At 66.2% G+C, this 67,158-nt stretch overlaps 4 protein-coding genes across 4 annotated transcripts in view; 1 reads left to right on the top strand and 3 right to left on the bottom strand.

The window, feature by feature from the left end:
• Positions 1 to 14,913: 14,913 nt before the first annotated feature.
• CUNH16orf95 (chromosome unknown C16orf95 homolog) lies at positions 14,914 to 25,941 on the bottom strand. The gene is made up of 8 exons (XM_054697619.1): positions 25,654 to 25,941; positions 23,148 to 23,310; positions 22,474 to 22,614; positions 19,972 to 20,118; positions 19,537 to 19,573; positions 16,050 to 16,257; positions 15,736 to 15,906; positions 14,914 to 15,394 (listed from the first exon to the last, which is right to left on the bottom strand). Exons 1-8 carry the CDS (start codon positions 25,773 to 25,775, stop codon positions 14,914 to 14,916), a joined length of 1,470 nt encoding a protein of 489 aa, XP_054553594.1. The 5' UTR covers positions 25,776 to 25,941.
• A 3,513-nt stretch (positions 25,942 to 29,454) lies between these two features.
• On the bottom strand, positions 29,455 to 51,413 carry FBXO31 (F-box protein 31). Its single transcript, XM_037515760.1, has 9 exons — positions 51,068 to 51,413; positions 42,710 to 42,781; positions 37,791 to 37,867; positions 36,544 to 36,711; positions 35,917 to 35,991; positions 32,975 to 33,084; positions 32,487 to 32,640; positions 31,787 to 32,124; positions 29,455 to 30,332 (listed from the first exon to the last, which is right to left on the bottom strand). Exons 1-9 carry the CDS (start codon positions 51,411 to 51,413, stop codon positions 30,110 to 30,112), a joined length of 1,563 nt encoding a protein of 520 aa, XP_037371657.1. The 3' UTR covers positions 29,455 to 30,109.
• A 5,082-nt stretch (positions 51,414 to 56,495) lies between these two features.
• MAP1LC3B (microtubule associated protein 1 light chain 3 beta) lies at positions 56,496 to 62,936 on the top strand. Its single transcript, XM_037515759.2, has 4 exons — positions 56,496 to 56,546; positions 60,272 to 60,327; positions 61,946 to 62,052; positions 62,471 to 62,936. Exons 1-4 carry the CDS (start codon positions 56,507 to 56,509, stop codon positions 62,643 to 62,645), a joined length of 378 nt encoding a protein of 125 aa, XP_037371656.1. The 5' UTR covers positions 56,496 to 56,506; the 3' UTR covers positions 62,646 to 62,936.
• A 2,753-nt stretch (positions 62,937 to 65,689) lies between these two features.
• Positions 65,690 to 67,158, bottom strand: part of ZCCHC14 (zinc finger CCHC-type containing 14) — a 24,182-nt gene continuing 22,713 nt past the window's right edge. Inside the window, 1 exon segment of the mRNA XM_037515758.2 lies at positions 65,690 to 67,158. This exon segment is cut by the window's right edge and continues 484 nt beyond it. The gene's annotated coding sequence lies outside the window, so the exon portion shown is untranslated.

Here is a 67,158-nt window from a genome sequence, read left to right as displayed (position 1 = left end):
CCAGGCCGGAGGCTGGAGCTGCCGCGAGATGCAGCCCGGCCCCTCCCGGAGCCGGCTCCCGCGAGCAGAGCAAGCAGACGGCCCCCTAAGCTGAGCAGCTAATGCAGCCTTTAGCTCCGCAGGTGGCGTGGGGGGGGCCTGGCCGGCGCCGCCCGCTGGCATCCTGGGCACACGCTGGCGTCCGCCGAAACGCTCCTGTCGAACCAGCGCTTTCCCTGGAATCGGGGCCACAGGACGGGCTTGGGGTCTAGAACACGAGTTTTCTGGGTGTCGTGGAGAGCGGCTGGTTGCACCATGTTGAGATCATCTTAGTGGTGAGCGCGGGTGGACCTGTGTAAGGAAGACTTTACTGGGACTGTTTCCCCCCAGGTGAGAGCCGGCAGGTGAGCGCACTCTCGGGCGGACTGAAGACTCGGCTCATCGGGAGTGGGACTGGGGTCCAGGGAAAACATCTCGCGCCTGCTGAGTCTTCCGAGGCTGCCTGTCTGCCCTGCTCCTGGGAACGGTCGGCTTCCACAGAGGAGGATTAACCGCCGCGCGCAGCGGACCCGACTGCCCCGAGCCGCGCGCCGGCCTGGCATGGGGTTAGGCTCTGGCTTTATGTGACAGCCCGAGAGGAAACGGCTCCAGCCGCTGCTCGAGAGCGGGGCAGGGCCCTCCCGCGCCAGGGCTGGGATGGAGCGCGCGGGACAGAGACACCAGCTTCCCGGGGGCGCCCCTCCATCCGCGTGCCTCTGGCTGCACCACGGGGCTGGGCCTCCCCAAGCTGACACCAGGGCAGAGGTGCCCTCGCGCTGTGGGCGGCGCCCAGGGCCCGGGGGCACCGTCCCCCCCTTTCCGGATGAGGCGGCCAGGCGCTGCGAAGGCGAGCATGCCGCCCTCCCTGCCGCGAGCTGGGCCCAGGGGTGGACGGGACGTCTGCGGGAACGGCCGGACATCCAGACAGCGGCGAGGCTGGGCTACTGCCAGGCGCTGGGCCGAAGCCAGGGGTCCCGTCTGAGGTCAGAGGCCCCACGTCAGGCCAGCACTGGTGCAGCAGCCTGAGGCCTGGCGAGCTGGGTGCGGAGGCAGCTGTGGGCTCCAGTTTGAACATAGAGCAATGAAGGCGCTGCGGAGCGAGTAGTGGACGCCTCCAGGAAGCCCACGTGGCGGGCTGGGCTGACCAGTCCTCGCAGGACTGGGTACAGACGGCACAGGAGGCCCATAAGGCGTATCTGACAGCACACGACGCTCCTGAGCTGCCCTGTGGAGTGGCTGACTCGAGCGGGCTGGGGGCCGCGCCCCATGTGACACTGCGACCCCCGTGACACTGCCACCCTGGCCCGGGGACCCTTCCTTCTCCTGCACTGGGGCTCAGGCCCGGGTGGACTCAAGGACGGCCTCTGGGCAGCGGCCCAGCCCTACAGGGCGGGAGCTTCTGCAGGAAACCCAGGACCCAGCAGACGAGCCCCAGGGAGGCTGCTTTGGGGAGCTGACCATATCCAGCAGCCCACCACGCCCTTCCCTGCCCAGCCCCCGGGGGCCCACCTGCCAGGTGAGCGTGCTCGCCCCTCCGACCTGGTGTCTTCATTCTGAAGCACTGCTTCTTCCTGATGCGTCACAAACATGCCCCGCCACCCCTTTCCCGGGGTGTCTCCCCAAACTCTGCTCTCTCGGGGGCTCCCCACGCACATGTGTGTAACCCAGAGCAAATGTGGCCAGAGGAGCCCCGGCCGCAGTCTCCACAAAGGGCCGGGGGAGTATGATAGTCCAGGGACGTGCGGCTTGGGGAGAACGGTGAAGCAGCCCCCCGCAACGGTGCTTCCAGCCGCCCACGTGCAGCCCACAAGGCCTGGGGTCCGCTCCTTGGAAGCCTGCACCGAGGCCCACCCAGGGGGACGAGATCACCACAGCGCGCCAGTGCCACCTGCAGAGACGGCGGTATTAGCTACGGCTGATCTGGGTGCTTCCGGGGCTGCACGGACGGTGTAAGCACAGACCCCGCACCCACAGCGCCGGGGCCAGCGCGGCAGCACGGGGTAAGCGGTCACACGTTCTCTGGCCTGCAGGAGATGCGCCTGCTGCCCCTCACCTCACACAGCGCCACAGGCCCTTGGTTGTGGCCACACCCCTCAGGCCCTGCCCCATCCTCAGTGCCCCCACAGTGTCCCCTCCTCTTAGATGGACACTGATCACAGCTGCCCAAGTGATCTCAGGTGAACCTGATCGTGGACCCTGCTCCCAAGCAAGGTCCTCTCCCGGGCCCAGGGCCAGGACTGAGCGGACAGCTCCAGGGGCCGGCTCACTCTCAGTCCTGTTTGCAGAAAATAAAGCAGGAGAGACCCGGCTGGGGGCGGAGGCCCAGGCAGGCCACGAGCGAGGGGCCAGCCCCTCAGGCCCCTGGAATCCCGCCGCCCCCTTCCCCTTCCACGGGGCTGCGTTGGCAGCTGAGACCGAGTCCCCACGAGCCCCGCGGCCACAGGCCCCACTTGGGCCACCTTCTGGGCTGGAGCACGCGTCCAGCTCCGGGGCGAGGGCCCTTGGCAGTCGGGCTTGGCAATTAGTGGACACGTGTCCAGTGTGGCTGCCCCTGAGCACGGCCTGTTTCCCGCCCCAGCCGGCGGCCTGCACCCGCTTCCACGCCTCTCCGAGCGCTCCGGAGACACTGCAACCCCGCCTCTGGCGCTCCGGGCTGGTCCCCCAACCCCTGGTGCCCGTGGCTGGTCTTCAAGGCTCTCTTGTCCCTCCCCTTCCGTATCTGATTGGGGCACTTGTCACCGGGGCTAGCGTGCACCCAAGACGTCTCCCAAAACCTTTAATGGCTGCATTTGCAAGCATGTTTTTTCCAAGGAGGGCACACTCACAGCACCCTGGGGTGAGGCCCCGTCTTCCTGGGGATGCCGCTACCCACTAAGGACCCTACCCCACAGCACTCTGAAGCCTCCCGCAGCCACAGTCCTTCCTCCTAAGTCCCCGGCCTCCAGGTCGGGAGAGAAGGCAGGGGCAGCTGCTGGTCCCTTCCAGCCTGAGATGGCTCCAGCCAACGGCTCCAGGGCACCTTGGTCTACTCTCCCCCACCCCAGCCCGAGTCTGCCTCTGGATGCACCCCCGGCACAGGACATCATCGGTGTGAGAAGCCTCTGGGTACACTGACAGAGGGCCGGGCCATCCTGCAGTGGCAGAGGGAGACAGGAGGTCCCCCGGCATCCTCACAGCCAGCGGGGATCCCAGCCCTCCAGGCCCCCAAGGAACAAAGGCCTCCTTGTTAAGCCAGCCAGGGCCAGGCGCCTCAACACGCGTCTGCAAACAGCTCACTGACATGCCACCCCCGCCCCACCTTCCCACCCTCCCCCACCCCGGTGCTGCAGGGCTGGCCAGACGCGGCCACACGCTTGGAGAGCTGGGGACAGCCCTGGGCCAGAGCAGCTGACAGCCGCTGTGTGACGGTCCCCACGTGGTCGGCGCCCCAGCGAACGAACACAAGCCCACCCCTTGCTCCCCTGCTGAGGGCCTGGGAGGAGGCCCCGCACTGCCCAGCGCCCTGCTCTCCAGACCCCTGGCAGCCCCAGACACCGGGAGGCTGGGGTCTGGCAGAAATGGCGCCCCTGGGACCATGCAGTGGCCCCACAGAGGCTGGCAGTCCTGGCTGAGGCTACTCTGCTCCCACCTGAGAACAGGGACCCCAGGGTGTCCTCAGGGGCATGTGAAAGTGCCACAAGTCAACGCTGCAAGGCCCCGGCGTGCAAGTTGTTACTTTCATTCTTGCTGTTACCCTTGAGCTTTGAAAATATTAATGCCCTTTGACCCAGAAATTCCACCTCAGGGCTCTGTCCCTAAGAAAGCAATTCCAAACGCAGGGCCAGGGTGGTTCCTCGTCACCATCCTCCTGTGCTGGGCGACAATGTGGAAAGCTGGGGCAGCCCCCCCGTGAGTGAGCCGCAGCCCCCGGGAGCGGAGTACTACGCAGCCAACAAAAATAAAGGCGGTGAACATCTGAGGAAATGCTGAAGGCAGGGGGAAGGCAGATACAAAACTAAACTTAGCAAACTAGGAAGAGGGGTGTATGCACTGCAGGGGTACTTCACATCTATTGGGGTGTACCTGGCAGTGCATTTCAGATGGAGGCGCCTTTCTATAATGAGCACACGTGCCACACACAGCAGGCCACACAAAGAAAGGCCCCCACCTGAGAAAATCAAATGTAAAGTTGTAACGGGGGGTCGCCAGGGAAAGAGGGGACTCCGGGCCCCAGGCCCCACCCGAGGGGGTGGAGCCGAGCAGGGAGGAGAGGCCGGAGAGGAGGCTGGAGAAGGGAGCAGGAGGACGGGGAGCCGGGAGGAGGCCGGAGGCGGCGCGTGGCGAGAGAGACACGTGAAGACGCGCGCGGGCTTCTCGGCCTCGGCCTGGGCCCGGGACGCGGGGACGCGGCGGGAGACACTTGCAGAGACGGACACTGGGGAGAGCCCGCGGGGAGCCCGGCAGTGGCAGCCTTTGTCCTGATGTCGAGTTCGCGCTTTTCCTTGCAGATGGCCTGGCCCCTCTGTCCCTTCCTGCGGGCCCCGCCGGCAGGTGCCTCGGACGCGTGGCAAGGGTGGGAGGGGCACCGCAGGCTCCTTCCCACAGGGGGCCTCCCGCCACGTTACACCTGGGCATCCCGGGTCACGCCCCCAAGCCCCTCCCACCCCGGGGCTTGCTCGGGCACGGCCCACCCGGCACCCACTCACACCTCCCTCCTTCGGGGTCCACCAGCACCTTCAGCGGAGGCCCCTTCTCCAAACGCACACACCGGCACCCCACCTCCCCGCCACTCTGGGCCGGTGGTATTCCTGAGCCCCGCTGGCCTGGGCGCTGCAGGAGCAGGGTCTGGGCGCTGCCGGCCCCGGGCCGCGCTCAGGAGTGACACAAGCACCTCCGGGCAGCTCCGTGGAGCACAGGGACGACCACTCGTCACGGGCGCCGGGAAGACCAGCGTCGCAGCCCGCCAGCCCTCTCGCTGTCCAGACGGAGCAAGTGAGGCAAAGTGAATCCACACTAAGGACTAAGCTCTCTTTTAAAGTGTTTCAGGCCTTCCCGGTGGCGCAGCGGGTTGAGCTCAGCGCTGCGAAGCTGCCCGCAGCCTGGGTTCGATCCCCGCCGGCCAGGAGAATCCCACATGGCGCGGCAGAGCTCTCCTGTCTCCCCGCTGCTCCCCTCAGCAGTGTCCTTCGGTCCTTCTGCCTGCTCTGCTCCCCGCTCTGGCTCTGGTGCATCCTCTCACCCTCCTGCGCCTCTACGTGAACCCCAGTTCTTGTATAAATAAATAAATCTTAACAAAAAAAGTTTAAAAAAAATAAAAAGGGTTTCAGTGACTGACGTATTTAATTAGCACCGAAAACAATAAAGTTATATTGTCCGTTTTACGCGCGCCACTGCAGCACACGTGTGCACATCGCCTCTCCGGGAGCCGCGGCGCTTTCACAATCTGCTTTCAATATCTCCCCATCGTTCCCACGTAATATTTTTGCTATTAAAATACGTAATAAAGTTCTAGAGAGCAAAAGTCACTTTAAGCAAGTAGAAGCCGGAGCCGAAGGGCCTGTAAAACCACTTGTTCCTCTGTCGACGAAGGGAGGGCGTGAGGTTTACTCTACCTCCTGGATGATGAAAACGTGTCAAAACCATTCTGGACCGGCCGAACCTGGACTTGTCAGCTTCTCCCTGCAAGTCCGGGGGCTCAGCCCACGCAGCCCCGCGGACGGCGGCACAGGAGGCATCTGAAAGGCCCGCCCTCCCGGGAGCCCGGCTCGAGGCCACTGCCAGCCGCCTGGGTGTAAACTCCCGCGGCGGCTGACGTCAAGCCGCCGACACAGAGTGCACAGGCTGCACGCAGGCCACACCCCAGGCAGCCCGTGGGCACCCAGCTCGTGATGGGGTACACCCAGGGCCAGCCAATTCCACCCAGACGGCGCCTCGATGTCAGAGCCAGGGCTCAGTGGCCGCCGTTTCTTTAGTGATTGCTCTGCAGGGCCGGGCCGGCACCGGGGCCTCTGCACCCTGTCTCCCAGGCTGCCCGACGTGTTCTGAGCGCAGGGGGGCCTGGACAGAGCGACTGGCACCCCCGCCTCTCCATGGGCTAGATTCTGAGTCCCGCTCATCTCCCTGAGCCTGGGGCCCACAGGAAGCAAAGGCCCCCCGCCATCCTGGAACTGATGGAAGCTTCTAGAGGCTCAAAAGTCCCCATTAGAGAGCCCAGCGAGGTGAGGCTCCACGGGCGCTTCCCCGGGCCTGGAGCCAGCAGGCACAGCTCGCCCACGCGGCAGGCCACGCAGACCCACACGGCAGATGCCCATTTCTCAGTCTGGGCACCCGAAGTCCCCACATGGCCCACACAGAGGCAGCAGCACTCGGTGCTGTCCCCGCCTTTCAAGGACGCTAATGCCATCTGCGACCCACCCTCACGAGCTCCTCCAGCCGGATCGACTCCCGAAGGCGGCACCTCCAAACCCCGCCACGTGGGGGAGACCCTTGGGGAAATGGGAGACACAAACATGCGGCCCATGATGCCCATCGGCGTTTTTAAAGTTGATCGCAGGCTGAAAGGTGAACATTTTGGCCACGTTGGGTTGAACAAAACAGAGTATTAAAGTCGGTTTCCCTTCACTCTCCAAAGTGGCTGTGGGAAGTTTGATTGTTCTGCCTCCTCTGAGCAGCGCGGTGCGCCCGCCCGCAGGGTGCGCTGCTGGCTCCACGAGCGAGGAAAGTGCGCTTCCCTGACGCGGCACCCGGCGGCGCCTCAGCGGCGAGCAGCCTCCGCACGGCCCTCCCGGGACAGGGGGAGCCGCTGGCCTCGCTCCTTCTCGCCTCTTCCCCTGGTCCTGGCAGCTGGGGGCTCCGTGTGGTGAGGAGACTGGCAGGAGACAGGCGGAAACAAGCCGGACGCCTCAGGATGGTTGTTTCAGAGAAAAACAAGAAGTTGTCCGGGACGCCCGAGTCACGGCTGAGATGCCCTGAGCACGCGCTCGCGGCCCAGGAGGGGCGGGGCGGGGGGCCACTCCGGTCCAGACCCACAGGCCTCTGACAGGAGGAAGCTAACGCGGGTCAGGCTCAGGTGACAGGGAGGAAAGAAACTCACGCGTGACTAATCCCGACAAAATCATAAGAATTCAGGAACCCTTAGGAAGAGCCTTCGGAGGCCGATGATTTGAAATTCACATTAATAAACTGCAAGGAGGGCGCAGCACAGCACGGCCCCCACCTTCAGGAGGGGACCCGCGCGACAGTCAGGGGGACGAGCGCTGACGCCCTCGCGAGTAACAGCGGAGGAAGCTGGGGGCCAGAGCGCCCCGGCGCTGCCTCTCAAGCTGGAGGAGGAAAGGCCCAAAGGACGCAGGCGGGCCTGGCCCAGGGCCCGGGGGCGGGCGGGCGTGGCCGCCCCTCACTCTTGCAGAGCCTGCTCCACGGCGGCAGGTGCCCGCGAGCCTCAGAGGACACTCGGCCACGGGCTTCAGGCGAGCGGGACCCAGCGTCCACCCGGTGTTTCTGTTCACACACACGCACGGGTGCACGCGCGCAGATACCCCTGCCAGACGGCCGCCCCAGCACCCCCGCACGGTCAGTGCCTGTGGGCTCGCCGGCCCCGCTCGTGGGGTCACTCTGGCTCCAGCGATCAGACCTCAGTGCCGAGGCCCATCACACTCAGCGCCCGCAGTCCAGCGGCCGAGGGCCGGGCCCCAGCAGCAGCACGCCCGCCTCCCCGGGCTGGGCTGGGCTGGGCTGGGCCTCTGGCGAGTGCCGGCCTCTGGGCCCTGCGGCTGGCGGCGGCTGTGCCGGGGGAGCCAGGGTGGCTCTCAGCAGCCCGAGGAGGGCACACACACGAACCCGCGTGCTCTCAGCAGTGCCTACCCCACAGCCCTGACCGGGATGGGGGTGCGAGGCTCAGAAACGCCGCCCCAGCCCAGACCCACCGGCCGCAGCTGCGGGCGCGGGAGGAGCAGCCGGTGGGAGTCACCTGGGCGGGGAGCTGTGCCCGGGGTCCACACACGGGGCCCTGGGCTGGGTCTTCCTGCTGGCCCGGGTCCCGGGTCCCGAGTCCCGCGGCGGGCGGCAGTGCACCGGCCGAGAGCACGCTGTGCGGGGGAGCCTCTGTAGCTCCCAGCCCCTTCTCGCCCCTAGGACGTCCCGCTGCCGGCAGCAGACCCCCACCTCCGCCGCCCCGACTTCCCGCAGACCCCTCTCACGGGTGGGCCGACAGGCGCGTCCTGCTGGGACCCTGCAGGCACCAGCCGCCCCACACCCAGCTCCCCCGAAGCCCAGGCGGCCCCACCCTCGCCTCGTTGTGCCGAAACAGCAGAGCACCTGCTGGACAAGGGAGGCGCCCAGCCCTCGCGCCCCTCCACAGCTGCGGGCAGGTACAGGCGCTGACTGTGCGCAGCGTGGACGCAGGAGGGCCCCGAAGTCCAGGAACCCGTGCCGCCAGCTTGGACCGGGTCTGCCATCGCCCCAGAGGTCCAGGGCAGGAACCTGGCACTCGGGTCCTTATGGAGGGCCCAGAGTGGGGGCGGCAAGGACCTCACCTGTACTGACGCGGCCGCTGCTCCTCTGCAGACCCCACGGTGGCCACAGCCCTCCCAGCAGCGCCCGGACTCCTGCGTGAAATGACGTCGCACGGCCACGGCGTCGGCGGCCACCTGCCCCACGGGGTGTAAAGCCCTCCTCGGGCATCAGACCTGCATCTGGGCTTCACACAGGAGACCGGCTCGGAGGACACAGAGCCGGCGGGCGAGCTGGTCACTAGGAACCTGGTCGGGTCCTCAGCCCCGTCAGCCTCTCCTGCAGGCTCCAGACCGCAACGAAATCCCCTTTCCAGCGTACCCCGCGTGCGCGGAGCCCAGACCTGCCGCAGGCCCCAGCGGAGGCCAGCGCGTCTCCAGACAAGGGCCCCGAGGCGAGGCAAGACCAGACTCCCTGCCTGGGGAGAAAACGGACCGGACCGCGCGGCTCTCCAGGCGCGGCGCGGGGGGACAGCGCCACCTGCTGGCCAGCGGGCGCAGGGCGGCCAGCGGGGAGGGCCGGGCGCGGCAGCCCTGGGACCTGCCGGGCAGTCAGGCTGGGCCGCCGCCCCAGGCAGCCCGAGGAGGGCGGCAGCCAGGCCCAAGTGACCCCGACCCCGCAAAGCTGGGGGGCGCAGAGCTCCCCCTCACTGCCCAGCAGGGGACTAGGCAGGGGGCGGCCCCCACCGACCCATGAGCCGCTCTGGGTGTGCCGGGCGCACGTGAGGCAGCAGCGCCCCATGGAAGTGGGGGGCGCTAAGCACAGGCAGAGGTGAGAGGACCAGGGAGTTGGTCGCCGCGGGTGGGGGGTCCCGGCCGCCTGCCCCTGTAGCCGGCACGCTGCAGGCCTTGACGGAGGCGGTCTCCCCGCAGCGGGACATCACCCCCTCTTTCTGCTTGCTCTGGGGTCTGCTCTCCACACACAGCCCGAGATTCCCTTAACAAGGAGGTGGAAGCCGGTGCGCGCGGAAGAATGAAGCCGGGCCCGGCCTCACCCCAGCAGATGCCAGGACGACCACCGCGAGGCCTGAGGGGAGCCCCGCCTGCCGACGGGGGCTGCCGCGGCTGGAGCGGGGCCGCCGAGAGCGCAGGCAACGACAGTCGGGCTTGATCAAAATGTGACGTTTCAAAGGACACACGCGAACAGCGAACAGAGAACCCTCCTGGGGAGCGGTGGGAGGGGCCGTCGGCACAGCCCCTCCGGGCACGGAGCCACCCCGGCCCCCTCCCGTGGGCCTTCCGCCCCTGCCACCTGGCGCTCGGGCGCCCGCACCCCTGCCCGCCACGCACACGTCCCCCACGCACACACCCCTGCCTGCCACGCACACGTCCCCAGGAGCGAAGAGGGCCGGCTAAGGGCAGCCCTGACTCGGCGGCCTGGGGGGCTGTGCCCTGGCCCACAGGCCACACACTGAGTCTCAGGGGTCCCAGAGACCCACTCGCTGTCGCCAACGGTGGCCTGAGAAGTCCACGCTGCTCAGTCACGCCTCGCGCTGCCCACAGTGCAGGGCAGGGGTGGGACCCGCCCCTTGGTGTGAGTCAGACTCCAGGCGTCGGGAGCTGGGGAGAGGGGCCGCGTCTGACAGGGGGAGGACAGTGCTGGCTCAGGGCGAGCAAGGGCCCCTCTCCACCCGCCCCTCCTCCGGGGCCTGAGTCGGCGGCAGCCAGGTCTGCACTGCGGGACGGGGCGCAGGGGCAAGGGCACGAGGGGAGGACGGGGGCTCAGTGCTGGCAGAGCGCCTCCCGCCCGCGCCGCCGCCTCGCCGATCGCCAGGCCCCTCCGCCACAAAGACACAAGGGTCAGGAGAAAGCGAGGGCTGGCCAAGTCCACAGAGGCCACGCTGGCCGGGGGTCCGCCCACGACCTGGTCAGGTTCTCCCGGGTCTTGAAGGCTGAGCGCTCACAGCAAGAGGGGGCGCGCGGCATTGTGTGAGATGGCCGTTTCTAGAAATCAAAATATCCCAATTAATTTGGGAAAGCTGACTGCAGAAAGCAGAGACTGGGTGAGGGAAGGCGGTGAAGATGGTGTGGGGGCAAGAATTTTCCAGAAAGAGGATCTGAAGGGATGGAATTAATGGTTTCGGATTGTTCATTTATTTTAACGAACCAGCAGGACCCGGTCACCGGAGCATTAAATAAGCACCCACAGCCTGAGCCAGGCGTGGGGTGCAGGGGAGAGAGGGATCTGCCTTTATTCCCAGCACAACCAGCCTTTCCTCCATTTCACATGTGAGGAGACCGGAGCTTGGAGAGGAGGCGACGCCGGCTCCGTAGGGCCCCCAGGTCCGCAGTCACGGGACCCACGGGCACGTGGGCGACTCCCGGGCCGCTCAGGCGCGTCAAGTGCAAGCTCCGATGACCCGTGGGCGGAGAACGTATCTGCTGCGTTGTCAGCGCTGGCCTCGAGACAGAGGCGCACACGCCACCTTCAGCCGCGGAGCCGGGACTCCGGCGAGCGCCGGCTACAAACACAAACTACAAACGTAGAGACACACACGTTTGCGGTAAGAGAAGATCGTGATGACAGACATCAGGTTTATCCCGCCGCCTTGCAACGTGAGAGAGTCACGCCCGAGGGAGGAAAAGGGCGGAGCCCCACGGGGTGAGCGCGCGGCTGCAGAGCAGCAGGTTCCACAGAGCGGGGACAAGTGTCAGTGCACTTGAAGACTGGGGAGCGCTTAAGGGGGACGAGGACAACGAGGAGGAGTTTCAAGCACACTTGGGATGTCACAAATAACGTGAGGTGCGTGTAACTGAGACCCCAGGAGGAAAAGGAGAGAGGTAACAGCACTAGGAGGAGACGGCTGGGAATTTTACAAAAGTAAAATTTCACAAGATATCAAGCCTTAAACCCAAAAAGATCAGAGAACCCCAAGCGAGTTTATTAAAAGATAAAAGAAAAAAAAGTAAGACACATCATATTTAAAACACTGACAAAGGGAACATCTTAAAGGAGCGCTTCAGGCACAAGCGTAAAGATGGCAGAAACGACACAGCTCAGAAGAGCGCGAAGTGTCTGTCATCTTGAAAGTGCTGAGTCAAAAATAACTCAACACAGAATTCCACCCCCGGGGAAAAGACGTTTCCTAGTGAGAGCAAAAATTTTTAATGTTTCAGAAAAACAGAATCTTGAAATACGACAGACCCAGGAGACCAGGGTTGACCCGGGTGGCGGACCCTCACCTGCGGAACACAGGACACCACCCCAAAAGCAGGGCCCCGGGGAGATAACAAGAATGGGGTTCATTTACACAGGGAGTGAGAAAAGGGAGCGCTGGGCGGGAGAGAGTGTTCACAGGCGGGCACACGGCCAGATGCTGGCTGTCCACACTGCTCAGCATCCGCCGCCGGGCAGAGAACGAGGTCCATGCCAAAGCCGCGGGTGCTGATATGGCGGCTTCTCCACAGACACCCCCTCACCCGCGGTTTATCTGTCAGAAGCCCAGAGCTCAACTGCCTGAAGACCAGGCCGCTCCACCTTCCATCAGCCCCTGCTCGGGGAGCGGCGTTTGGAAAGCGCCTCCGTCTACCGTCCAGGGGCTCAGGCGCCACCTGCTGGCGCGGGGCGCGCGTCCCCTCTCCCCTGACTAGCAGAGGCGCCATCACCTCCGGCCGCGCTGCAGGGAATCAGCTCTACGGGGCAAGACGGCGCGGGACGTTTTTCAGGTAGAAGGAATACGAAACCAGAAAGAAGCTGCACAGAGAAATGAATTGCTCTGGAAACTGTTAAAATGAAGTAAAGTATAGAAGACCTTTTAAACCACTAAACTACTGAGTGTCCACAGCAAAAACAGAAGCCAAGAACTGTGGACTTCCAGCATGTGCGGAAGAAAATGCACACCACCAGCACGGCCGAGGGGGCTCCCTCTGCAGGAGACTGCTCAGCTCTCACACGGCGACGGGGCAAGAAGCGAAGAAGCGTGTCTACGGGAGATGTGCCAGCCCAGACAACAGCATTAGCTGCTTCCTAAAAACAGGACGCCGACGTCCTGCAGCGCACAGAACACGCGTAGGAGGGAAACACAAGGAAACAGCGCAAAGGTCTTGGTCTCCCTGACCAGCCGCACACCTCTGCAGAACGGGGCTCCCGGCGGCGTCCTGAGGACAGCACGGCGAGGCCGCACCTGGACGGCACCGGGCCACGCCTGGCGGGCAGCAGTGCTCGGGGAGTGCTTGCTGCCGGGGTCCGGGCGCGCTGCAGCCCACATCCCGTCCTTTATGTAACAGAGTTAGGCTGTCTTCTCAAGCAGAGACCTACACACACACACACAAATCCAGCCCTGGATGCAGATGTCTGGCCCAGCGCTCACAGGAAGTGGTGAACTGCCGCAGCTCATGTCTCCACAGCCTGGTCTGTAACATAATCGTGACCCCCCTCAGCCCTCACCAGACCCAAGACATGTTTCTGTGGGCACACCACGTGCCCACACATCACCCCAAAACTCAGCCATGTGAGGCAGTAAGTGCTTTCAAAATGTGTGTGTGTGTGTGTGTGTGTATACATATATATATTTATTTATGCATACAAGAGCTGGGGTACAGGCCAGAGGTGAAGGGGGTGAAAAGACTCCCCAGAGACAGAGCGGGGAACAGAACAGGTGGATCCACTGAAATCCACTGCTGAGGGGAGCAGCAGGGAGACAGGAGGGGTCTGCTGCGCCCGGTGGGTCAGCTCCCTGGCCGGGGATGGAACTCCTGCCACGGTGGCTGCCGACAGCTTGATAGTGCTGAGACTTTAGCCCCTTGTGCCACCAGGGAGGCCCCAGTAAGTGCTTTTTTTCTCACACAGATTTTGCTGGTCAGAAATCCAGGAGCGGCTAACCCAGGTGTTTGTGGCTCACAAGGTTGCGGTCAAGTTGACCATTAGGGCCATGGGCATCCGAGGGCTAGACGGGCCCGAAGCACCCACTTCCAGACCCACTCGGGTGGCTGCGGAGGTCTGAGTCTTGACACGCAGCCGCCGCAGAGCTGTTCCTGGACGGCAGCTGGCCTCCCTGGGGTACGAGAGTGGGTGGGGGGCGGGAGGGCAGCCAGGGAGCACCACTTCTGTGGACATTACCGGTCACAGACTGGCCCTCACGCAGGAGTGAGCTCCAGGAAGCCGGGGCTTGCGAGCAAAGGGGAGGGCCTCGCTGACACCGGGCTCTCAAGGAGCTGCAGGGTCATGGCCGCCGGGACCCGCGGTGTGAACACCTCCGCCAGCCCAGGGCAGCGACTCCTGCGCATTAGCAGGCTGGGCCTCCCCCGCATCTCAGGACCTCTGCCATGAATCAGGTCGGCGGCCAGGCCTGCCAGTCACTTCAGGTGTCCTTAGGGTTCATTTCAGAAGGAAGAGCTGGGGACTGTGCAAACGGGGGCCGCCTGGGCCTGCACAGGTCTAATCAGCTTTTTTCTCACGTGGAAGGACGGAAAGAAGGAAAGTTTAGAAACGTTCAACAACCTCGGCGTGAGAAGCGGGGAAGGAAATAAGCTGTTAAACAGGAAAGGAGGCAATGGAGGGGCAGTGGTTTTGATTTTAATCTCTGAACCCTTTACAGAGACAGAACGTAACCGCCTCTGGCTTCCTCCCACGTGCGCCCACAGAACCTGGGCCCTAAGGGGAGCCCCAGGGATCCAAAGCCAAAATGTCACAGTGTCTAGAATAAGTCGCCCACAGGGAGCAGGTGGGTGGATGCGTCAGGGATGGGTGGAAGGGTGGGTGATAGCTGGGTGACGGATGGATGACGGACGGAGGATGGCTGGACGGAGGGTGGGTGGATGGACAGGAGGATGGCTGGACGGAGGGTGGATGGATGGATGAGTAATGGGTGGGTGGGTGGACGGACGGACAGGCTAGTGGGTGGGGAGATGGTGAGAGAGACAGGTGAGTGCACAGGTGCACTGGCTGACAGATGAACACATGAGCGGAGGGGGAGCAGCATCGCTGCTCTGCGTGTGACGTGCTGCCTCCTTCCTTTAGGACAACTACTGGAAATTTCCATCTCTGCTTTCTGCAGTCTTTGACCACAGCTCCACACGAGAGTAAGCTCGGGCTGTGAAACGCCTCTGCTTTTTCTGTGGAGAAACACCTTTTTCTTTCTTGCAAGTGACGCAAAACATTTCACACAGTCACAAACAGATCTGGCACCTCGGGGTCAGGAGCTGGGAACTTCACCAAACACACACATCATTGAGGTTCCCCTGAAATTACAGTTGCCGCTGCTCTGTGCCCGGGAACAAAGCAGTAAGGAAATACCGAGGCCGAGACAGCTCATTACCCGGGGCTGTTAAGTGGCGCGGGAAGACCAGGACTCTGTTTGAAACCAATTAAGAGGCCTCACTCTGGGTGTTGGAACCACACAAGGGGCTGGCACATTCCCTAGCACGTAGTAGGCACCTCGTAAAACAGAATCCCCTGCCCCAGAGATCAGCTGACCCGCCAAGGCGTCTGTCGCAGATCCCAGAGCCCGCCGTACCCGAGGCTGCCTGGGACGCGGGCGCCACGCTCCGCGCTGCGGACATGCGGACAGTCCAGGCCACGGCAGAGGCAGCGGACCTGCTGCTTCCGTTCCTGCTCTTTACTGCAAGGTGCGCACACATAACGCCGACCACCTCGGCCATTTTTCAGTGTACAAAGACCTCGCCCACGGCCCCGCTCGCGCGCACAGGCCGGCCCCTCCCTGGCACCCCCTGGAGAAAGCTTGCGCCGCGCTGCCAGCCACACCGTGATGGGCACGGTCAGCATCTGGTCCCGGGGCCGGATCCCAGGGGGCGCTGCCCAAGGCGGGGAGAAGAGGCGCACGATGCAGGGGAGGGCCCGTGAGGAAGGCCGAGCTGCCTCCCGCCCAGAATGACTAGAAAACTGGACAGACCCCTGCAGCGGCTTTTCTGGACCAGTCCCCTGAGGACTGTGGGGGAGAGAAGACACTCGGCACGGGGCAAGCTATGCAGGCTCCCGCCGTTATCCAGGCTAGGGCCGGTGTCTGCGCCCCACCGCCCCCTCACAGCCACACGGGCACACGGGTCCGGACTGTCTGGGCACCTGAGCAGGCAGCCGGGGCGGGCCGGGCGGGGGCGAGGGCGGGTGGGCGGGAAGGCCTTTTCCCAGCTGTCACCCAGACGGACGCAACAGGAAGCAGCCAGGTGAGGGGCGGCCCCAGGGGGCGGGTCTGGCACTCTGTGGGGATGGAGGAGCCAGGAGGGGCACACGTGGGAAACGTGGGACCTGGCCGAGGTCGTGCTTCCCCACGCAGAGGCGCGGCGGGGGCTCAACGCCCAGCGCTCAGCCCTGACGCGGGCCAGCGTGTGGACGCGGGAGCGGCTCTCGCTTGGGGGCAGGGCGATGTGGGGCTTGGGAACAGGCCAGGAGCCGCCCCGCCCGCCGCTGTCCATCCGCGACGTCTGCGGGGCTCCGGTGGCGCTGCGCGGAGCAAGAGTCTGGACACGGCAGCGTCGTCCCGGGGCGCCCGGCTCGCTCCCTTTATTGAACCGCAGGCAGGGCCTCCCCGGCCCGGACTCCGGCCGCCCGCCGCCCCCGGGTGAGGAGCGGGGCCAGGCGCCCACTCGCCGGATGGCCGATGACCCTCAGGATGGCCTGGACGAAGCTCCGGAGGCTGAGGCCGAGGGGGCGCCGCGGGCCGGGGGCTGGCTCCCCAGCCTGGCGCGGGCGGCTCCTGCTGGTGGAGGGCCTGCAGCTGCCGCCACTTGCTCAGGCGGAGCCCGGCCGCGCACACGCGCCAGCGGTTGTAGCGGGAGCGCTGGTCCAGGCGGTCTAGGCAGGAAGGAGGAGTCAGCAAGGCGGGCGACAGCGCCGCCCCCGTCTGCCCCCACCCAGGCCCGTGAGGAGGCGGGAGGCGGCGGGCGGCCCGGGTGAGGCTGGACAGCCCAGGACAGGACGGCGAGCTGGCCCGGGGCTGTGGTTCCGCCTCCTCCCCGAGAGCCCCCGTGGCCGCCACTTCCACGAGCGTCTCTGTGTAGCGTGGGGCGCGGAGGGCGCGCCAGAGGTCAGGCTGGCGGAGCTGATGCGACGGAGCAGGTGACGGGAGCTGGGGTGGATCCGAGCATTTGAAAGTTCCCGCCAATAAAGGCAGCAGCACCCCAACACGGCCCCGGCGTCTGCGCCCCCACCCCCAGCGGGCTCCAGGCCGCTCCGGCCGACGCGTCGCCTCCTGCGGCCCCGTCCTCCGGCCCTGTCCTCCCGCCGGGGGCTCCTCGCCATGAGCGCAAACGCCCACGCCGGGCGTCCTGAAGCGAAGATGCGCTGTTGAGGTATTTCCCTTATTAAAAAATTCTACCACATGCATATCCACCATGGAGTATCACTCAGCATTCAGAGAAGACAAGCACATGCAGTCTGCAGCGGCGCGGATGGCGCTGGCTGGGATCATGCTCCGCGAAACAAGCCAGAAAGAAAAAGAAAAATACCGGCTGGTCTCACTCAGAGCAGGACTCTAGAAAACCTACATAAGGGACCAGGAAAAAGAACAACTGTAAGAAAGAAAATATAAAAAATCAACAAACAACTATGAACCAGAGACCCACGGGGGGGGCGGGGCGGGGAAAGGAGGGCTTGGGGTCAAAATCAGGGGGTTGCAATTGCACGAGGAATATAAAAATTAAAAAAAAATTTTTTTTCACTAAAAAAAAAAGTACCTTATACTGTTTATCAAAAAAAAAAAGAAACAAAAACAGCGTCCTTAAACATACCATCCCGGTTCCAAAGATGATAAAACGGAAACCCAAAATATGCATCTTAAAATGAACGGACTACCGCATTGACGAGTGCATGACTGAGTGAGTAACCCAGGTCGAATCCTGCGCGTGTCATCCTGAGCTAATCATTGTAATCGTCATTGTCTTGAAATTAGAAAATAAAACCATAGGACTTGCAGAAAAATAAAAATTCTACCACAAAAGCATAGAGAGGACAGGACGTACACCCTGTTTATAACGAAGATAAAAGAAATACAGATTTTTCTCTCTAACATGGGTCTGCGTAGACGGAGGCCGAAGGGCCCGTCTCCTGGAGCCGGAGGACGCGCGTGAGCTCGGGAGGGCACCGCAGTCTTCCGGGACCGTGGGCCCTGCCCGAACCCCGGGCTGCACAACCTTGTGCGGGTTTGCGGTTTGAGACAGCCCGGGAGAAGCGCCTGCAGGATGAAACCACGCTGGGACAGACGGTCCCCCCACTCTCCAAAGCGCACAGGCCGGCGAGCGCTTCCGCAAGAAGCCGACGGGCTCCGGGCTCTTCCTCCCAGAGAACTCACACCCCAGGGTCGCCGGCAGGAGCACACCATCACGGGCGGCTCCGACCCGACACACGAGCTCCTGCTTCTGTTTGGTCATGAAGCACCCCACACCCCCTCTTTGTGGGGTCTTTACCACCCCTTCCTGGCCTGCAAGGTCCCTGCGTCTGTCAGCTCAGACATGTGCCGCCGACACGGGACTTGGGCCCTGTAGGCGCCCAACCGTAGTCCCGTCACAGCTCTGTGGCGCCTGCCTTCCACGCCGTGCACCCCAGGCACCTTGCCAGTCACCCCGCTGGTGCACGCACGGTGTCTAGCAGCAGTGTCCACGCAGTGACAGATGCCGTGTCCAAAATGCTCCCCACTCTGCCCACTTGCCCACTGAGAGACATGGTGCTTCCGATCTGTGGCCGTGGAGTCCCCGCTGTGGTGGGCGTGGGGTGGAGTCTCCAAGACAACACCCACGAGCGGGTCTGCTGGGCCTGAGTCGCGTGCATTAACAAGGGGACAGAACCTTCCCAGAGCCCACAAATGCCGGGACAGCAGCGTGACGAGGTGGGTGTGGCCGGTGGGGTTCATGCCACGCACCCCCAGGCCACCCACGCCCCTTGGCTCAGGGCTCAAGTCCCTCGTGCTCTCAAGCCCCATGCCCGTCATCCGTTCTGGCATCCGTCCACCCCCTCGGGTCCTGCCACAGGGACGCGCTACACAGAGCCGCGCCCAGCAGGCCCAGGGGAGGACACGAGCCCACGAGCCACACCCACATGCAATGCAGGGAGAGCAGGCGTGTGGCTGGCGGCGGCGGAGGCAGGACGTGACCCCGGAGCCAGCGCCCCTGCTCGCTGTGGAGACAAGGAAGGAAAGGCCTCTCGCGTGATGCCTGAGCACGGCGCCCGCGGGAACACAGGCGCGTCAGCACGCAAGCAGTCTGCCCACACGGACCGCGCCGTGCATGTGCGAGCGTGTGGGCACACGTGTCCTGGGCCACGAACAGGAAGGGGGGGACACACTGAGTGCTGAGCGTGTGTCAAGTGTGTGCGTCACGAGCACAGACTGCGTTGTGAATGCGTGAACGGAAGAATGTGGACGGCGTCGTGTTTCTATAAACACACGGGCTGGGAAGTGATGGCAGAGTTTTCTGGGGCGCCCCCATCTAGCAGGCAAGAGAGCAAAGCCACCTGCTGCTGACCAAGGAGCCAGGTAAAGGGGCCACAGCCGCAGACACCCCACCGGGGAGTCTCGGCTCGCGCACTCCAGAAGGGAAGCCAGGAGACCCGGCCGGCCCCGCCAGCACCAGCAGACCGCAGGCAGGACCCCCCGAGCCAGATGCCCCGTCGAGGACAACCACGTCCTCGCGCCTGTGCCTGTGGCTCCTGCCGCGTCCCAACTCGCACTTGCGGCACAGCTCTCGCGGGGCAACCTATCCGCGGCCTCCGGCCCAAGTCCTCACTTGCCTTCCCAGTAACCTCTTGCCTGACCGTCACGGAGCCCATATTTCCAGGCAGGGACACAGGCCCGCAGCGCACACGCGTGTCGCCCCACGCCCGCCATGTGCACACCGTGCCGCGAACCACAGAAGGGAGCCGCGAGCACACACGTCCCGCGGCGCGGCCAGCCCGGCAGCAGAGCCCGGGCCCCCTGGGGTCACTGGGACAGACGTGGGCGAGTGGAACTGCCTGGCGAGAGAGGGCTGGGACGTGCGCCCTCCGGGCCGTGCTCGAGGAAGAGAAGCCCCCGCCCACGCTGTGTCCGCGGGGCCCCACCTTCCTGGGGAGGCGACAGGAGGAGACACGGCGCTGAGTTACCTTGGATGTCTTTAAAACTCTGCTGCCTCTTCACTGCCTGGAAGAGAGAAGGTGGGCAGACGGGGTCAGCCCAGAGGTCGAGCAGAAGGGCCCCGGGGTCTGGCGTGGACGCCTAGGGGAGGGGCCGTGGCCCATGGCGCAAGCCGGCTGGGTCTTCCTTCACGGCAAAACCAGCACTGGACACGGAGCAGGAAGCCTCGCACGGCTGCAGGACACGCGGGAGCAAGGACGGGGCCCGAGGCCGAAGGCCTTCCCCCCCACCTCCCTGGGGCTTCGAGCGCGGGGGAGGCAGAGAGAGGAGGAAGCAGGGGCAGGGGGCGGCTGGCCCCTCAGAGCACTGCAACCCCCCCCTTCCCTACATCACTGAGGACCATAGCAGGGAAGGCACCCCGCACCCCGCCCACCCTCTGGGCCCCTCTCAGGCCTCCCTCTTACCTTCCTGGGCGACCTCAGGACCGGAGGCACCCAGTAGGGCATCGCGGCCTGCCCCCTAGGCATCGGGAGGCGGCCCCCGAAGCGGTGGCAGGGGCAGCGGCACCCCTTGGTGGTTTTGGAGACGTGACACCGCACCGTCTTCTGGACCTAACGGAGGGAAGAGGAGAAGGCCCCGAGGGGAGAGCCTGCAGCACCCCCACTCCCCCCCAGGCACACCCCAACCACTCGCTGGGCTGGGAGCAGGGGCAAGGCCTCCCCGTGGTGACATTCCCAGGGCGGTGGTGCCGGGACTGCCTGGGCCTGTTACCCCTGTATGCGCCCCAGCAGTGGGACCTTCAGGCTCTGTCCTAAGCCTGGCTGTGTCCGGGGGAGGCCCCAGGCCCCACACGCTGCCCCGAGCCTCAGCTCTGGGCTGGGAAGAGGACTCTGACCCACATGGGTCAGCTCTGAGCAAGCAGTCTGACCCGGCGACTCCCCCACTGCATCCCAGAGCCCCAGGGAACGTTGCTCGGGACACCAGCATAAGAAGGTTCCCTGCAGCACCGCAGCTGACGTCCCACAGGAGGGCGCGGGAAAGGATGGGACCTGGGCCCCGGGGGAACTGGGGCGCCTCTGCGGAAGACGAGGACGACCTGTCAGAGATGACACGGGCGAGCAGAGAGGGGTGCGAAGCGGGACCGCAGCCTGTGAGGACAGGACGCTGCAGTGGCCATGAGTGGGCAGGCCGTGGGCCCCGACCCTGATCCCTCCCAGCAGAGCTGCAGGGCCTCCCGGGCCGGCCCTCGCCCACCCGGCGCCATAGGAGGAAGCGGGGCAAAGCCTCGCTGGGCGGCCACAGCCGCTCTCGCACCTCCGTGTCGCCAAGAAGAGACCATGCCTGGTCAGCCCTCCGCCCCCAGGTCAGGGACACGTGGGGCCAAGCAGCCCGGCCTGGCCTGGCACCTCGCCCTCAGACGCCAGCGGGAACAGCGGCGGTCACCGCAGGCCAGCGTGACAGCACTGGGGCAACTAAACACGCACCGCGAATCCCACAAGGGGGGGAGCTGAATCGTGCTCCCCGCGCCCTGTGCCGCTGGACCCCAGCCATGTGCTCACACCACGCCTGAGAAGGGGTGAGAGGACCCACAAGGCAGGAGGACTGAACTGCGGCAGGGGCTTCCAGGCCCAGCGGAGGGGGCTCAGAGGTTGGGCCAAGGAAGAGGCGGCCCCTCCATCTTTGGAGCTCCCACCACCAGCAAGGCTTGCCTGCGAGTCGGTGACCGCCCCCCAGCTCACCAGCATCTGCCGGGCCCACCCCAGGGCGGCGCTTCTGGCAGTCGCCGGACCGCCCTGCCCACCCCCAGCACTGCCGAGGGCCAGAGGACAAACACCAGGAAGTGGGGGAGCAGAGGCTGCTGAGAGAAGACTCCAGGGAGGGGAGGCTTTCTGAGAAGGTCACAGCGGCTGGCCTGGGAGAGGCGGGCGAGCAGTCATGCCTGTTGCAGGCCTTGGAGGATGCGGGCAGCCACGCCCACCACAGGGGCAGGTGAGTCGAGAGAAATGAGGGGATTAGAGCAAACACAGAAGGCGCGAACCCCAAACTGCATCAGGAGCCCAATGCAACAGTGAGTTCACAGTGCAGCACCCACGTACACGTCAGCTGTAAGCAGCTCCAGAGGAAGCCTCTGGCCTCGGCCTCAGCTCAGACCTCTCGGGCTGCGCGGGGACAGGCCCACGGAGCGAGGTCAGGGGGAGGCCATGCCCAGCAGCTGCACGTCGTCAACTCTTAGAATTTCCACTCCTTGAAGGGTTTTGATCAGAGAATAAGAACATGAGCCAGAGACGTGGAGAAACATTTGCAAACTGGGTTTCTGAGGAAGAACTTCCGTCTAGAATCGGCGGAGAATGCTCAAAAGTTAATGAACAATAAAAACCCTGATTTTTCTAAGTGACCAAAATACTTGAGCAGACACACGTCAGGCAAGACACCAGGCGGTGGGAGGATGTGAGGAGACTGCGCCACTGCTGGTCACCCCGGAGACACCCGCTGCACAGGCCCGGGAAGGCTGGGCAGGCCGGGTGTGAGCGAGCGAGACACCCTGCCGCGGGCCCCCTGGAGAAGGGCTGAGCAGCCTCACAGAGTTCAGCCGGCCACTCCAGCCCCACACCCACGCGAGAGCGACGGGGCCAGGCTCACGCCAAGAACAGCACGCAGATGTCCACGGCAGCTGCATCTGCGCAGCAGAACCAGGACCGCCAAATGCCATTCCCTGCACAGACGGATCACGTGGGCTGGTCACACGCTGGGAGCACCACCTGCGAGAAAGCAGTGGGCCGCCAGGCCGCAACCACATGGGCGAGCCCCAACATGCCGCGGGGAGGGAAAGCCAGACAGCGCGTCTATCCAAAGTGCCTCCCAGAGATGTCAAAACATCCCCACATAACACATGGCTCTGAGGGGTGCCCGGTCCCTTGAAGTTCACCCTGAACCCAGGTGAAGACCCCCTGGGCCAAGTGACTTACCTGCCTGCGGGGCCTCAGCGACAGAGGGACCCAGTAAGGCAGCGTTGCCTCAGCCCTGGGCACAGGCAGTCGGCCCCGGAACCGGGCCTGGCACTCGCAGCAGACGGGCCGGCGGTGAGCAGTGCTGGTCATGGGGCACATCTGAGCAAGAGCAGAGAGACAGGGTCAGCCACTGCTGCAGCGAGTCCAGGGCCGGTCTGGGGCAAGGAGGCAATAAATCAAGGCCCCGCTGCAGCTCAGAAAGAGAAGGCACCTCCAGGGTCCACAGAGGGGACCGGGAGAGCCCCCACCAGGTGCGCTGTGACTCGCAACCACTCACAGCAAGGTGCCTTCATGGGTCAGGTCCCCTCGTCACTGCAGAAGTGTGGCCTACTCTAAGGGGAGGAGACCGCGCCGTTGCTAGTTGTGTGTGTGGATCAGGCGCTGTTCACTCACAAAAGGGTTCCCCATCCACCCTGCGGGGTCTCCCCCCAACTCTCCCCATCCACTCAGGTGGGATGGAGCAGGGAGGCGAGCTCCCTGGGCAGGGAGAGATGATGCCCAGAGCAGGCATGTTGTGGGCAGCGCTGGTTCTCCCAGGTCTCCTGAGTAGCTGGGGTGAGGGTTAGTGGGTGGATGGGTGACCCCACACAGAGACCTCTAGGCCCAGGGAAGGCCCCCTAAACCACAGACACCTGTGTCCGGCACATCCTCTCACAAGCTGCCGCCTCTAGACCCACACTCCCTGCTGCCGCCATCCCACAAGGTGGGCTGGGGTAGAGCGGCGCAGAGTCTGCTCTCCTCACCAAGCGGTCAGTGAGGAACTCTTCTTTCCCAGAGGTCTGAGGTGAGCTCTTCCTAGAAAAGAACAGAAAGTTTGGAAAGTGGGGGAAGGGCAGCGAGGCAATAAATCAAGTGGGGGCAGGAGCACAAGCCTTCAACTCCAGGGCTGTAAAGGATTGCCCCGCTGAGCCAAAGAGCGGGCAGGGTGACGTTAGAAGCAGGGGTGTGTGCTTCCGTGCCAGCCCTGGGGTTCCAGAGCTGCAGCTGTTGGGGTACACCCCAGCCAAAGCCGGGGTGTAGGGATGGGCTGACCCGACAGCTTCCAAGAGGGCACTGCCAGCCGAGGCACCGCCAGCCAGGGCAATCTCCCAGGCTGCTGGGAAGGCCCGAGGGAGGCTACAGCTCTGCAGCAGCAAACTCCCCCCACCCACTTGTGGGCCGCTGGCCAGGCCAAGGACATGGAGCTGAGCCAGTGTCCAGGAAGCACCGGGTCGGGGTGATGGTAACTGTCAGGGCGACGCTGTGCCTTTGGGCTTCCCGCGTCACAGGAAACGCTGCAGCCATGGCTTTGCCAGGGGACAGCTTTGGGCCAGCACCCCCAGCCGAGGCTTGAAGACAGAGGACGGGCTGAGGACGGGCTGAGCCCTGCGCCCAGTCCCAGGCCCTGCTGATGCCCCAGGGTTTTCTGGTTGTGGGTGGAATCTCGTTCCCAGGCAGCCCCTGCTCGGGCCTGGAAGCAAGACCCCTGATCTCAAGGGTGCAGAACGGCGCCCCCACAGTGGGCGAGGACACTCGAGTGGGGACAGGACTGAAACAGGGAAAGAGAATCCCTGTCCTGTGGGGGCTGCAGGCCTCGGGGTCTCGGCAGGCCTCACCCCGAGGGGGACCCGGTGAGGACAGCAGGGCTGGGCGCCCCCGGCCGCGCCTGAGCGGGGACTGCTCGGAACCGCTCCCCGCGGGCGGCTTCTGTCCTGCCAGTGAGGCACAAGCTGCAGGGGGCACAGGTGACTCGGGGTGGAGCGCCGGAGGCGGCGGGGGGGCGGGGCTCCCCGGGTGACTCGGGGGCGGGGCTCCCCGGGTGACTCGGGGGCGGGGTGCCGGGGGCGTGTCCGAACCCCACACTCAGGGGTGCCCTTGCCTGTCATGACGTGCTCGGGCTGTGGGTGCGTCCCACAGACCGCACGGACCCCGAAGGCCCCCGAAGGGCCCGCCGCGGCTCAAACAACGTCGCGGGGACGGTGACGCTGACGGTCGCGACAACAGCGGCCGCCGAGGGGCGCGGGGGCTACGTCACAGCCCCTCCGCCCGGGGCCCGCCCCTTCCTCGCCGGCCTCTCTGCGCACGCGCCGCGCCGCGCCGCGCGCATGATTGGTCCGGAGTCCGCCAATAGACTCCCGCCGTCTAGCCAGGTGGGCTCGAGTGGCCGCCGATTGGCCCTGCCGGGTCACGGGGCCGCGCCCGTCGAGGGCCGCGCGGGGATTCGCCGTCTCCGCGGGGTGGGCGGTGCGACGGGAGGGGGCGTCTGGGCTGGCGCTGCCGGCGGGCCCCGCTCGGGCGTCGAGCGCGCGGGCTGTGGGGCGGGGACGAGGGGGGCGCCCCGGGGCGGGGGGCACCCCCACCGGCGCGCCGGGGCGAGGCCGAACGCAGACGGGACGTGCGGCCGCCCGGGGCCGCGGGGCTACCGCAGACGCGCCCCCCCCTTGCCCGTGTCTTCGCGCTCGCGCCGCACGCCCGTGAGGCGGAGCTCGGCCCGCGCCACGGCCAGCAGCGGGGCCCCGGGGGGCGGCCCGCCTCCGAGGAGCACAGGGCCCGGCCGTCAGGACCGTGGGCAGCAACGCCGCGCCCGCTGGGCCCTGCCGTGGGGGCCGCGGACGTGCCGGACCCCCGCGCGGGTGAGAAGCGCCTCGTGGCGCAGGACAGAGATCCCGGGGCCCGTCGTGACCCGGCCGGGCCGCGGGCGACCCCCCACCCAGAGCCCTGGGGTGGACAAGGCACGGAGCGGTCATCCTGGGGGGCGCGGCCTCAGCGACACCCCGGGACCGCGCTGGGCGCCGCCGCCTCCCGCTCCCCGACATGCCTCCCCCGGCCTTACAGAGCGGGCCCGAAAGCAGGCGGCCAGCCCAGCCCCGTGCCGAGCCGGGGGGGAGCAAACGCGCCCGCGCGCCGTGGGAGTGAGTGTCGCACGGGGATCTGACACACTCGCTTTGGGATCTCACGTCCCTAGGGGCTTCCTGGGTCTCTGAGGGGTGCGGTCCCTTCCCAGCCGGGGACCCACACTCTGGGCCAGGCACTCCCACACCGTGTTCCTGGTGAACAGCCCGTGGAGTGTCCCGTGATGGGTCCCCACTGGGGGGCGCCACTCTGCAGCCCATCCCCTCCCCGCGGGGCCACGGACCTCCTCGCCATCCCGCACTCTACCTGCCTCTCAGGCCGCTGCATTCCCGAGCTCTCTGCTGAGCGCCCTGGCCTCCCTTCCCCTCTGCTCTGCGTCCTTCCACAATCTGTGGGAGACACGATGTCACCATCACCCTCCTTGTCATCAGCGCCAGGCAACCAGCCTGTCACCGCAGCGGGTCACTGCCCTCCCGCGCCCCTGTCCCACGGCTTCCCCTGCCAGCACCAGAGCAAGCCAGAGAAGACAGGGGCTCTCGTATCTGGGAGCTGCCTCCAATGGAACCGTGGAATGTTGGGACAGAGGGGAGAAGCTCCGTGGTGATGAGCCCCCCACTCCCACCCCACCCCCCCGGCTCAGGCAGCCTCTGCCCCCATCCTGGTTCCTGTAGGTCCAGAGCCTTGAGGGTGGCGGGGTCTGGTGAGGGTGTCCTGGGCCTGGTCAGGAGGCCTCAGGGTGCACCTCTCCTCTGCTTCCTGGGCTCCCCGGGGGGCACAGCTGTGGCCCTGCACGCCCTTGCCTGCTGTCCACGGTGATCATGGCTGCTGTGACGTGGACTCCAGGGTGGAGCACCTAGCAGCCAGGACCCCCAGAGCCAACCGCCTGGGGCACCCAGAGACAAGAGCAGTCAGACCTAAGCACCCCCCCCTTCTCCTGTCCTCCCACCCCCGCCCAGGACTCCCCACCAATGTCAGTCCAGAGCATGTCCAAGGCCCTGCCAGCTCTCACCCAAGCCCCTCCCAGTGCCACAGCTCCCCAGCCGCCTCCTGCTGCAGCCCCTTAACCGGCAGCCACAGCCCCTCTTGGCCTCAAAGCAATGAAGATCTTGTCCACACACAAAACCTGCAGAGCAGTTTTTTTTTTTTAAGATTTATTTATGCATACAAGAGCTGGGGTACAGGCCAGAGGTGGGGGGGGGTGAGAGGATTCACCAGAGACAGTGGGGAGCAAAGCAGGTGGATCTACTGAAATCCACTGCTGAGGGGAGCAGCGGGGAGACAGGCGAGGTCTGCTGCGCCCTGTGGGTTGCGCCCTGGCCAGCTTGGGATCGAACTCATGCTGCAGTGGCTGCAGACAGCTTCACAGGCTGCGTCTTAACCCCTTAAGCCACTAAGGAGGCCTAGCAGAGCAGTTTAAAATCTCCACCGGGAACAGCCCCAACCTCCACAGCAGGAGTGCAGGCAGTGTGCCCACCCCAGGGAGGCTGCGGGCGGGCCTCTGCACACTTGGCGTGGCAGGCGTGGCTCTGGGAGCGAAGCAGGCCCAAGTACCTATGTGCACCGGCTCGTAAGCCACCTGCTGGGATGTGGCGTTTCACGGGGGCTTCCTGGAAAGGAGGCAGCCGTGGGGGCTGGAAGGGCCTGTGGCTGCCGGCGCGCCTGGGTGACACCCTCCGCGGATGCTCAGCACAAGAGGCACGCTTGCTACAAGGTGACCGCGCGCACAGGAGGCGGTACCCGCCCAGTTTTCAGGACGGCCTTTCTCACCGAGGGACCCCGGGCAGTTGCTCAAAATCACCTGCCCCGGTACCCTCCGGTGGCAGCTCCCTTGCGGCTGGGCGCCCGGCGGGTCACGTGGGCAGTAACCCGGCATGTCCACTAGAGGGCAGGCTGCAAAGACAGCTCGGACCAGCGTCCGGGGCGCCGCGGTCCCAGACAGCCTCCGGCAGGAAGTGACCTCCAGGTGGAGGAAGGGCCCACCTGGGGGACATGGCGTCTCTGCGACCCCACTCAGCTGCGCTGGGGACAGGGACACTTACCTGGAGCTCAAAGGGGGCAGTGAGGGAGTCGATATTGGGGTCCCCAGGGGCCACCCAACACCCTGCTCCCTAGCGGGGCCAACAGAAGGCTGAGTGTCACTGGCAGTGTGAGACGTGCCCCCGCCCTGATCCCCCAGTGACCCTCCCTCCCACATCCACAGCCTGCAGCATAGGACCCGCCCCACCTGGGTCCCGTCCCAGGAGACAGAGCACCAGCACAAGAGGTTTCAGAAGCTGATCTATGGAGAACAGACGCCGCCCGGTCACGCAGCAGCTCCCGGAGGCCTATCCTTCCCTGCACCTGCCTGACAGCAGCCAGGACAGCTCTCCTGGGCGTGGGGCCCAGCACCCGCCCACCCCCAGAGCGCACTCCTGGGCCCACAAACCCTGGCTCCCTGCCGAGTCCCCAGCCCTGCAGGACCCGGCCTCAGGCTGGCAACGCTGTCACTGGATCCCCATTCACGCCAATGGGGTTGTGGTGGAGGCCCGCTGAGTGCCGCTCCTCAAGCTCACGCCCCGAGGGGGAAGTCTGGCTGACGTGGCCTCAGGGGCCTCTCTCTGGCCACACCAGCGCCCACCCACACGCGCCCTGGAGTCAGGCCAGGAGGGCAGGTGGCAGGACGGAGCCCTAGAGAGCCCATGCGGGCCGCGGCACAGGCGCCAGGACGGGGCGGCTCTGCTCCCACCTCCCTGCAGGAGACCGTCAGCAACGGCCGGGTGGCTCAAGGGGTCTCTGCCCGGTGCCGGCGGCGGGGACTGCCTGTCCTGAGAAGCCGGCCTCCGAGCCCCCTGCTGGCCTGCACCTGGACAACGGTCTGCCCGGAGGCCTTCCTGGGACAGCAGCGGGTGGGCAGCTGCAGAGCGCGTGCAGCCACCTGCACAGGGAGACGGGCGGAGGCGGGATGGGGTGCTCCTGCCTGGAGGCGGACGCCCGCGGGCACCGCCAGCCCATCACAGGGCTGAGGAAAACGAGGCCACTGGCCTCAGCCTTGCAGAAGGGCCACCCCAGCCCACACAGCTCACTCTGCCCCCTGGGTGGCCCAGGGTGGACATGCCGCGCTGCAGCACCTCCCGCCAAAGCCAAGGGGACTGGCTGTCGCAGGCAGGGGCCGGGAAGGGCTGTGCCAAGAGCAGGGAAAGGTCCCAAGCCCCCCCCACCCACTCAGGTTTCCACCTGCCAGTGCCCCGCGCAAGCACCACAGGGCAGCTGGTCCCTAAATCAGGTCATTCGCCCTCACTTACCCAGCTCCCGGTCGCCTCATGCTCCACACAAGCAGCGGATCTGGAAGCCCCACCTGCGGTGTCCACGGTGGACACTGGAGGCCGCTGGGCTGCTCCAGGGAAGAGCAGGCCCTCCGCGCCCCTGCCCACCAGGAAGCCAGCGGCCAAGGGCACATTCAGGAGTGGACGAGCCTCAGCCCTCACCGCTGCTGGCCAGCCTGCAGCCCCAGCCCCGCACCGACGTGGACACCACCCACAGCCCCGGCCAGCCCACGAGACTGGCCTGCTCGTACATGGAGCTTTCGTCAGCGGCTCACCTTCCAGGGCGCTGAAGGCAGCCTGGCACCCCGGACGTCCTGGGCAGACACACCTGCCTCCACCCCCTCCTTCCACGACGCTGCTTGCGGGGCCAGGCAGCTGGGCACGACCAAGCACTCAGGCTGGTCTGCAGGGGGCCTGCTGGAGGAGCCCCCGCCCCCCTCCGCCGGCCACCACGCAGCCCAGGCCCGGGGATGTTCCGTTTTGAAAGGCCAGTCGGGGAGAAAGGGTCGGCACACCGGGCACCCATCAGGGCCCCAGGCTGGCCTCCAGGAAGGGCCCCTGCCCCGCAGGACAAGCACCAGCGGGGGCGCAGCCTCCCGGGCACAGTGAAGCTGCAGCAGGCAGGGCCGCAAGGCAGCTCTACACGTGGGGGCGGCGCAGGACAACCCGCGCCAGGCTAGAGCCGGGCCCCACGGGCATCCCCAGTGGGCCACCTTTCTGGAGAGCTGCGCTCTCGCCAGCAGACGAGCCTCCGGGGCCCCCACACGGCCACGCGGGCACATGACACTCGCGGCACCGGCGTGTGGACGGACCACGCGGCTCTGGCCGGCCGAGGGCAGGGTAGGGGCGGGACGGCCGTGCAAGGTCTGGCTCTAATGCTGCGGCGTCCCCGCTCCAGGCCTGCACCGACCTGTGTCCCCCGCCTCGGCGGCGATCTCAGGCCGGGTGCAGCACTTGCTCCAGATTCCAAGTGGGCGGGTAGGGAGCAGGGTTCAGGCGGGGACCCAAGTCCAGCACCCCCGGCTCCTGGGAGCTCCCTCTCCACCCGCCGGTCACTGACCCTGGACCCCGGAAAGTGGACCGTGCAGCCGGCACATGCGGACACACGCACGCACATGAGCACGCAGCCACACACACAGACGTGTGTACACAGGCACACAGCCACACGCACACCGCGCGCACACCCCTTTCTCCTCAGGCCACAGCAAGACTCTAGCACAACATGAACTTCCCTAAAAGAGGGTTTTGTTTGCCGGACAAACGCCACCAGTCAAGGACAGACCCAGCATCTGCTACTCGATCACGGACACAGCCACGGCCGGTCCCGACGGGCCTGGCCTGGTCCCGTGTGAGAGACACGCTGTCCGTCTCCACCGCGCCGCGGCGGGGCCGCAGCTGCCCACAGGGGGGTCTGGTCAGTCTCCAAAGTGCATGCTGCTCTGGCCCGCAGGCCCGGGCCATCAGGAGGTGAGGGACTGAATGTTCTTGAGCATCTCCTCGAAGGCCTGCGGGGACGGCGCGGCCGCGTTCCGGAAGCTGGCCTGGACCCTGCTGTACAGGCTGAAGGACTTGAGCTCCAGCCAGATGAAGCCAAAGCGGTCCTCATCGAACAGGATGAAGACCCCGGGCGTGCGCTCAGGGCTGGTGAAGCCGTGCCCGGCGATGAGGCCTGTGCCATAGAAACTGGGCAGACAGGAAGGAGGGCGTGGGGGGTGGGGGTGAGCGAGGCCTGGGGCTGCGGTGCCCCATCCAGCCCATGTCATCTGCGGGGCTCCCCACACCCCACCTCATGCCGGCTCGGCAGACAAGGATGCCCCGAGACCTGCCTGCTCCTCCAATGTCCCACACTGATCGCCTGCGTGGGCAGGGGTCACCTAGAGCTGGCCGCAGCACCCAGCTCACCCAGCTAAGGGGCGGGGCTCCGTCCCCATCAAGAGGCCCAGGTGGCAGGTCCCAAAGGCTGGAAGAGGGACCCGCAGGGCACAGCCATGCCACCATGGCCAAGGCCCCGCCTACCCCTCCCAGAGATGGCACTTCCGGGTCAGGGGCCGGCCTGAGTCTCACAACCCCAGGAGGGCGCTCAGGCCCAGCACCGCGGCCCTGCTGAGTAGAGACCAGCACCCCACATGGAGGGCTTCTGGGCCCTGCTCAGCAGGTGGCGCGAGGCCAGGACGCAGGCCAGAGGCCAGGGCAAGGCGCTACCAGCTCTCAGCTGCTGGGGAGGCCCAGAGGCGCCATCTGTGGGCCAACAGCTGCTGAGAGGGAGCACCAGCTGGGCCATGTGAGGACCCCTTTGCACAGCCTCTCCTGAAAGCCAGAGCTGCTCCACTGCAGCTGTGCAGCGTGAGGTGAAGGGGTGAGGCCCAGCCGCTGAGCTGTGTGGGCACCTAAGGGGGTTGGGCATGCCACCCCCTTCCACGGCGCACCTGGATGCCCAGAGGCCCTGCAGGCCAGGATGCCAGGAGCCTGACACAGCTCCCTTTGCTGCCCCCAGGGTGACTGCACTGATGGAATGTTCCAGACCTGTGCTGTCCAACACAGTAGCCATGGAGCGCCTGAAATCAGTCCCAAGCCTGAGGACCTCAGTTTCTACTTTTGTTCGTTTTAGTCCTTCTCAGCTAACACAGCCCCAAGGTTGGGAGCTGGGCCAAGGTCTTGCTCACGGCCCAGACAGCAGCCCGCAGGGCGCGGCAAAGACCAAACTGGCAGGACAGAGCCAGGGAGGGGAGGGTGGCCGCGGCCGCGTCGCAGCTCAGGGACCCTGCTGGACAGGGAGTGGCGACACCGGCCCTTCCCACGCCCTCTCTGGGCGGCAGAGACTTCGGGAAGGCAGTGTGGGCTCCACAGGTGGGTGGGCCCCAGCTCCGGCAGCAGCAGGAGCAGGGGGAAAGCTTTCTCGGGGGTCCTTCCTGGCCACCGCCGTGTCCGAGGGAGCCAGGGCCTGACCTCGCCACCTTCTACCATCCTGGCTGCGATGCCAGGACCCCCTGCACCTGGCGTTCCTGATCACCAGGATCTGAGGCTCCCCGGGGTGAACACGGGGCCCCGTGAGCCTGAGCCTGGGCAGAGCGGCCGTCAGGACACAGCCACGTCCCCGCAGGCTCCCCAGCGCAGGCTCCCCGGCGCCCCGCCCTTACCAGGCCCTGTAGGTGCGGGGGTAGTCCTCATTCCTCGAGCTCACGCCCCCAGGCAGCACGAAAGGCAGCCCCTGCCCAGACTGGGCCGGCTGTTCGGCCGCAGCCGCTTCGTCCTTCTTGGCGAGCAGCTCCGCGCCGGGCTGGGCAGTGCCCCGGCCCTCGCCATCCTGGGGCCCGGCCTCCTCCTGCTGCTGCTCCTGCCGCGCCTGCTCCCGCGCCTCCAGCACGATGCGGGACAGCTCGTTGAAGCTGCGCAGGTTCTCCACGTCCGGCAGCTGGATGCGGCGGGCCAGGTCGATCTCCACGGTCTGCTGCCCGGCGGGGATGTTGGGGTCACCCTGAGGAGTGAGGGCTGGCAGTCAGTGCGGAGCGCAGCCAGCAGCCGCCTCTCGCCATACATGCTCGGCCCACGCTGCCACGGCTCCCAGCCCCTCGCGCAGAGCCCAGGGCCCAGGGAGCCCATCAGGGAGGGCTCTTTGACAGGGCAGCATCCACCAGTGCCCCGGCCCCCACGCTCACTGGTCAGCCCACAAGGCCGTGCCGCATCCATGGGCCTGGGACAGAGGCGCACAGAGGCCAGGGTGGTGGTAGGGGGGCCGGCAGCTGGTTCTGCACTGGCAGCAAGGGCCTGGGCACAGCGCGGCCTGGTCACACTGAAGGACTAAAATGAATAAAAGCCCTGGGGGCAGCCCGGATTCACCGTGATCTTGGTGCCCCGGGCCCGCCGCCCGTGGAAGCTGAGCATGACGATCTCCAGGCCGTGGCTGCCGTAGGTGCCTTTGAAGAGGCCGGGCCTGATGAGGTCGTCAGGGTGGCTGGGCGGAAGGTAGATGCGGCGGTAGGTCAGGCAGTTGCTGCAGGGCAACGGGTGGCGTCAGAGTCCAGAGAGCTGTACCGGGGCACGCACACAGGGCCACGGCAGGTGCCTTGCTCAGTGTGGGGCAGGGAAGCCAGCCCTGCCGTGACCCCAGACAGGGCCCCTGCGAGGGGGTGCCCCATAGGGTGCTCGGGGGTCCCTGGGGAGATAGGGCTCAGGGACAGAGGCCAAGGTCCCCAGGCAGGGGAGCAGCAGTCCCCGCTGGGACACAACCCCGGCCCCGAGCGTGCCGCTGGCGAGAGTGGTGCGAGACAGAGAACAGGTGCCAGGGTGGGAGGGGACAGGCCCACAGGGCCGCGCTGGGCACCTACTCGTACTGACTGGTGTAGATGAACTTCATCAGGATCAGCTCCTGCATGTGCTCGTGGAAGATGTCCTCCAGCGTGCGCCCCCACTCTTCCCGCAGCCATGTCCGGAACTCCTTCAAGAGAAGGCAGGGCCGTGGCTGCGGGGGGCAGACCAGCAGCGCGGCCCTCACGAGGCGGCGACGGGAGAAGACTCCAGGCCCGTGTCCTGCCTTCCCCCACCGAGGCCGCAGCTCTGGGCCGCCTCCCGCAGCACAGGCCCAGGCCCCGCAGAGGCGGCGGGGATGCGAGCTGCCTGGAGCCAGGACGGCAGCTGTGGGGCCTCGCACTGGGCCCGCGTGGCAGGACACCACACAGCCTCAGAGCGGCTCCGGGGCGTCCAGGAGTGGACACACAGCAGGTCGGTGGCCCCAGCTGTCCTGTGCAGCTGCCGCCAGGAACACAGTCTGCACCGGCGCGGAGACTGGGTTTCATTTTCCTGTTCAAACGTATCTTCGCGGCCATGGCGAGTGCTGAGCAAGCATCTTCGCACAAAGGAGCTTTTATGGACAACGTGTCCCTGAAGCCCAAAAGCCCATTATGGGATCAAACAGAGGAAGGACATTCGGTGCTCAATAGTTCCATTCTGCACATTTAACGTAATTCATCCAGAGCCCCGAACTCCTCACTCAGTACAGTGTTTCTAATGATTATGCAGAATTAGTTCCACGAACAGAGGCAAAAGCAATTTGCCAAAAAACCAAGAGCCGCATCCACCAATTGTTTTGATCGTCGCTGCCCAAACTAGTACCGTGACCGACTACACAACTCTCAGAGCTAACAGGTCAGGGTGCAACTCACACATGACCGCCACCGACACAAACCAGCTGAGCTTGCACACGAGCAGCACCTCCCACACGCAAAACTGGGAAATGAAAGTTTTTATATCTGACTTACAGCAGACTCCAAAACCACAGAGTTTCGAAATAAACACTGCACCACAAGGGCAAACCACAAGACACAGCGGGAAGGAAGGAAGACGTCTGCACCGCGGTCTGGGCTGTGTACGGAGCGGGAGGGTGGGTGCTCATCGGCAGCTCTCTCCAAACTGACCCCCAGGGCCTGCGCCGTGCCCAGCACACCCCCACCAGGCTTTCTGCAGGAACCGTCAAGATGGTTCCAAAATTCCCGTGGTAATTAACAGAACCCAGAAGATCGAAATTAACCTCGCAAAAAGCAGAGCCGGGCTGGAGGGCCCACTAGCTCACGTGAAGACTACGATAAACTCGCCCGGTCAAGAAGGGGTGGCCGGCCGGCTGGCAAGCGCAGCCTGGCGCAGGGAGAGACACAGGCTTGGCTTGTCAGGTCCCCTGACCGTCAGCCAGGCATCCAAGCCTCCCGGCGGGGAGGGACACCTTCATGAAAGGCGTATGAACAACTGGACATCCCCACAGAGACACAGGCCCAGTCCCTACCTCAGCCACACACGAAATAATCCACAACGGGTCACAGAGCCAAACAGCGCATGAACACACCAAACACCTGCGCGCCGTGGGAGCGGCAAAGCGCCGGAGGACACGCAAAGCTGTAAGCGTGAAAGAAAAACTTGAGAACTATTTGCCATGAGGTGAACTCATGAAGGAGAAGCCCCAGAAACTTCACACAAGTAAGAGGGCGCAACAGAGGTTAGCGCAGGGCTGTCACGCTGCCACGGCAAGCAACGAGCGAGACACAGGGCATGAAGTGGGCCTGGGAACGGTCATGGTCTTCCCGAGTGGAAAGGTCAGCGCCATCAGCAATGCCAGCCAGACCCAATCACTCAGAAGAAAGACCTTGGACATAAATCTGCTGTGACGCTACCGCACAGACCCAGGCAGGAGAAACCCCAGTGCTCCGCACAGAAGTTGGGCTGACTGACCGCTCCCGGGCTGGGCTCAGCACACCCCTCATCAACTTTCACCTGCGCAGCTGCCGGGAGATGGGCGCTGGCACCTGCCCTTTCTAGAGGTTTGGGGCTTGGCATTGGGAAACCTTTCCAAAGTCACGCAGCTAGTGGGCAGCAGAACCAGAGCTAATCCAATGTCCACATGCTGATCAGTCTTGTACCCCTGCCCCTGAGGCCAAGGTCAGGGCTAGGGCTTGGCCATGGCTCCCCACCGCAGGGCTACGAAGGAGGACCAGCATAGTGACTATATTGAGGGCCTCCCCTGGTGGTGCAGGCGGTTGAGCGCCACACGTGAAGCTGTCTGCAGACTCTGCAGTGCGGGTTCGATCCCAGCCAGCCAGCGAGAATCCCACATGGCGCAGCAGACCTCTCCTGCCTCGCCTGCTGCTCCCCTCAGCAGTGTGTTTCGTCAGTCTGCCTGTTGTGTTTCCCGCTCTGTCTCTGGTGAATCCTCTCACCCTCCTGCGCATCTGGCCTGTACTCCGGTTCTTGTATAAATAAATAAATCATTAAAAAAGTGACTATATCGAAGAAGAACAGCGAGGAGCAACCCCCAAGGCAGGGGGGTGGCATGCACAGCAACTCGATGGTGAAAGGTGGAGCTTCCCAGATGCCACCCCTGCGCAGGTGCTGCTGGGATAGCAGCTGAGCTGCTGCGGTGCAGGCAGCGGAGAAGGTCTGTGGAGAAGCCGCGAACCTGCCGCGTGTGGCTTCAGCTTGGACCTGGGTCTCTGCTCAGCGGAAGCTGTCTGGGGCAGGACAGACGGCCTCCGGGCCGTGCCAGCCTGTGAACTATGTCTCTCAAGTGTTCTCCCTTTTCTCACTCCCTGTGTAAATAAATCCTCTAGTTGCTGTTTCTCACCATGTGTCTGATTTGGGGTTCCCGTATCCCTAAACACGGAGGTGAGAACCCACCAACAGTGTCAAATGGGTCCCCGAGGTTAGTCCTGTTTCAACCTGGAGCATCTCCCGACCCTTCCACCCAGCACCTCCAGGCTGGGCGGCCCCGAGCGCTCCAGCACACCTCCTGCCTCCCGCCAGGCATCCTGTGGTGGTCCGTCTGGTTGCACTTGGTGGAGAACTCGTCCTTCTTCACGATCTTGAGCATCGACGACAAAGGAAAAGGGGAAGAATCAGCTGCAGCACCCCCAGCAGGCTGCACCCCCATCCCTCCCTGCTCCCCACACCATACTCATCACAGAAGCCTAAGACGCTGCCACACCGTGGCTTCCTTCTCAGAAGGTGCATCTAAGAGTCCTGTGTGCTAACCGGGGGGTATGTGAGAGCAGCACAAAGGGGCTGGCACCTCTGGGGTACAACTGAACACACACTTGCTTATCGGGGTGGCATTTCCAGACCAGTATCGGTCAGCAGGGCCTCTGAATGCAAGCTGGCGTCCTTGCACCGAGGAGAAATAGGAACAGTGGGCGTGGTGGCTGCCAAGTACAAACGCTCCACCCGCGAGGAGACTGCACTGGGCTGCAGTGGGGACTCCAAGGAGTCACATCCCAGCATGGAGGCAGGAGGAGCAGGGAAGGGGCGGGGGCCCGTCCCCATCCCCAGTGACCTGCGGGGGGACAGGTCTGTTGCCAGGAAGACCACAGCGAACCACCTCCGGGCCTGGCCCACCCCACCATGGCCCGCCCCTCACCTGGATGTGGCCGTTGTGCGGCCCGCGGTGGCCGTACATGCACTCCACCGTGGCGGACTTCCTCTCCATCAGGTGGATCCTAAACAGAGGCTTGAAGCGCATGGGGTCGTCCACGTGAGGGTCGTGGGGCGGCAGGTACATCCAGCCGATAATGAACAAGCCATCCACCTGCATGGGAAGGGGCCGGGGGCCGAGCTGACGGAGGCGCCTCTGCCCACTGCCTCTCCCCGCCATGTGGGGCGCCACATTGGGGCGCCTCGCCCCCCACACGCCCTGGCTGGCGACGCTGTGTAGCACTGAAATCCACTGAGAGTGGAACTTAAGTCTCCTCACTCAAAAAGGATGTAAAACGAGGTGAGGGGTGTGGGAGTTAAAAAGACGGGGCAGCTCGCCGTGGCGTACATGAGCCCTGCACTACACCTCGTGGTCTCACGGCGTTGTCAGCGGCACCTCAGTGAGACTGAACAACCTTCTTTTCCGTGGGGGAAAACTGAGGGTTGGGGTCAGAGAGAAACAGCAGAATGATCTGGCAAGTGAAACGCCCGGGGGGGCAGCTGACCAGAGAACTGGGGAGAGACCTGGGAGGCAGGACAAGAGCCGCTGGTCGGGCCAGCACGGCCCAAGACACGGCTGGGCGCGGCCACATGCCCGGGTGACCGGGCGAGGACACGGCAGGAAAAGACCCACATCGCAGGGAGACAGGACTCGACGAAGGCCGGGCCGGGCCGGGAACGCTGCAGGACCTGCGAGGCCTCGTGGGAGACCCGCCGCACCGCATGCCCCAGGCTGCGGGACCGTGGGTGACACGGACACGGTAGTGGGAGGAACTGTGTCCCTGTCTCAGGCTCTCCGAGGGTGGCACCCATGAGCAGGGGCGGCCTGCAGGCCCACGTAGTAGCCAGCCGGTCTGCCCGGCAGGGCCTGGGTCCGGGGCTTGGCAGCAGGGGAGGCCTGAGTGCGGCTGGCAGGCCTGAGCTGAGAGCGTGTCAGCACTGCCCTCGGGCCTCCTCCCCCTGGCCACCTGCCTCAGCGGCCAGCCCCCCTCCCTGACTGTGCTGGGGGCTCGACCCCACGGGGCGACTGGAGCGAAGCAATTCTTCATGGGCGCATCACCAAGTTGTCGGGGCGAAGGGCCTGACTCCCCGAGTGCCGCCGGAGCACAGGGCACAGTGCCGACAGACTCGGTGGCAGCCTGTCTCTGGCAGGACGGACGCGGGCCTCCCACCGCGCAGCCCCCGCAGACTCACCACCACGTTCAGCAGCCCTCCATACGGCCCGATGTCCGGCTGCCACAGCCCCAGGATGTGTCTGTAGCGGTGCAGCACTGCAGGAGAGAGCGGCCTCAGCACAGGCGCAGCGTGGGGGGCAGGGCGGACACAGCATGGGGGGCAGGGCAGACAGCGTGGGGACAGGGCGGACACAGCGTGGGGGGCAGGGCGGGCCCAGCGTGGGGGCGGTGACGCCTGAGCAGCCATGCTGGGGGAGGCCGCCCTCCTGGCTCCTGAGGACTCCTAAGCACGGGGTGTCACGAAAAGCCGTGAAGAGACCAGGACCCTCCTGCACCTGAGGGACGTGGTCAGCTCCACGGTAGGGGCCTGCCGCCCACGTGACACCCGGGGTGAGCCTGCGGTTGGTCCGCACAGCCCAGGTGCGGCAGGCCCAACGCGCCGCGGGACCGTCCAGTAAGATCTATGCCGCCCCCCATTTCAACAGCAGCACCCCATATTCGCTTATGCGGCTGGAGAACAAGAACCCCAGAGGCCCCCGAAACGCCCTCACACACGAGGCTCCTGACACACGCCGGGAAAACGCCCTCATGTGCACCTCCTCTGCGCGCTGCTGAGCCTCAACGCCAAGCCCACAGATGGGCCAACTTCCAAGGAGGTGGGAGCGGGCCCGGCTGCAGGTGCCCGGGGAGACGGGGGCAGGCAGCGCCCAGACACTCGGTCCCACGTGGCACTGCAGCCCCAGGTTTCTGGCTGAGACGGACCCCGGACGGCGTGCTGTGTGGGGCAGGCCGCGCAACGGCCGAGGCCTGAGCAGGAGCAGGAGGCCGCCCTCGGGCCAGCAAGGAGCCTCCTCCCGCCTCGCTCTGCGGGGCTGGGACAGGCTCCTCCCTGGCTGGGTCCTGCCTGCTCAGTCTGAAATGGCACCATCGCTCCCCGGGGCCTCCGGCCACAGACTGGGGCGTGCAGCCTCCACGGTGGGGGCCGGATTCCTGGCAGCGACTTCTTTGTGTGAGGAAGCTGCCCCGCTGGTCCGGAGGGCCCGGGCAGCACAGTGGGGGCCATGGACACCTCTGAGCCCCGTGGCTGCCGAGTGCGCCAGACTGCAGGGGTGACCAGCCGGCAGGCCGAGGGGCCTGGCAGTCTCCCCTCCCAGCTCGTCGCCCGCGCCCCTGCCCCACGAGGCACACGAGGTTTGCAGGGCTCCCCGCTCAACTCGCCCGTCACTGCGTCCTCAGCCCACGGCCCGGCCGCCCGCACCGCCAGCACCCTCGGGTCGGCACCCAACACCCGAGGCCCGGAGGAGTCACTGAGTGCTTCGCAGCCTCCAGTGGGCACAGCACATCCGAGGCATCAAGGCCAGCGCCTCCCTGCCACAAGCAACTGCAGGGCGCCAGAGGCGGGACCCCCAGCAGCTTGGCCACCGGGCCGCGGAGGTCCATGTGCCGGGCGCTCGGCCCCGGGATGCCGCTGCGCTCGCTGGACAGCTCCCCGGCAGGAGCACACCGAGGACAGCAGGGACCAGGGCCAGGGCCCAGGAGTGGCGCGTGGCTGGCAGACGGGGCAGCGCCGGGTACCAGCCTCGGCCCGGCCGCCGGGCGTCCCTGGGAGGCGCGGCCCAGGTCAGAGGAGCTGGCGGGTGCAGGCCAGGCCCATCTGACTGGTCACTGCAGTTTTCTCTTCTCATGCAAGTGAGCTTTTCTCCCTGGGGTCCTGGGGGCCGTGGAGGGACAGACCCTTGCGGTCCCACCGAGGCATCCATCTGGCCACATTCACCGGTTTCCCTGTTTTTCATGTGACAGCTGTTCCAGAGCCAGGCCCGTATCTCAGCGAGACAGACGCCAGCCCCTGGCGGTTGGGCAGATGTCACAAATGTGGCCCGAGTCTGGATGCTCTGGAAGTGGCTCCAGGAAGCCCCAACCAGTCCTTGGGGAGCGCAGCACCCCTCCTGCAGGAGGCTGGACTCCACCAGTGCCCGCCGGCTGAGGTCCCAAGGAGCACAGTGGCCCCGACATGTCCATCCGTGTTTAAAAGCCGACCAGGTGGGTCCTCGTCTGCAGGGCCCCAGGATCCATCGAGGGTCCTTGACCCTTCCCTCTGGTCAGTGCTCGCCCTGCCCAGGAGCTGCCCCAGGGCTCACAGAGAGCACAGCACGCGGCTCTCCCCGCGGCCCCCGGCTCCCCACAGTGCTCGCCCACAGGGCCCACTGGCCCGTGCAGCGCAGAGGGGGCTGTGCTCGCGCCATGGAAGGAGACGACCCACTCAGGTGCCAGCCAGAGCCCAGCCCACAGCCCTCCACGGCCTCCCTGCGGCGTGCAGCCGGCCGCCTCCCACGTCGCCCTAGGCTGCAGACCCTGCCCAGTGACGGCGTCCGTGGGTTCCGGCTCCCGCGCCAGCCGACTCGCGGCCTCCTCAGGCATGGGGCATGCCAGGCCCTGCTGTGCTCCCGGCAGCCTCGCTGCACCTCCGTGCCAGCCCTGGCGTGCAACCCTGCTCTGCGGCCCAGCACGTGTCCAGCCACCCTCCAGCGCAATGCTGTGGCATCACCGCACGCCGGCGCCAAGTGGGCAGGTGCGTGGTGCTGGGTCCTGGGGCTGGGGCAGGCACCAGGGTGGGCTGCCGGACGAAGGGGCGTTTCCACCTCAGGGGTTTGAGGCAGGATTGGCACAGCCTCACCATGCCCGGGTGTGCGGGCTGGGGTCAGTCCACGGACAGCGCTGCCTCCCCTGCTGGCGGCTCTGCTAGGAGCAGGGAGGTGGGCAACGCGGTCCCCAGGCGGGCGGGCGGCCCGTTCTCCAGAAGCCTAGCGAGGACCCAAGCCTTCACCCCGCGACCAAAGGGCGCTCTCCCTGGCATCACCCTGACATCGTGCACGGAGCTGGTCCTCTTCAGCCTGGCACGCAGCTCGGGGCAATCTCCAGGGCGCACGGGACACCATCGACCGAGGCTTAGATCCTGAAACGCTTGAGCCTCTGCGTCCTTGGCCAGCGTGGGCTGGGGGGACGCCGCTTTCTAAATTCACATTTACCATTAAAATGTCACCGCCGGGCAAAGCCTACAGGGCTCATGCTGCCGGCGCGTCCCTCTACCTCGGTGGATGACGGGCGCTAACTCGCGCCGTCAACAGAGGCCCTGACGGAACACCCCAAGCCCCGCACCTCCGCGGAAACAGCCCGGCCGGCCGCCGGCCCCAGGCAAGCCGCCCTGGCCAGACACAGCCCAGGGCCAGAGGGCAACGGGGCGGGGCAGCAGGCCGGGCGCCGCAGGGCGCTGGGGCCTCTCCATGCAGCCCGGCGTACGCCAAGCCCCGCCCGCAGAGGTGCGGACGGCAGGTGTAAACGTCTGTACTCCATGTGCTCGTGATCGGGGAGGATTTTCATGACATGTCCCGACTTCACGCGCGGGTTTACACCTGAACAGACACAGCGGGGGGAGGACTGGAGGGGCTCCCGCAGCCGCCCGCGCCCGGGCCGGCCCTCCAAGGGGAAGGGACTTGTTTCCTTCTGGCCACACAGGACACCGGAAAGCCGAGGGCAGGCACCCCTCCTCCCTCGACTGGCGCCCTCGGGGCGAGACCCCGGCCGGGCAACGCCCACTCTTCCTCCGCCTCGGCTCTGAGTCGCTCTGAGTCTTTCGTTATATCCGTTGCCTCCGAACGCAGACCTGCCCGCGCCCAGGCTGCTGGACCTGGCCCCAGGGCCGAGGCCGATGGCGCCCCACCCACTCCAGAAGCAAGCGCGTCTGTCTCCTGGGTGGGAGTCCGCGCAGAGTCCCGGGGTCCTGAGCGGAACGAGGCAGGCGCTCCCGTTGTGCTGGGGCAGAGCAACAGGCAGCAGCGTCCTCCGGATTCTGCCGTCACTTCCCGGGGCCAGGACCCAGTCCGTCTCCACGCATCCTCCTGGGCCAGTGCTGGCTCCGGTGGGTGCTGAGTCCACCCGGCCTGGCCCCACAGCCCGCCTCCCCCGGTCCCACAGGACAGCGGGGCCGGGCCCAGGCAAGCCTGCACCCCAGCTGAGCCGCGCTCGGGGGCCTGTTCCCACAAGTGAACCTTGGGGCGCTGGGCCGGCGCAGCACCTGCAGCGGGAGCAGCTGCCTCTCTTCTGAGCAGTCACGACTCCGAGAAGCCATCGTCAGGAGGCCGACAAGCTCAAGAGGCAGCGCAAAGACAGCGCCCGGAGCAGGCGCTCCCAGGAGCCTGCAGGCATTTGCGGAGCCTGCTGAGGTCCCGACCCGAGCCCCCGCGCCACCGGCAGGCAGCTTCCCCGACTCCACACTCTCGGGGCTTAGACACCAGGGCCAGTGCTGTGGGGCTGGGCCAGGCGCCCACTGACCGGAGGGCAGACAGGACAGAGCCAGCCTCCTACCCCAGGCTCGTGGAGGCGGACATGGGAGGGCACCGCTCCGTGAGCCCCCCGTCCGGGAAGGAAGCTTCCAGCACTCGAGCTCACCCTGAGCAGGCCAACCAGGCGCTGGAGCACAGGGACTACCAGGCGAGGCGCCCACTGCTGGGTAAGGCAGGGAAGAGGGAGCACCTGACTCAGGAGTTCACTGGGAACCGGGCAGAGAGATGAAAGATGGTGAGAGGCAGGATCCGGGGGTTTTCTGAGAGGTGAGAAGGTCCACTCCAGCCAGAGAGAAATGGGCCCCTGGGCCACCCGGGCCCTGCTCCTGGCCGGCAGTGGACCGGAGCCTTTCATAGCCGCCCGCAGCCGTCGAGGCCAGGGCCAGGGGATGTTTGGGGCTGGGGACGCTGAGCCCAGGGGGACGCCGCCCTAGCCAGCCAGCGGGGGAGCAGAGGGGCTGGGGTGGCACACCCCCCGGGAAGGGGGGAGCTGGGCGGCGGGAGCCTGGCTGCTCGGGGCCACGCAGCCTCCAGGCCAGGCGGGCCAGGAAGAGGGCCCGGCGTGGAGCCCAGGGCGGAGAAAGGCAGGAGGACTCACGCTTGGCATAGACGTCTCGGCAGGACACGCCGGCGATCTCCAGCTTCCGCAGGTTCTCGCAGACACCGTACTCTGCAACGGGAAGGAGGCTGGAGGGTCGGGAGCCACAGAGAAGGGCGGGGCGGCGCGGGCAGGGGCTCCCCTTCACAGCCGGGGGTCAGGCCACGCCCAGCCCCGGTGGGGCCGTTATTCTACTCCAGAGAACGTCACTCTCAGGAAACGCTCCTCAGCACTGTTCCCGCGGAAGCGCTAGAAGCCTCAGAACACGAACCCTGAATCTGACAGCCCCTCGGGCTCACAAGGGCCCCGAGCCCCAGGGGCCGGCTGTGCTGCCGGCGCCGGCGCTTCCCGCGTGCCCTGGCCAGCACACCCCGCGAGGGCCCCAGCTGCCGTGTGGGGCCCCGGCCAGACAGCACCTGCGACAGACGCGAGGCGGCTTCCACCAGCATGGGCCACGGGCGCGGCAGCCACGGCCACACGCTGACGCCGTGCCCATGGGGCCCAGGGCCCAGGTCTTCCTTCCCCCCGGGGGGCTGGAGGTGGCACCCTCAGGCCCTGCACACTGGGATAGGCGTGCCCACGTCCACGCTCTCGCTTCCCGTGGCACCGGTTACCTGCAGCCCACCAGGGCCCCGACGTGGCCGGCAGGAAGACGCCACACAGAGCCACGGGCCACGCGGCCTTCACCACGGCGCCTGCCGTCTTCTGACGCGCATGCCAGCCCCTCCGCGGGCACAGACGCGTGCTGCAGAGAACCCGCACACTCCCAGGCCCGTGCGCACAGCGGCTCCGGGCAGCGCTGGCACCTCACAGGTGAGCTGGGACGGCCAGCCGAGCCCCCACAAAGCCCCATTAACAGGGAGATCTCGGCGGCGAGGGGGGCCCGCGCCCGCAGGCCGTAATAAACACCAAAGCGGAACAACGAACGTCGCGCTGAGCCGGCCGTTCCCGCGCGAAAGGCTTGGCGTTTTCCACACGATGGACAATCCTTGTCCTAAATAGCGGCTGAGAGCAATCCCACTTCCTCTTACTGCCCTAAACCTTCCAGAAGTCATCAAAGGGCAACTGCCCTTAAAATAGCCCGAAGGCTGAGCGCTTGCCAGCACCCAGCTCCGTCCCTCCAGGGGGAACAAGCCAGCCCCGGCTGCACCGGCCCCGCGCCTCCCAGGTCCCGGCCTGGCTGCGGGCCCGCTCGGGGGCTCCTTGCTGAGGCGGGCACGCGAGGAAGCTGGCGGAATTCTTCTTCCAGAGCGTCTACCCCAAAGATGGCAACGGGCAAAAGGGAAAGCGGGGGAGGGGACAGGCGAGCTGGACTTGAGAAAATGCGTAAAAGTAAACAGTCGTGCTGTGGGGAGCACGGTGGCTCCTCAAAAACCCTAAGCGGGGGGCGACACCACATTGCTGGGAGCAGGGACGGGCCAGGCCCGGGGGAGGCGGGGCTGCCTCGTGTCCGCAGTGCGGCTGCTCAGCTTTCAAAAGCAAGGGGTTCCGGGGGCGCAGGCCGGCGAGAACACCGAGCCCCGCAGGCGGCCGGGCCAGACGGGCGGCCCCAAGGTGAGGGGGGCGGGGGGCAGCGAGGTTGGGGCCGCAGGAACAGTCTGTCTGGGGCGAGGGAACAGTGTAAACACGCTGCGTGCCAAAGGGCGGTGCTGGGAACTCGGCCGGGAAGGCCACTTCACGGCGCCTGCCACGCCACAAAACTCAACCTGCCCTTGGAGTCCTGCGCTCTAAACCCCCCCAGGGCCATCTTGTCGGGGACGCGGGAAACAGCCAGGAGAGTGGCCTGGTCAGGCCGGCGCAGTCGCCGCCGGGCCGCTTCCCACAAGGCCAGGCGGGGGCAGCTCGGAGCAGCCGGCAGCCCCCCCCGCCGGCGCTGGGCCTGACCACCCCCACCGCCACTCCGCCTGGGGCAGGCCCGCGCACCCCCGCTGCACAGCCTCGGGGCAGACCAAGAATGTCCAGTCTTGGGCCTCCCTGGTGGCGCAGGGCTTAAATCTCAGCACGATCAAGCTATCACCAGCCACTGTGGCCTGAGTTCGAGCCCGGCCACGGAGCCACCCACAGGGCGCAGCAGACTCTCCTGTCTCCCCGCTGCTCCCCTTAGCGGTGTGTTTCAGCACAGCTGCCTGTTCTGCTCCCCACTCTGTCTCTGGGGAGTCCTCTCAGCCCCCACACCTCTGGCCTGCACCCCAGCTCCTCTATGCATAAATAAATAAACCTTTAAAAATAAAAATAAAGAAAAGAATGTCCAGTCTTGACCCTCACGAGGCCCCGCTGGGAGCGGGGGAGGGTCTGCGGCCCCTCCTGGCCAAGGCCACCTGCAGGGGCTGTGCTCCTGGGAAGACAGAGCCAGGAGCCTGGAGCGGGCAGGGCAGGCACTGGGCACAGGCGCGGGGCAGAGGGCACCACTGAGACGGGGTAGCGGAGAGGAGGGAGGGGGAAGGGCTGGCTTCCCGTGAACTTCAACTCACAGGTGTCTTTTCTTCTTTTTAAATCTGATTTTTGGGCCTCCCCGGTGGCGCAGCGGTTGAGCGCTGGGTTGCGAAGCTGCCCGCAGCCTCCGCAGCACCGGTTCGATCCCCGGCTGCTCCCCAGCCACTGGGGGAGGGTCCCGCATGGCGCACAGACCCCTCCTGCTGCCCGCTGCTCCCCTCAGCAGTGTCCTTCGGTCCTTCTGCCTGCTCTGCTCCCCGCTCTGGCTCTGGTGGATTCTCTCACCCTCCCGCGCTTCTGACTGTGCCCAGTGCTTGTATAAATAAATAAACCTTAAAAAAAAATATATATATATATATATATACAATAAATAAATCAATCTGATTTTTAACTTTCCTGACTTCTTTCATTTTTGACGCGAGATGCTCCCAACTCATGGTTTCTAAATAAAACTCAAAGGCAACGCTGATCAGAAAGAAGGCATTTTTGTTTACACTCGATGAGGGGATAATTATAACCCTTAATACAATATGGGGAAACCTTTAACTTCCAGCTGAATGAAAGACGTTTCAGGGCATGGGGGGCTGGAGGGAGAGGGGAGGGCAGGAGGGGTGGGCGGCAGCCCCATGGCCCCCGAAGACCAGCCTGCTGATGTCAGAACCGGCGGCTGCTCTCAGCTGCCGCGGTAGCTGCACAAAACACTTGTTCTGAATCATCTGGAAAAGCCCCGTGCAGCCGGGAAGAACGTGGAGACCAAAACCTGGACACGGCCCATAGGTGTCCCCGCGAAACACCCAGAACACTCGGGGCTGAACAAGCAGTCCCTGGAGCTGGCACCGCCCACGTCGTCAGTGCGACTCGTCCCCGACAGGCCCGTCTTTCGTCTCTGCGGGGATGGAAGCTGGCCGGCCTGGTGCCAGCGGGGGCGGCGGCCCTGCCTCCAGCTGGAGGCTCCTGACCCGGCAGGCTCCCTCTGCACCCTGGCCCAGGGCCACCCCCTCCCCGAGGCACCTGGGTCAGCCCTCCCCCATCCGTCCCGGGTGCGAGAGCCCCTGTGACCCCGGGTCTGACGGGCACGCGCCCACCTGCCCCTTCCCACCCCACAGACGCTCCCCGCCGAGGACAGACTGCTGCCCCCCGAGCCCGCTCGCCACGGCGGCAGCACAGGGACGCTGCTCTGGCACGGGACGTGGGCTCGGGCACAGGCTCCCAGGCCACCTCCCGGCCGGCGCCCTTGAGTCTGCACGCCCTTGCCAGCAGGAACGACAGGCCCAGGTCCGCAAGCGCGTTGCGTCATCACTTTGGACACAGCGCGCCGGGAAAACAGCGGGGCCTGGCCCTCAAACCACCCATCGACTCTTTTTGGCCCCAGGACCTGTGCAGCTGAAGCAGCCAAGCCGGAACCTGCCCTCGGCGCGGCCCGGCTCCGGCGGCACGGGCTGGCGGGCTTTGTTAAGGCTGGAGAGCCTTGAAAACATCCCCGGAAGACGCACCGCTCCCCTCTGCGCTGTCCTTCTCCGCGCCCATCGAAGGGGCCGAGCTGGCTCCAGAAGGCAGCACAGTGGAGTCAATTTCCAAAACCAGAGACGGCTGCAGTCCCTGAGCTCGCACAGCAGCAGGGGAGAAGCCACGGCCCCTGCAGAGCCCAGGCCAGTGGGCAGGCGGGGCGCACCGGTCTCCTCCGCTGGGGCTCTCCGGTGGGCTCAGCTCAGGAGTCTCCAAATACCCTCGAGCGAGCGGCGCTTCCGACCGGCCACCTGCCTGTCTCCAGGACGCCCCTGCCCGCGCCCCCAGGCCCGCCTCTCGCGCCCCCTCGCAGGCCTGGCGCTCGGCAAGCGTGTTCTCCGCTGCAGAGACAAAACGCAGCGCTGGTGTCTAACCGCGTTTCGGTCATGAAAGTGAGACGTCACGGGAGACGGTGTTTCTAGTTCTGGCGGAACGGAAGCCCCGAGTCCCACACCTGATCAAGACGCCGCCAGCACTACGCCGCCTGTCATCAGACTCCACTGCCATCGCGGGAAGAAATGGGCAAATCACACACGAATTCTGGCCCTGACACCTGCAGCCACCAGGCTGGAGCCCAGGAGGCCTCGGATCCCGGCGCTGTGGGGTCAGCGTGGGCAGCAGAAATCCACCCGGGGCTGCTCGGCGCTCCTCCTGGAGTCACCACAGTGAGTTCACCCACAACCACGGTCTGAATTTTTAACACTCAGGAGCCTTCGGTCGCCTTCACAGAACACGGCCGAATGAACAGTGCAGGGGGACTGATGTTTCCAAATCCACCCGCCAAAAGGTGACGTGTTGACTGAGCAGAGCGTGGCGGGGTCAGAGGCAGAGGACGGCGCTGGGCGTCCACCCTCGGGCCGCAGAGTGCTGACTTATTTATAGCCCCTCGCAGGAGCCCAGGAGGCCTGGAGCCAGAGGACTCCAGCATCAAAATCGAGTTGGCCAGGAGGGCCGGGCCCCGCAGCGGGGAGGCAGGGCTGGGCGGCTTCCTGGAAGGGGGACGAGCACCGTCCGGCGTCCACCCGCACCGCCGGCCCTGAGAGCGGGCACAGACTGGCCGCCCCTCCGTGGTGGGTCGCCGCGGCTTCTCGGTGTCCTGCACATGGACACTGAGGAATCCTTTTCATCCCGCAGCCACGCGGCGCTGCAAGACACCTCATTGCAAGTTTCCACACAGACCGCCCCCCCAAGCGGATCCTATCATTGGGAAGAACTCAAAACACACGCGTGTTCCCACCTGCACGTCAGCCACGCCCCGATTCTTTAAAACAGTCGGACAAAGGGGTGAGGGGCCCTCATCCCAATCCCACTTTTGTCACTGCTTTCTGTGCCGGGGAGTCTGGGCCCCGGCAGCAGGTAAGCGTGCAAATGCCGAGTGACCAAAGAGGCCACCCGGAGCCCAGCGGGCCACGTCCCCAGCACCTCGGGGTGACAGACCATTTCTTAGGCCCAAACCTCAAGACTCACAGCAGATCAGCACGGCGACTTCGCGTGCTATAATGAAGCAAAAGAGCAAATAACTGTAGACGACGAGAAATGTTTTGCATTCTCAGAAATCTCCCGGATTAAATAACTCAAACCCGCCAAAGAAGAGAGGGAAAGAAATAGAGAGTAAGAAAGACCCAAACCACCAATAGCTGTTACATGTTCATCCCCACTGGCTCCAAGCACCTAGAAACGTAAATGAGGTTGTTTCTCACCCCGATTGGCACAGACTGTGAAAGCTGGAGTGCTGAAGTCAGAATTCAGAGGCTAGGGGCCTCCCTGGTGGCGCAGGGGGTAAGTCTCAGCTCGATCAAGCTATCGCCAGCCACTGCCGCAGGAGTTCGATCCCCAGCCGGCCAGGGAGCTGACCCACAAGGTGCAGCAGACCTCACCTGCCTCGCCTGCTGCTCCCCTCAGCAGTGGATTTAGTAGATCTGCCTGTTCTGCTCCCCACTCTGTCTCTGGGGAACCCTCTCACCCTCCCACACCTCTGGTCTACACCCCAGTTCTTGTGTGCATAAATAAATAAAATAAATCTTACAAATAAATAATTCAGCAGCTACTGGGTTCGATGAGGCCTGAAGCTGCGGAGCAGGGCAGCAGGGGCTGTGGACATGGCCCGTTCCCGCCGCAGTCAACAGGGCAGGCCACAGGCCGCTGGGCAGCACTGACTGCAGGCGGCACACCCCGCAGCCCCCGTGGGCTGGAGACACCCCCTAAACTCCAAACACAGCGGCAGGCCCAAGGAAACACGGATGAGGCTCTCACCGCCCCCCCAGGCAGGATGAGAAACTGACGCGTGACAGGACGAGGCTGGCCCCTCTCGTGCAGAGCCCCTACCCAGCGCCCACGTGGGCTGGCAAGGACAGAGCCCGAGACAGACCGCACAGAAAAGTGCTCGGTGTCCCCGGAGCTGTACCCCCACATGGGAAACCTTCCTTCAGGCTCACAGTATCTGTTCTTGTAAATGACCTCTGGGGGCGCTTGGGGGGTGCAGGGGGAGCCGAGATATCTTCTTTTAAATTTTTTTTTTTTTGAACTGGAGAATGCACCCTTTTGTTTTATTTTATTTATTTATTTTTATAGAGGCATGTTCATTTATTTATTTGTTTGTTTATACAAGCACTGGGAACAGTCAGAAGCGCGGGAGGGTGAGAGAATTCACCAGAGCCAGAGCAGGGAGCAGAGCAGGCAGAAGGACCGAAGGACACTGCTGAGGGGAGCAGCGGGCGGCAGGAGAGGTCTGCGCGCCATGTGGGACCCTCCTCCGGTGGCCAGGAGCAGCCGGGGATCGAACCGGCGCCGCAGAGGCCGCGGGCAGCTTCGCAACCCAGCGCTCAACCACTGCGCCACGGGGGAGGCCGAGATATCTTCTTTTAAAAAAGGAAAAAAAGGAGAGAGGCGCCCAGCAGGCATGAGAAAAGGCTAGCAGGTCCTTGTCGGGGTGACCGGAGCTCTGTCTGCTACTCACTTGCACCTCCCAGGTCTTTAATTCACAGAAGGAAAACTGCAGGTCAGGGGGCCTTGGCGCAGGCCCAGGGCCTCCTGTGGGGCCGCTGCTGTCCCAGGCCACCGCCGGGCACACACCTCCCCGAGCGCCCAACCTCTCCCCACACCTGCGTCAGCACTTTTTATAGGCAACTCTGGCCTTCGCCGCATCAGGACTCCGTGCCTCTCCCTCTGCGCCGTGTCTGAGAGCCTTTCACCGACACAGTGGAGCCCCGCCAGCCTCTGCTACACACCCTCCAGCTCCCCAAAGACAGGCCCCGGGGGGCTGGGCTGAGACGCCTCGGGCACTGTGGCACTGTGGCGGCCTGTGCCGGGCGGGGCCTCACAGGCAAACAAAACGCAAAGTCCAGGAAAAGGCGCAGATCACAGAGGAGGAGGAACAGCTTTTCTGCCTCCCTTCAAGATGTGGAAAGAAATGCACCTGCCACGCTAAGGCCCTGATGCTCAGAGGTCGCACACGACTGCCAGGCGGACTCCGGAGGAAAGAGACGCTCGGTTCTCCACAGGAGCTGAAAGGAAAGTGGCCGAGCAGCCTCACAACCCAGCGCCCGCCCGGCGGGTGGGGAGAAGCCTCTGCTCGGCCATCTCCCACCTCGTCGGCCTCAGCGCTTCCGGGAACACCTGGCGGCCAAGGCCCAGCCTCTCCCAGCAGATAAACAGGCCTGGGCCTGCTGACCGCAAATGCAGAGTCTTGACCCCTGGGCTCTAAGAAAGGGAATGACCGCACCCCGCTCCCCGCCAGAGGATTTGGGGATCAAGCCCATCTCACGCGGCCTTCCAGGGCGTGCAAACCCCAGCAGCCGGGAGGGTAGCTGCTGTGTCCCCAAAGCACCACCAGCCCGCTTCGGGAAGCAGACCCTAGGAACGTAGCCCCAGCTGCCCTCAAAGGCCCGCGAGCTCGGGAAGGCCCCCAGGGCGGCGGGCCGAGGTCCCCCCATGCGGACAAGGAACCGGCGCGGCCGCGGGGTGCCTGTGGCCCTGCAGCCGTGGGCCGCCTCCGCGCCTCGCAGAGCAGCCGCCCCGGGTCCAGACGCGGCGCGACCCGGCCCGGCCCGGCCGCCCCGCTGTCCCGGGGGCTGCGGCGAGACGCCCCTGGTTCTCGCCGGCTGCCTGGGGTCCCCCCTGCTCCCCAGTACACAGCGACGGACACCGGGGAGCCGCCCGCCTCGGCAGAGCCCGGAGCGCCAGGCCGGGCACAGCTTCCCGGGGCTGGTCTGGGAACCGCTCTCCGGGGGACCCCGCGCCGCCCGGGGCTCTGCGCCCCCCGCCTCCCCGGGGGGCCCCGCCCGCGCCGGGGCTCCCCGCGCCCCCCGCCGCTCGCTCGGGCGCCCCTCGGCGGCCCCGCCCGCGCCCGCCCGCGCCCACGCCCCGCGCCTCCCGGCCCCGCGCCCCGCCCGGCCCCCGCCGGCCCCCGCCCGGCCTCACCCTCGCGGCAGCGCCGCCGCCAGATGGTGTCGGTGTGCAGGATGCGGCGGAAGCGCGAGCACACGCGCGCCAGGCTGGGCAGGTCGGTGCCGGGCAGCGCCGCGAAGATCTCCACGAGCAGCTCGGGCGGCAGCTCCAGCAGCGAGCGGCGCGGGGGCGGCGCGGGGCCCGCGGCCGCCCCGGCCCCCGCGCCGGCCCCCGCGCGCGCCGCCTCGATGCGCTCCTCCTCGGGGTCGGTGTCCGCCCCGCTGTCGGCCGCCGCCGCCTCGGCCGGGTCCCCGCGCTGCTGGCGCCGCCGGCACCCCCGCGCCGGGCCCACGCCGCAGAGCCGCGCGCACACCGCCATGCCGCCGCCGCCGGCCGCGCACGCGCACGCCGCCCCGAAGCAGGCCCCGCCCCGCCGCGGGCCCCGCCCCGCCGCGGGCCCCGCCCCGCCGCGGGCCCCGCCCCGCCAGGGCGGAGTCCCGAGGCCCCGCCCCGACGCAGGCACCGCCCCGACGCAGGCACCGCCCTCCAGGGCGGAGTCCCGAGGCCCCGCCCCGCCGGGGCGGAGTCGTGGACCTGGCCCCGCCCCTGGGCGGAGTCCCGCCCGGCCCCGCCCCGCCCCGGCCTGGGGTCCCGCGGAGCCGGCGAGACCCACGCGGTGCCCGGGCCTCCACCCCGCAGACGTGCGCGTGGCAGCCTGGGCGCGCCGCCCCGGGCGAGGGCCGGACCCACCGCCGCCAGAGGAGGGGCCCCGCCGCTTCCCAGAGCCCAGGACCTCCGCAGCCCCCCAGGACCCCACACGCCCCTCGGGGTGGCCCCCGGGGCCCCTCACCACCCATAGGAGGACTCCAAGGACCCTTCCACCCCACCCGCTGGTCCCCTCCCCAGTGCCCGAGGGCGGCCCGGAGACCCCCGGCCGGACCCGCCAAGGCCACTTCGCCGCGGGGCAGGCTCCGGTGGGCGAAGCCGGTGGTCAGGGCCTCGCGCCCGGGAGCCCGGCCCCTCCTGCCGCCCTGGAGCCGGACCGCGGGCCGGGCCTCCGCGGGCGGGAGCTGTTGACCGCCGGGCGGGACGCAGCTGCGGAGGGTGCTGGGCGCTGTGCCAGCCGACGCCCGGAATAGCTCATGGAGCCGTGGCTCCCGGCTCGGGGCGACCGAGGGAGCAGGGGCCTCGCCGCACCTGCCCTGACGCCGGCCCAGGACCACCTGCTGGAAGACTGGTCCCGGCCCGCGGCGAGCACACAGCCCTGGCCGCGCACCCAGCGACAGGGACGGCATCTCCTGGCAAGAACAGCCACACCTCACACCTTAGCTCGCCCGGCCACCTCCCCGCCCGCGCGGTGACTGACGACCAAGCCCTGAGCGCCCGCCCTGCACCTGGACTCTGTCGCTCCACGCTGCGAGCCCAAGCCCCTGCCTTGAGGGGGGCGCTCTGCGTCCCTCACCTGTTTCAGGGCAGCTGACGGCCCCACGGGCTCCTGTCGGGCCAGTGCCTGGCGCCGTGGCCCCGGCCCACGGCCTTCACCCGTCTGATGCCTCAGCCGGTCACTGGCCATGCTTGTGCCTCTGCCCAAGCTGCCCCCCAGGACGGCCGCCCAGGCTGTGCTGTGCCCAGCGGGGTGGGGACGGGGCCTTCGGGGCGGCATGGCCCCAGAGTCGGTGCCCGCATCCACCACCCCTTCCTTCTGGCCCCGAAGAGAGCCCCTTCCGGGAAGGAGGTCCCTTGTCACCGCACTGTCTCCGGGCAAACACTCCCGGTGCCGGCCCCAGCACACCCGCAGCGCACCCCCAGCACACCTCCCCACCGGCGCCTGTGCACGGCGACTGCTTGCGGATCCGCCGCGGCGCCCGAGAAACAAGGGACAGATACACGCGCTCAGAGGCGGGGAGCACCGACCCAGCGGGCCCCAGCGGACGTGCAAGCACAGAAGCCCGGAGGGTCCCCGGCCCTGGGGCCAGGGTGGGACGCGGCCCCAAAAGCAGAGCCCCCAGCGCTGGCAGGACGCCTGGGCGGCCCTAGCGCCGTGGGCCGGCACCGGGACGACGACCCGCCGCCGGCCTGTGTGCGCGGGGCCCTCGCCCTGCCAGGCGCCTACTCGGGTCTGGGCGCGGAAGTGCTGGTGGAACACGGCTTTCCTCGGGGAACGGAGCTGACCGCCACGCGCACAGTCCGGCGGGGCTTCCGTCGCCCGGGAGGCCGGAGCTGCCTGTGCACGGGGCCGCGGGCCGCGGGGCTGGAGTCCAGCGAGTGGCGTGGGCCAGCGGCACAAGCGGCGAAGGGCCGGCGGGAGGCTTGGGCGCCGCGGCCCGCGGGTGGGGTGGGCGCAGCGGAGGCACAGGCTCGGTTGGGGGCCTTCCCTCCCGCGGAGCGGGAGGCAGGCCGAGTCCTCACCGCCCGGGAGAGCTCGGCAGCGCTGAGAGCAGCAGGGAAATGGGGGGAAGACGGGCGTGTGTTCAGTGGGTCGCCCCGAGTCCCGCAAGGCCCACTTCTCCGACCCGAGGAGGCCGGGCGACGCCCGTGGAGCGCTGCGAGGAGCCCGGCGTGAAGAGCGGCTCCCGGCCCCGCCCAGGACAGTCGCGGGTGGGGACGCCGGGAGGACGCCCCAAGGTGGAAGCAAAGGCGCACGGTTTAAGGCACAAAGGAGGCCCCCGGCGCCTCAGCCCCCCAGCCCCGGCCGGCCGTGGGCCGCGCTGGAAACGCGCCTCCGAGTCTGTTTCCATTGAGCGGGCGCCGAGCCAGCGCCGGGGCGGGCCGCCTGCCGGGCTCGGGCTCCCGGGAGACCCGCCTCAGGCCTGGGGGGCGCCGGTGCGCCCCCCGCCGGTCTCCGAGCCAGCTCCCCGCTCCCGCCGCGCCTCCGGTTCCGGGAAGACCGTCCCAAACCCTGGAGCCCCCCCCGCAGGCCTCCCGGCTCCCCGCGCCCTGCCCCGCCCCGCTCCGGAGCGACACGTGTTTGTTTACAGGCTCCGCGAGCAGCGAGGACGCGGCGCCGGGCGGCCCGCAGGCGCCCACGACGGGCGGGCGGAGCGGCTCCTCCAATCGAAGGGGCGGAGGTGGGGCAGCGCCGGCGGCTGGGGCGCTCGCGGCCCGGGCTCCCTCCAAGCGGAGTGTGCCCCCCCCCCAGCTCCGGCCCGGACAGCCTCCCCAGAGCGGCGGCAGCGCGGGCTCGCCGAGTGCGCCCCGAGCAGCTCGAGGGCGGCAGCGCCCTCCCGCCTCCCGCCTTCACGCCGCGAGCAAGGGAGCAGGAAGGGAGTAGCGGGAAGGGGGTACCGCTGACCTTTCTAGAAAGATCCTCGGCAGCTTAAAACCACCCTGAGGTTTCCGGAGAGCACGGGGTACACCGCAGGGAAAGGGGGAGTCCTGTGCCTCCCAACGGCGGGGCGGGCTCGAGGGCAGGCCCTGCCTCCAAGACCCGCCGCTCGCGACGCCAGCTCGCTGGGGCAGCCCTCGGGTTGCAGGGGGGTAACACTTTCCGCACATTAAACAGGGAGAGAACTTTAATCTGGGGTGCAGGAGCACCCCCCGCGCGCAGGCTCACGCGGCCCTGCTCCCTGCGTGTGCCGGAGGGCAGGTAACAACTCGCGGCTCCGTGGCCACCCACCCTCACCTGGAGGTCGGCTCCGGAGAAGGCTGCGCGCCACGTCTTGGGGTGATCTCCTGAGGAACCTCGGGGCTCTGGGCCCCAGCGGGCCCTCCCGGAGGGGCAGGAGGCCCGCAAAGGCCGGCCTCAGGCGGGCGTCACCAAGCGGGGCGCCAGCGCGGTCCGGCAGGCCCCGCGGGCCGGGCGGAGTGGGGGCCCCGCGGGTGCCCGGGGAGGGGACCTGGCTCTCCTCTCCGCCGCACCCCCAGGGGCAGAGTGGCCGCGGCAGGGCCGTCCCTCGCAGGGCCGCGTGGCGCCGCCAGCCCGGGCGCCCAACCCGGGGCGGGCTCCCCGGACGGCACTGTGGGCGGGAGGCGCGGCCGGGCGCGTCCAGGACCTGCCGTCCCGTCTCCACCCGGAGGCCTCCGGCGCCGGCCGGTGCTCCCCGCACACGCCTGCTGTCGCCGCGGGCTGGGGCTGGGGCTGGTGCCGCACGGGCTCCCCAGGGCGCCGGGCCGGGTGCAGGCGCCCGCGGGCTCGATACTGAGGAGCACAGGCGGCGGGGGGCGGGGGGCGCCGGGGCTGGAGGGGGGTCCCCGCGGCAGGGCTCGGGCGGGCCTCGGCCCCGGCTGCCCCGCTCACCGGTGGCGGCTCCGTCCCGGACCGGACCAGCCGACCAGGACCGGCCGACCAGGACGGGCCGACCAGCGCGGGCGCGTTTCCGGGAAAGCCGCGGGGCCGCTGCGCAAACACGGCGGGGCGCTGAGGGGTGGCCGGGCGCTGAGGGGCGCTGAGAGGCGCTGAGGGGCGGCGGGGCGCTGAGGGGCGCTGAGAGGCGCTGAGGGGCGCTGAGGGGCGCTGAGAGGCGCTGAGGGGCGCTGAGGGGCGCTGAGAGGCGCTGAGGGGCGCTGAGGGGCGTCGGGGCGCTGAGGGGCGCTGAGGGGCGGCGGGGCGCTGAGGGGCGCTGAGGGGCGGCGGGGTGCTGAGGGGCGCTGAGAGGCGCTGAGGGGCGCTGAGGGGCGCTGAGAGGCGCTGAGGGGCGCTGAGAGGCGCTGAGGGGCGGCGGGGCGCTGAGGGGCGCTGAGAGGCGCTGAGGGCGCTGAGGGGAGTCGGGGCGCTGAGGGGCGTCGGGGCGCTGAGGGGCGTCGGGGCGCTGAGGGGCGTCGGGGCGCTGAGGGGCGCTGAGGGGCGTCGGGGCGCTGAGGGGCGCTGAGGGGCGGCGGGGCGCTGAGGGGCGCTGAGGGGCGCTGAGGGGCGGCGGGTGCTGAGGGGCGCTGAGAGGCGCTGAGGGGCGCTGAGGGGCGGCGGGGCGCTGAGGGGCGCTGAGGGGCGCTGAGAGGCGCTGAGGGGCGCTGAGGGGCGCTGAGGGGCGGCCGTGCGCTGAGGGGCGCTGAGAGGCGCTGAGGGGCGGCCGGGCGCTGAGGGGCGCTGAGGGGCGGCCGGGCGCTGAGGGGCGCTGAGAGGCGCTGAGGGGCGCTGAGGGGCGGCCGTGCGCTGAGGGGCGCTGAGAGGAGCTGAGGGGCGCTGAGAGGCGCTGAGGGGCGCTGAGGGGCGCGGCGCGGCGCTGAGGGGCGGGGCCCCGGGGCAGGGGCCGCCTGGTGCGCAGGCCCCGCCCCGCCCGCCGCCGAGTGCGCACGCGCCCCGGCCCTCAGGCCCCGCCCCCGGCGCTGCGTGCGGCCCGGCTTCCGCCACGCCCGCCATGGCGGCGGCCGCGGCCGGGCTGGCCCCGCCCCCGGCATGACGCGCGCGGGTCACCTGACCAGGCTGCGGGCCGAGGAGACACAAGGGAAGACGCCGTCGCCGCGGTCGGACCTCGCCTTCGCCGCCGGAGCCGCGGACCCCGCCCGCCGCCGCCGCCGCCCGCCCGCCCGCCCGCCATGCCGTCGGAGAAGACCTTCAAGCAGCGCCGCTCCTTCGGTGGGGGCCGCGGGCGGGCGGGCGGGCCGGGTGCCGTGGGGGTCGCCCAGCCGCGAGGCGGGCGGGACGGAGGCGCCGCGGGGCGCTCTGGGCGGGAGGGGGCGCCGCGGTGGGCGGCCGCGCCCCAGGACCCCCGCCCGGCGGCGCCCCGCGCCCCCGCCGCCCGCGGTCGGTTCTCCCCGCTGGCCGCGAGCCGGTTGGGGTGCGGGGCCGGCATCCGCGGGGCCCGGGAGCGCGGCCCGAGTCCGGCGCAGGCCCCGGCGCCCGGCGTCCCCGGCGTCCAGTTTCCTGCGCCCGGGAGCCCCGCGTCCGCCCGGCCGCGCTCGCCCCGCAGGCGCCGTGGGGGTCCCGGCCCCCGCTGCCCTAGGGGCGCCCCGGGGCCGCGCGGGTTCGCGCCGACGGCCTGCGGGGCCCGTGACCTTGGCCGGCCCCCGGGGCTGCGCTCGGGGCCGCGCTCGGGGCGCCCGCGTCCGGTGTCTCCTCGGGCCTGGCCCTGACAGCTGCGGGGACCTCTGTGCGGCGATGCCCGTGTCCCGTGCCGGAGGCCGTCCTTGCCTGCCTTTTGCTTATTTTTAGGTTATTCTGGAAGAATCGGGAGAGAGTAGGTGGAGACAGTAGGAAAGTGAGCCCGGGTGCTCAGAGGAGCAGCAGGACCTCAGGTCCCTGGAGGTGGGCCCGGGTGCGACCAGCCCTCCTGCCCCCCGCTGCCTTTGGATAAACCCTGGTAGTAACTTTGCAGAAGAGCATCGGCTCGGGGGCCACGCTGACATCAGAGGCTTCAGGCCGGGAGCGCAGGAGAGGGGCCCCGCTCTGTGGAAAGAGCCTCTGTGTAGAGCGTGTCTGATCCAGCGTGAGCAGTTGGGCTCCCTCACCCTTGACCGTGGCTCTGCCGCCGTCTTCTCCCGGCCGGAGAGGGTGGGAACGGACCTTGGGGCTCACCCCAAACCACCCCTTCCCGTTGCAGCTGAGGAGACTGGGTGGGGTGCAAGAGGTGAAGACTGGTCCACCTAGTTGCGATGCCTGGGCCGGAGCACTGGCCGCGCCAGCCGCCCGGGAGCCTCTGCCCTCACTGGAAGTCCAGAGGCTCGGGTCCCCTGCAGACATTTGGGAACCTTGCGAAGCTCAGGACTGAGCTTGAGCGCATCGCCTCCTCTGTGTTCCTGGGGCTCCCCAGGCTAGTCCCTGAGCTGTCTCCTCCGGGCACTGGTCTGCTCAGTGGAGGAGGGTGTGGGCTCGGCCTGGCCTCACCTGGCCATGGCTCGGAGGACACTTGGTGGACCAGAGAGTTTGGGGCAGACGGGTGGCTGCAGACCTGCGCCGTCCCTGCCAAGGTGTGCTGTCGAGCGCTTGGAGGCAGGTTACGGGAATGTTTAGCAAGCTGGAGTTTCACGCTGAGCCAAATGCCGGAGAATGTAGGTGAAGTTTTCCTGTAAATGCCGGGGGGGAGTCTCTTAGCAACTTTGCAAGTGGTGGCAAAAAAAAAAAAAAACATCTGATGCTTCAACTACATCTTCTGTGTTTGTCCACAAAGCTTTACGGATAGTGGAGAGGAGGGAGCGGGTGTGTCCCCACCGCAGCTCTCCTTCATCGGGGCCCTCGGCGTGGGGCCTACGTGGGGGTGGAGGGATGGGGGACCGTGACCGAGCCCGGCTGGGAGGACAGCCCAGCGCAGCTGTACCGAGCGGGCCAAGTAAGGGAACTGGTCTGCACCCCCGGGGACCATTTGGGTGAGCGTGGGGAGCATGCCAGGCCCCGCTGCCATCCTCGGGTTTCCACGCAAGTGGGCCGCCCAGTCCAGGCGCCCTGTCAAGACATGCAGGGAGCCGGGCCTCGCCTCCCCACAGCAAGCATCTGCCTTCAGAGCTGTGTTTTGGGGCGAAAACACGAGGAGGAAGCCTTTCGCGCTGGCTTCTGATGGAAGCCTCAGGCGGGCCCGTCGAAGTCAGTCTGTTTATGTGCATAAACCCTCGCCCCCTCTTGCCTGCACCTTTCCACGGACGCCTCCTGGGTTTACTGGGACAAGCTTTGGAACGTGAAACGGACTCCGGGCAGCGCTGAGGAGCACGTGTCATTCATCTGCTAGCGGGGCGCATGCGTGCCCCGGGCTCTGAGTACTGGGGGGCTCTGTGGAGAGGCCTGGTGGGGAGACAGGCGCGGCCGGGTCTTTATGCTGAGGAAGGACCTGGTCTCAGCAGCAGAAGGTTCCATGCCCCTCTCCGTGTCTCCTCTGCCGCTGACGTCAGACTGGGCGGCCAGCTTCACTCAGTTCTGTCACTGGCCTCCCGGGGGCACCCCCTGGCCCCTAGCGCTGCTCCCTCCGCACACACACGCAGTTGAAACCTGATTTGAAACTGACAGCCAGGACACGGGGGTCCGGGCCCCCGGGCTTGACTGGGTCACGGCAGTGCTGCACAGAGCCCTTGCCTGCGGTGCTCTGCTCACGGCGGGGGGCCCTGAGGTCAGTGCTGTGAGCACCGGAGCGCGCGTCCACGTGCAGGCAGCTGTGCGCTGCCCTCCAGCACCTGACCGTCTCGGGACCCATCCTGCTGGGTGTTTCCAGAACCCCCGACCCAACAGCCTAAACCGACCGATCACTGGAACTGCTGTCTCCAGCCTTGACCACGGTGGGTCCCCGCTGGCGAGGCCTCTCCTGGCCTCCGGGGGTGGGAGGGCTGCAAACAGCAAAGGCATCTGCTCCCTGGAAACTCCTGGGCGGGCTCCGCCAGGGCCACACGTGCACCTGCTGCGGGTCTCCGCCTCGCTCGAGCGCTGGACCTGGCTGCCCTCGCACCCCTGTGCGTCTCTCCCGCGCCTTGCTGGTGTCCGCGCTGGGAGTGGCCGGGACCTCGGCCTCCTGGCGGGGCACCTGTGCTGTGGAAGCTGGTGTGGAGGTGCCGGGCGGGAAGACATCACGCCGCCTCTGTCCCGTGTGATCGCGGGGCTGGGTACTGGCAGCGTTTTCCGAAGAACGTTACCGAAACATTTGCTCAAAATAAAGCTGGCAGCTCTTCGCTCTTGTGAGGCGCTGTCCTAACCTGTCTGGCCGCGGCTCCGGCGCCTTCTCGGGGAGCCGACGACATGGCTAGGCATTCTGGGAGCGCGCGGGGGTGGCTGGAGGGAGTGGAGGGCCCCGGCCGTGGTGGGGGGTTGAGGCCATCTTGGCGGGGTTCACACCCCTCCTCTGACGGGCTCTGCGCCTCAGCCTGGCGGGGCTCCACGCCTGTGCGCCCCAGGTCGGCCTCAGGTCTGGCACGGCTGTTGGAGACGTGAATGAGAGAACACACGGGAAGGGACCCCAGCAGGCTGGGCCTCCCGCCGCCTCTGTGGGCGCGGAGCAGACCAGTGCCGGCCCGAGCAGGACCCGCTCGTTTCTCTCGGGCGGCTGCTTTCAGGCTGGAGGTAGCCAGGGGACAGCGCGCGGACGAGCCTGCGGCCAGCTGCGGGTTTCTGTACCGACGTCGACGGGGAGACTCGCGAAGACCGACGGGCGGGGGGAGACGTGCGGGGCGCCCGATGTCTCGGAGCCCTGGGTCCTGTGCTGGCCCCGCCGGGTCGGCCCTTCCTGCCCGCGACCGTGACGGCGAGGCCTCCGTGCTTGGTCTCCGGGTTCTGGGCGGGGTGGGGCCCCGCTGCGTCCCCCAGGCGGTGCGTCCGGACACGCAGTCACGGTACGAGCAGAGGACGCGCCGTCTCCCTAGTCACGCCCTGTCTCCCTTTCGTTGCAGAACAGAGAGTGGAAGACGTGCGACTCATCCGGGAGCAGCATCCTACCAAGATCCCGGTGGGTGGCCTCAGACGCGCGTCTCCGCGGCACACGTGCCCGGCCCGCACAGCCTCGGGAGCCGCCCGCCCCTGGCAGCTTCCCGCGGGGCACTGCCGGCAACAGCTGTTGCCGCCGTCTTGCTCCCAGGCTGAGCCTGCAGTCTTGACGTTTGCGCGTCCCAGACCCGAAGTGTTTATATTGGGCGAGGGGCGGGGGCTGAGCTAGGTGCTTTATTCCCAGAAGGAATAGCGGGCGCCCCTTGGGGGGGCCACCGGGCGGGGGAAGACACTGCCCCTCCCTGTTGGGTGAGGCGCAGGGTCTACAGAGACACCAGGAGGACTTCTGGGTCAGGCCGAGTTCAGGCCAGCGGTCCTGAGTCGCCGGCAATCCCGAGCCCCTTACTCGGACCCGCAGGGAGCTGCGTCCTGTGCGCTGGGGTGGGTGGGAAGGCGGCACGGTCCTAGGCGCATGGTTGGCAGAGTCCGCGAGCTCCACAGCCCGCTTCAGCGGCAGCTGACTCCAGGAGGAGCAGACGTGCGCCAGGTGGGGCTGGCGTCGTGCAGCAGGTCACAGCTTCGTGGGGCTGCGGGGAGGTTCCCATCTGTCCAGGTGTGACAGGCGGGACCCTGGCGGACCTCCTGGAGGTGTCCTCTCCTGCGGCTGCTCTCCACCTTGACGCCCCGGGCGCCTCTCTGTGAGCCGGCGCTGCCCGCAGAGGCCAGGGGCAGGCCCACAGCCGCCAAGGTGTCCTCGCGTGACTTTCTGCTGGCAGTGCCAGGTGGCCTTGTTCTACCTGGAGTCTTAGGGAGAGGCACACTTTTTTAAAAAAGATTTATTTATACAAGAACCCGGGTGCAGGCCAGATGCGCGGGAGGGTGAGAGGATTCACCAGAGACAGAGCTGGGAGCAGAACAGGCAGACCGACGAAGTCCACTGCTGAGGGGAGCAGCGGGGAGACAGGAGAGGTCTGCCGCGCCATGTGGGATTCTCGCCGGCTGGGATTAAACCCTCACGGCAGGGGCTGTGGACAACCCTGCGCGGCGCTCAACCGCTTGTGCCACCAGGGAGGCCCGGAAGTCACACTTTTACACGTGTTTGTGACACCTGAGCCCTTGGGGTCGGGCTCTTACTTGCTGAGAGCAGATGGACAGACGGACGGTGCAGGAGGCACGCGGGCTGCCAGGCTTGTGCCTAGGCCGCTTTCCCCTCTGCTCCTGTGCCAGCCCCGCCTCCCGAGAGAGTGGTTCGGGAAGGCACTCTGCGGGCGCTCTCTGCTCTCACCCTAAGACCGCCTCTCCTCACCCAGGCGCGAGGTGGCTCTCCAAGTTGCCGTCCCAGTGCCTCCGGCTGCTGTGGCCGCCGGCCATCCTCTGCAGCCGCACCTGGGGGGCGTGGTAGGGGAATGGCAGTCCTCAGCCTCTGCTCAGTCAGGGCGCAGAGCAGGGTATGCCCGCGTCCTCCCCCGCCCACCCAGTGCCACAGGCATGTGACCACCACTCCCCGGACGGTGGTGGGAGACAGTACGCGCTCTGTTCACCCCGTGTGGGTGGCCGTGGCCCAGGTGCCGCAGCAACCCGGGATGCTGCTGCTGCGTTGTCCGCGCCTGCTTTTCAACCCCTTCCCGGCCCTCTCCTAGGTGATAATAGAAAGGTACAAGGGCGAGAAGCAGCTCCCCGTCCTGGACAAGACCAAGTTCCTCGTGCCCGACCATGTCAACATGAGCGAGCTCATCAAGATCATCAGGTACCCGTGGCCCTGCCCTGATGTCCAGCTTGGCCATGCCCTTAGTTTGCTCAAATTCTGTGCAGATTAACTTGGACGTGTCATGGCAAAGTCTTTAAATCCCATGTTTCACTGACCTCGCGTCACGTCTGAGTCTGTTGCTATGACGTCACGGTGGTGTCCCTTCATCAGAGCAGTGGCCGGGTTTGCACAGCAAACTGGCAACACTCACAAGGGAAGGTGCATGCTTTGCTCGGCTTCCCCACCGAGGCTGGGTGGCGGCGCCAGGCCGCGGGCGTGTGAGAGGCCTGGGAGCGAGAGGGTCTGCGAGGGCTTGGACGCTGCAGCTGGGGCAGCGTCCGGCCCGCCTGCCCCGTCAAGGGAGGCTGTCGGTGGCCCCGCGTGCTGACCACCAGCACGTGTCCTGTCCTCTCCGCAGACGACGCCTGCAGCTCAACGCCAACCAGGCCTTCTTCCTGCTGGTGAACGGACACAGCATGGTGAGCGTGTCCACGCCCATCTCCGAGGTGTACGAGCGCGAGAAGGATGCGGACGGCTTCCTGTACATGGTCTATGCCTCTCAGGAGACTTTCGGCGTGAAGTGGTCGGTGTAAGACTAGGACGCGCGGCTCTTCTAGAATTTTTAAACCCTTACCGAGGGAAAAAGGGATGTTAGCAGCTGAGGTCGATCCGCTCATCTAATCACAGGTCAGCGCCACAGCAGCGCCCTTGTAGGAAGCCGTCTCGTGCTTCAGGCAGGCAGAAAAACTGAGCTCCCGGGAGCACACGGGGTTGGGAAACTCTCATTTCACCTAGGCTGTCTTGTTTTCAAATTTAGAGGTTCAAAAATAAAATACTTTGCATTCTAAATCGCCAGTCAAGTAGGCCTTGCGGTTATTTCAGCGCCCCGCCCCCAGCTTAGGCCCGCAGCTCCCGCTCTCAGGCCGGTCTTCCTGCCGGTCACAGGACCTGGCCGCACTCCCGGGGGGCTTCTGCGCTAGAGAGGCCTGTCCAGGGGCTCTGCGTGCTGCTGGTCAGCCCTTGCCTTCAGCCCCAGCCGAGAAAGCCAAAGGCACGTCTGGCAGGACGTCTGGTAAATGGGGCCTTGAGGACACTCAGCTGCTTCCCGCAAGAACCCGAAACAGCTCTGCTGCAGTGCTGGGCGGTTCCGACCCGGCTGGCTCCAGACAACTGCGCACAAAATCTCCACTGCTCAGCAGAGCCTGGAGTAAAGGGTCACTAGGGTATTGCTGCCCAGGTCAGGGGGCAAGTAGCGTTTCTCCTGCTCTGTGTCCCCAGAGTTCCGACGTGCCTGCTCTGGGTGACTGAGCCGTTGGCTGAGTTTTGTTTCGGGGGCAGGACGCCGAGAGGGCACTGGAGCCCGGTGTGCCCCTGCTTCCTGCTGGCAACTGCAGTGGGCCCTGCTGCGTTCCAGAAGCTCTCACACTTTAAGAGGAGGCCAGTCGCCGCGGTTGAGGTCGACCAGCCCTGCCCGAGTGCGCGCTCAGCATGAAGAAAGTGGCAGGAGGCAGTGGCACCCTCAGTCCAGAGTTACCTCCTTGGCCTCCCCGGCAACGCCAGCCCCTGCCCCTGCGGGCCCTATCCACGGGGCGAGGCACAATGCCCACCCCGGCCCCCGCCCGCCACCATCTGGGCTCTGCACGGCTGCACACACCTGTGCCAGGGGTTCGCGGTCAGCAAGTGCGCCTCCCTCTGGCCCAGCCCGCCGCGAGCTGTCGCTCCCGGTGCTCTGCAGCTTACCTGAGAGCCCTGTGAGGGCCCTGCCGCTCCCATCCCGCTGAGGCCCACCAGGCGTGGGAGCTGGAAGGCACGACTGGAGCTGTCAGAGCTCGGTTCTAGGTCATCTCTGGGCACACGCCCCTGTGCACCTTGCAGGCCCCAGAGGGTCCTTTCTCCCAGCACAGCGCCAACATGGGGGGGAGGGGCACCTCCCTTTGCCCAAGGCCCTGCCTGGGGGCTGCCTTTAGGAAACCGAGTCAGGGCTCCGGGCACTCCCCAGGGGAGGGTGGCAGCGGGGATCCAGCCCTGGAAGGCGCCTGCATGAGCGCACTGGGCCGGAGGGCCGGAGGGCGAGAGGCGTTTCCTGTGCACCAGGTGAACCTGAAGCCTGACCCGGCCAGAAGGGCCGGCATCATTCCCGCGGCGCGCTTGGCCCACGGCTCAGCCAGGCAGGACGTCTGCGTCTGCCCGCGGTCCCTGCTTGCCCAGCCGCTTCTCAGCAGAGCCCAGGCGCCCCGCACCTCCCACGCAGGGCCAGGCGGCGGGCGCGGGGCACGTTGGCGAGTCTGGAAACACGGGAAAGACACGCGATCTGTCTGTGGAACCGAAGCTGGGACGACTTTAGCCCAGGTCCAAACCTGCCACCTGTGCCACGGCAGGGTCCTGTCCCCCGCAGACCACGGCCCACTCGGGAAGGCGCGGCTCCGCCAGGCAGATCTGGTGACCACACCGCCTTTTTTTTTTTTTTTTGGTTTTTATTTTCAGTACATTAAATTTACTCATAAAAACATTCTAAAAATGTACAATTTTTCCTTTTTAACAAAGTATAATAAAACATAAAAACCCCAAAAACAATACTTGACATTTACAATTCAAAATCAAATTAGCAGAATATTAAATATTTACAAAACTATATCTTTTAAAAATATTTATAAAGATACATGCAATTTTGTAGAATTGACATAAAAGAATGGCTCAAAAAGGGGAGTTTTCCTTCATTGCTAAATGAAAATTCTGTCCAGTAGAAACTGTAGGAGTCTAGAGCACACGAGGCCCCCAGTCCCGGCGCCAGTCCGTCCTGGAGCTTGGGGGCCCGCGAGGCTGGGGGCTGGTGGTCCAGACTGGGGCCGGGCCCCCCAGCACGGCCGTGTTCACTTCCGGCCTCCACCCGCACAGCGCGGAGTTTCCCGAGTGATGATTCCAGGTGCTCCCCTGCACCCAGGACCTCGCCGCTCCAACAACGGGGCCTCTGCGGGACCCGGGGCTCCAGACACCGCCAGCACCGCCTCAGCCGCCACAGGCCCGCCCGGGAAGGAGTGGTCGAGCAGGGGCCCTGCTCCCGCACCACCTGAAAGACTCAGCAGGTACCGCGCTCAGGCCGCCGGGGAGAGACCGGAGGCCTAGGAGGGGCTGCCTGCCGGATGGCGGCCAGCTCGCCCCGGACCCCCAGCTGCGCAGCAGGCCGACGCCCAGAGTCTCCCGGCGGTGGTAGATGATGCTGGTTTGTAAATACCCAACCACGTATCTGCTTGCAAGGAAATAACCGTCTTCACCGAAAGTGCTACCTCCCGTGTCCTCTGCTCTTCGGCAGCTAGGAATTTGAACACGTCAACACTTCCCCATTTTCATTATCATCACGAAATAAAAATTAGAAAGGAAGGTAGAAAATTGAGCGTTTGGCTTAAAAAAACCAAGGGAGGTTCAACAGTCAGCCCCGGCACTGCGCGGCGCGCTGCCTGCGGCGGGCGTGCTGAGGCCCGGCGGGTCCCCAGCGGGCGCAGGGCGCTGCCGGCGACGGACTTTGGTTGCTTTCAGAGGGAGCCATCGAGGCAGCGCTGCTGCGGGCCCGTGTCCACCGGGGGCGGCCGCCTCGAGGAGCCCGCCCCGGCCAGGGGGCCTCACCGCCACCTGAGCGTCACGACCAAGCGGAAGTGTCTGTTCTCGCCTGCTGTTGGGTTTAACCTCCAGTATTTGTCAAAATAGTTACAAGGGTAACAGGTAACTTCCATTCCCCAATACTGACCACTGAAACCAAAAACCTAAAACGCTTTCCTTTGCTCATGAGACAGTTTTCAATAACTTCACCGTGTGGAAACAGGATTTATTTAAAATATTTCTTTGTTTAAAAAAAACCAAAAATTTTAAAAGTTTGGCTTTCAGCACATATCCAGGCCACTGAACGGCCTCAGAAATATTAGTCGTAAACATCAGTGAACCCACCAAGTCTTCCTTGAACGCGGTGCCAGTCCCGTCTGGTGCTCTTTAAGGCAAAGTAGTGTCGGTTCCCACTGTGACCCTCGTCGTGTTTGTGGTTCAGATCACGTGACACTCCCCAAGAAGCTGCTGCGCGTCACTAACACCTTCACTATGTAACACTGTGCCGGGGGATACAGAGCTGTCAATTCTGCATTGCATAGAAATAAAACTCTACTAAAATAAAACTCTAAAAAATTCTACTAAAAGCCTTTTATAAAAAAAGTAACAACTTTCTGCTTTAAGCTTCCACGAAGCAGGGACGGATCTCGGGATCTGAAGCTTCATGTCACGAGGCCTCGCGTGCTGGGGGGTTCTCTCCATTAACATCAATTCGCATGAGGCTGATTGTGCACTTTTAAGAATGGCGTGGGTCTGTGAGTCTCATTCTTTACATGAATATCCACCTGGAAAGATCCCTGGGCAAGGCCTTATCAGCCAACATCGGAACATCGAAGGCTTTAGCACTGACAATGGCGACGTGGGCAGAAAACCCCCTGCAGCCCTTGCACGTCCTTGGACTTAGGTGTTCTCGCCGCAGCGGCGGCTGAGGGCTGCGCGGTGAGGCCAGACTGTGCAGGCTCCTGGCTTGGGCCTGTGCCATGGACCCTGGCGGCGGCGTGGCACTCCCCGCATGGTTTCCAGGTGACTGTCCACGGAACTGTCCACCAGCCCAGCACGGAGAAGTGGCGAGGAGGCGGCTCCCGTCAGCCGCCCGTGAGGCAGGACTGTCTTGCCCGTGCCTGCTGGTCAGCCTCGGGCCACGGAGTCCAGTGAGGAGGCCTCACCCACGCTGCTGCGGACACGGCATCGGCTGAGCAGCCCGGGGGGCTCCTCTGGGTGGAGAACGCAGGGTGGTGCTGCGGGGGCCTGGAGGAGGGCTTCTCGGTGCTCTGCCCACTAGGGCGTCTCGGGACTTGGACCCTTAGAAATCATCTGTTGCGAATGACTATTTCTATTTCTATTAATGTAGTATCATTTTATTTGCGGGAAAAAATTAAAGACCTGAAATGCTACAAGTGTCTCAGCGAGGGAAGGACACTCAGCCTCTGCCGCGCTGGCCCGAGCGGCCGCCAGCCCACGTTCTCCTGCGGCGCGGCCCTCGGGAGGCCGGAAGGCGGTGCCTGGCTGCCT

Source organism: Talpa occidentalis, unplaced genomic scaffold (genome assembly GCF_014898055.3).
Source record: "Talpa occidentalis isolate TD23 unplaced genomic scaffold, MPIMG_talOcc4v2.1 talOcc4.17, whole genome shotgun sequence".
Taxonomy (NCBI): Eukaryota; Metazoa; Chordata; class Mammalia; order Eulipotyphla; family Talpidae; genus Talpa; species Talpa occidentalis.
Note: the sequence above shows the minus strand (reverse complement) of the source record. Positions and strands in the feature narration are given on the sequence as shown.

Bases quoted from the DNA above. Each gene is read 5' to 3' on its own strand.
- CUNH16orf95 (XM_054697619.1), bottom strand. From the start codon at position 25,775: ATGACAAGGAGGGTGATGGTGACATCGTGTCTCCCACAGATTGTGGAA. The intron at 22,615-23,147 runs GTGTCTGTGGTT...GCTCTTGCTCAG, and splicing joins AGAGGATGTGCCGGACACAG to ATGTGCCCCATGACCAGCAC. The intron at 19,574-19,971 runs GTAAGAGGGAGG...TCTCTCTTCCAG, and splicing joins TCCTGAGGTCGCCCAGGAAG to GCAGTGAAGAGGCAGCAGAG.
- FBXO31 (XM_037515760.1), bottom strand. From the start codon at position 51,413: ATGGCGGTGTGCGCGCGGCTCTGCGGCGTGGGCCCGGCGCGGGGGTGC. The intron at 35,992-36,543 runs GTGAGGGGCGGG...TCGATGCTCAAG, and splicing joins CGCACAACGGCCACATCCAG to ATCGTGAAGAAGGACGAGTT. The intron at 30,333-31,786 runs GTAAGGGCGGGG...CTGTCTGCCCAG, and splicing joins CCCCGCACCTACAGGGCCTG to TTTCTATGGCACAGGCCTCA.
- MAP1LC3B (XM_037515759.2), top strand. From the start codon at position 56,507: ATGCCGTCGGAGAAGACCTTCAAGCAGCGCCGCTCCTTCG. The intron at 56,547-60,271 runs GTGGGGGCCGCG...CTTTCGTTGCAG, and splicing joins CAAGCAGCGCCGCTCCTTCG to AACAGAGAGTGGAAGACGTG. The intron at 60,328-61,945 runs GTGGGTGGCCTC...GCCCTCTCCTAG, and splicing joins AGCATCCTACCAAGATCCCG to GTGATAATAGAAAGGTACAA.